Consider the following 72,089-nt stretch of genomic DNA (forward strand, 5'->3'; position numbering starts at 1 on the left):
GTGCTGGTGGCGGGCACACACAATACCTTGATGCGAACCAAAGGTACCAATCAAGAATACCAACCAAGGATACTTACTTACACCACCGGAGGTGCAAAAGGCCAACGTGAAAGACTTCCATCCTGGGCTGCTGCTCGCTTTTGTCTTGACCTGGGCCCAGGTCAGATTCCTATCGACTTGCTTTATTTCCTTGTTGAGGCTCCGCCGCCTTGAGCCCTGGGTCTGCCTCTGCTGCGATGTCCTGGTGGATTCCAATCCAGCGCTTGCTTTCAGATTTCGTGTCCGCTCCGTCAAAGTGTGTGGCTGACCCACCTCCACTTTCGGTCTCGAATTTCTGTTGCTATCGGCTTCAGATGACATCAAGGATGGAGCTCGCTACCGTGAAGTTGGAAGGGTTGCCCGTGTTGACATCCAACGATTTAGTCTTGTTGACGTTGATGGTGAGACCTGCCGCAGAGGAGCGTTCGCCTAGGTCATTGAGCTTACTCTGCATATCAAAGCGCTATTGTGATAGTAGAGCAACATCATCAGCCAAATCGAAGTCGTTGAGATGCTCCATGATGATAGACTGCCAAAGCAGCCCTTGGTTCGATACACGGTCAATTGCACCCACCATGATCTCGTCGATTACTATGAGGAACAGTAGCGGTGATAGTATACATCCTTCCCAAGTAACATTTAACGTTTAATGAAATACTACAAGGCTACTATAAAACAACATTCATAAAACCCTGGTCAAGACAGCTTTGCCTTTATTTCATCCAACAAAACCTCATTAAGTCTATAATTTAGTTGGCCCACCCGAAAAAGGTTTTGAAGGGCATATTTTCGAGGCACTTCAAGATTGATTTGCTGCAAAAAGGTTATACTGCGGAAGCATTGAAAACCATTTTAAATCCTTATTAAAACTACAATAAAAGCCATTTGGCATCAATATTTGTGTCATTGCCTTTGACGCTTGCTAACCGCACTGAAATTAAAGCATTAATCAAGATAAAAAGGGATGCATAAATATCATAAGATCTTGCTAAATTCTTTGTTCAAAAATGAATCTTTCAAAAAACTTATTAAATTTTCTCATTTAATGCGAAAGAATTACCAAAATTATCAAAGTAGTTCTCATTTTGTGGTCTATTTTTGGGACATAGATTAAATCTAATGTGAAATATGCTTCGAAAGATCGAAATAATAGGTCCGCCCTCGGAAATCGTTGATTTTACTTATTATTTTTTATTTAGAAAACAACGTTTAGTTAATTTTTATATAAATCATTACGTCCAGCCGAGATATAAAATGATTTCCGGAATCTCTATTACTGATCAATGATGCATTTATGAGATTAAAGTTATTTTCATGGAAAAAACATCATGAAAAACGAAGATAGTAAAAAGATAATAGCAATATGGCGGTGGTATAAAAATTGTTTATCTAAGGCCATTTTGCTTGATCCTATTCCGTTTAGTTTTATGACGGCATCAATGGTGCCTGGAAAAAGTTAAACGTCAAAATTTGTTTATATTTTGATAGTTCTGTTGCGCGACCATTGCACCGAGCTTCTACTCCTGCGTTGGATCAACAAGTTTCGTGGCATCCTCGATAAGAGCGATTATCATCCATTGGAAGCAGTTAATCAGAAAGTGTGTCTGCATAATTTGGAACAGGTGGAAGCTCAATCGTTCCCAAAAAGTTTCTCTTCTCCCGGATGATGCGAGAAAGTTAATGTGCACTTGCTTAACAGTTGACCCTTTCGCCGAATGAAACCGCTGCTGTTGTTTGGAAGGCAGTCAGTTTCCAGCTGACTGACAACTTCTGAAGTTACCTGTCGGCAGTCTCAGTTTGGCACTGATGCATCTTATTCGAATCATCATCGAAACGCGATTTCTGGAGAAGGTTGATCTGTGTTTATTCAGATCGCAATGCAAACGCCATTGACAATATTTTGGGTATTTCCATCAATTTTAAGCGTCTAATTTGACGGCTTCCAGTGCTTCGTAAACAACATTCACTCACTCTTCTCAGTCGGCTGTTCTGTCATTGTTGATCGGTTCAGGCCATTTTGCAGAACTGTGCACATGAAAGCCTGATACAATAGAGGTAACTCAAAGACCAGAAGGTCCCGAAGAAACGAGCTCAACTTTTTGGCTCATCTCTATCATCGGTCTTAAGCTAATCGTGAGAACATCCACGAACCCCTCATTTTATCTGTCAAACTTTCATAGTGAATCAAAACAGACATAGTGTAGTACTAGACTTTCTACTAGAATGGGATATGTTAATCGATTTGCTTGGGACCAATAGGCTAGTCAAGGAGTGAACCAATTTAAAATCGTTATTTTCGTAGTCAATGAATACCAAATAAAGAGACTCTTGGAATTCATTGATCCAGGATGATGTGGAGCGTGACAATATGGTCCACACAAGATCTTCCGGCACAGAATCCTGCCTGCTGCCACCAGTGTTGCGTCGAGCTTCTCCTGTATCCGATTCAGGATAACTCTCCAGGTGGGAATCCGTTTGGCCATAATTGGAACACACTATAATAAAAACGTATCACCATTACTGGTACAACCACCCTACTTTGGAATTATCCTTACGTTTCACCTGGAGAATGGAGTTCCTCATAACTTGTTTGAAAGGAATCATAAGATTTCGTTTATCTAAAAATTCAACCTGTGACGTGTTCCTCTGATTTCCCTTGAAGTTATTCCTGGGGACTGTTCGAAATCCTCATCTTATTCATTCATTGAAGCTTTTGCAATTTTGAATTTATTCTTTGTCCGTAGCCTTGAATATTTATTTTCGTTCCAGATTCTTGAATTTTTATTCAAAATTAATTTCATGCGGTTCACGATTTAAAAAAATAGTCAGTTTAGAATCCGTAGGAATTATCCACGTTCCAGAACCTTAAAAAACACAATTCAAGCTTAATAATGTTTGTTGTTACTGAAGCTAAATCCACTCTGGAATTATTTTGTTCTAAATAAGGAAAAGTAATTAACGAGGAAGATAAAGTTGGTTGTATCATGAAATTTTTTAAAATTCCCAAGAGAATCCCTGACGTACTTCAATATACAGTCAACTCTCCATAGTTCGGACCATCGAGTTATAGAGTTATCGCCTTATATAATTAACAAAATATTTTTTTATTGTCTATAATTTCAAGAATAATACCGAAAAATAATAGCTAAAACATGCAATAGGGCTGCCAGTTTATGGAATTTAATTTGTCGAGATATCAAAGATTCTTGTCATTTCTGGATGTGGCACTATCGTCACTATCTGAGTGTCCGGCTCTGACTCCCAGTTGACAAGCATATTGAGTGAGTCCGCAGTACCCAGATCGTGCGTATCTTCTAATTCTCCAGTTCATCTTTGTGTACAATCCATGTTATCTTCTCTATTTACATACGCATCTGACCGACATCAATCACGTGTGGCCCACATTACCCCGAAGCATAAATATACGCATTATTCAGCAACCAATACTTACCATCACCATCATTCAGATATCTTCACTCAGAAGCAACTCCTCGACGTGTCTCTCATTCACACATTTGGAACCTTACATCACTCGGATGGTCAATTCGATCGGTGGTGGCGCACACGCATAATGAACAAAGAGCCGGTCCCGCGTCCAATCTTGCGGAAGCTTTCGATAAATCTCATCCAAATCTCTTCTCTGTTATGCAAGCTCAGCCTCAGTAGTGCCATCGACTGATGATAAGTTGATAACCTCACTTACCGCACGCAGGCACACAGTGCGCAGCAATTGTTCATCGATCGGTTTGATCGCCCCAGATAACTGAAACTGGACGCCACCACCGCCGACAAATGCCTGTCGGCCTGCGAATTACCTGTGAGATAACTTCCCACCACAGCGAAAAGCATTAGAGACAGTTCAGTGATCTTCTTTTTTTCGGATTTGTTTGGCCGGAGCAGTAATGGGTTTCTTTTCGTTTCTATCCAAAAGCAAACCGCGCCCGATTTGTGCTCGCGCGCTTTTAAAAGTCCGACGTTTACAGTATGATAATAAAAATTACAATTTATTAAAATAATTAGTACAGACGGGGGAGTTTGATACAGGCGTTGGTTGCTTAAAACATTTCGTTGGTTTTTGTATTGAATAACTGTTGGTTTGGTTGGTTTTATTTTTTTTACAATTCTGTTTTTTAGTGGTTGCGTTTTCTCGTCTGGTAGGTTGGGTTGATCTGTGGACGGTTAGGCATTTAAAATTGGTGCGCAGGGAAGTTCAAAAGAAAAGCTTAATAGTCTATCAACAATAGTTTGTTCATAATGTGATGTCTGCATAGCCAATGAGAGTAACTCAAATTTGAGTCGAAGTTGACTCAAAATTGCGAAAAAAGGAATGAGGCAAAACTTCTTGAATATGAGGAAAATCGAGAGATAGTTCACTCAGTCTTTTAGTATACTCCTAAACTGATTAAATTTTGGTCGATTTTTCTCATATTCAAGCAGTTTTTCCCTAAAAAATGAGGAAATTTTTCTCACTAACTGAGTAACCCAACATTGTGCCATTTTGAGTTGATTCCGACTCAGCTACTGAGCTACTCTCATGGGCCGTGTAGGTTGAACTCTTTTGACTTTCCCTTGCTTGCGGCGATACAATTTTTATCAATTCCTGACTGACAGTTGGTTTACGATTCCGCCTTCTGCTGCGGCGGATCCTTAGCGTAAATGTACAATATAAAAATAACTAATAATTTCAACTTCAACTTCGCTTTGTCCAAGCTTCCACTTCCAGCATGTTATCTCTCGTGCAAATCGGGCATCATTTTGAACAGTATTTAATGGTTATGTAAACTTTTGCCCACGGTAGGTAAAGTATATGTATCCCTTTCCGCTCCGACTCTCTCTCTATCTCTGTCTCTCATTCGCGTTCGCTTCCAACATATTCATTCGTTCATCAAACTCAACTACTGTGTACTATTTAAAAAAAAACTTACTTCTGCTTGGAAGGTTGCTTGCTTCCTTGCCTAATGCCGATGCCCAACGCACGCTATCTTCCATCGTCGTTTCATCTTCATCGTTGTAAATAATTAAATTATCTAATTACTTAATAAGGCACATCATGTTTTCTTCTTTCTACTCTTCGACTTCCTTTTTCTCACTCCACTTTTCCTCCAATTTAATTTTCCCCAATTTGTCCTATTGTTTGTGTACGCGTCTGGGCCTTCGAGCCTAGACAACACGCGTGTTGTGTTTCTCGAATGATTTTCTTTTATTTTAATACTAAATGTTAAAAAACCCCTATTTTCGGATGGTTTAATGCTGGGACCGGGGGCAATGCCACGTCACGCACGTACACACGTGCTGCTCTCCCATCGGATGGGTGGGAATATAAGCCAACCATTTTAGCAGGGTGCTTCCAATTCCACTCTCTGCACACCAACGAGTCAATTTTATCTTACTCAAAAACCAGGCTACCTATCTATGTGTAATACAAATGAATCCAACGGACAGAATACCGTAAGCTGGAGTTAGACTTTGTTACATGTAGTTTTAATATTTTTTTTTTTATAAATTTTAACTGATTTCTAACTATGATAATGTTTGTCCTAACAATAATGACAATTATAGCACACTTTGATCGATGTTCGTTTTCTTTTTGTAACATAAAAAAATAATGCATCGAAGGGTCGGTGGGTGACGGTTTCGATTTGGGTTCGTGAAAGTTGTGTCCATTTGCTTTGAAGGTTTTCTAACTCAGTACTGATTTTCAAACGATTTCAATGTTCAACTGTTTGCTATTTAATCATTTCAAAACATCTGATCGTTTGCATGATGATAGCTAACACAGCAGCGTTTCGTAATCTATGGGCCACGTTCCACCATGGGCTGTCATTAGATAATTTGAGGGAGTTAAGGCACAGAGAGTAGCCCTATTTCGGCATATGGGACCCATTTCCGTCATACGCGTCAAAGCAATGAAGACAAAAAAAAGCTTCATCCAACACTCTTGCAACAAATTCGAATGTCATATACAAAATTAAATGAGGATGTCAATTGTCTGCCTGGGTGAAGGCATATTCGAAGCCATACTTAGCAAACCTATGACTTTATGTTTATGCGACAATGAGGAAAACCTTCCAAAACAATGCAGGTAGATTAAGTTTCACTCTCAACCGGAACTGAGACAGCGCAAAGCTTGGACATCACTTTCACAGCGCCAAATCACCCGAAACCCTCCCGTTAACCACTCGTCCAAACCCTCCCTCCCAATCGACCTAACACCCCTCCTGATTCACGCATCACCTCATAATCATCCCTCGACCTCTATTCCCGTTCCTAACACTTACCCGCGAAGGTCGAAATCTCGCAATACGCTACGCTCACACACACACAAACATCGATTTAAAACTGTACACCACTCAAGCCAGCCGGTAGCACCTCTTCATCTCCTCGGCTTTCCGAACGTCCCGGACGATCCGGCCATCACTTCGGATCGCCTTCGCTGCAGCGTAGATTCATCGGTTAGCTCCAATCCGGCCACCATCTGGGCGATCTCCCGCTCCTTCTTCATGTCGGGCGGGTTGAACTGTAGACTAGCTAGCGAGCCGTGACTTCGGCTGCGGTGCTCCTGCCGGATCGAGTAGCTGAAAGCACGTTCGTTGAGGTGTCCTTTGCGGCGGTAGATCCCGGTGCCACCGGGGGACTCCGCACCGGAGTTGCCGGATTCGTCCAGTCCGGCGGCAGCTGACTGGGCCAGCTTTCGGTTACTCATCGAGAGCGGCCGGGGTTCCATGACCGAGCCGGGACCCGGTGGCGGTGGGTAGGCGAACATCGGAGGAACCACCGGAACGCCAATCGGGATTCCACCGTTCATTTTGCTCTTGTCTTTCTTTTTCTTGCTGCTTCGCGGGTGCTGCAGTGTAGCGTACTGCGGGGGTACCATCATTGGCATTGGATGCATTCCCGGGTGAAGCTGGATCTGATGAGGGTGATGCATCATCGGTGGCATGCCTGTTCCGTTGTGGCTTCGATGACCTATGGTGTGGAACTGACGGCCACCTAGAGGGGGAGGGGGTGGTGGTCCCATCGTGTACATCATCATGCCAGGATGACCTCCGTGGCCGCCAGCTGGTGGTGGCCCGGGTCGACCTAGTGGATTCATGTGCATTGGACGGGGTCTTATAAGCGTACCGGAAAGACTTTGACTTCCTACCTGTAGCTGATGTTTGGATTGCTTCTTCGCTTCTTTCTTCAACTTTTTCAGCTCTTCCTTCGGTGGTGGTGGCACCGGCACCGGAGCGCTAATCTGTCGTGCTCGAGCCGGCCGCCCTAGGGTCGATCCGGTGCCGCCGGAGTAAATGTCGTAATGGCCACTGTCGCCCACACCGATGCCGTCGAGCTGATCCGTCGAACCGCTCCACACTTTGTGATTCTCGTCGCCGTTGTACAGCGAGCTCCCATCGCCATCGTCCACGACGTCGAGGTCGGCGCTGCTTGCATAGACTGTAAATTAGAGAGGTAAGAGAGAAAAAACCACAAATTAGCTTCAACCCAATTAGGTATGGCGCGCGGGAGGCGAGATGCAGGACCGGAACTGTGCTGCTCCACGAGGCAGATCCTACACTCGCACCGCATCGCCGCATATTGTTGGTTGTTTGTGCATTATTGAGTTTCACCGATCAGCAGCAGCCAATCGTAAACAAACATCGGTCGGACAAGGCTACCGAAGAACACTGATGATTAATCATCAGCTCTTCCGTTTGGGGGGGGGGGGGGGGGAGGGAGGGTATGCAAAGGAGAGGTTGGAGGCAACATTTGAATAATCACACATTGTTGTGTACGCAGCTTCTCAGCAGCCAAACGGAAAGGAGGCTACTTAACGATCGCTGACTGGGGTGTTGTTGGCCCAGATTTCGTCGGAGGCGTTGGCGAATCGTTTTTGGTGAACAAAGCTTGTGAACAACAGAATGCCCCTGAGTTTTTTTCGGTCTGTCGGTTAAAGGCAATTTTCGGGGGCTGATGATTGTCGAAGGTTCATCACTTGTAGAGGCGACAAGTCTCTCGTGGGATCGTTCTCTTGAATAGATCGCTGCTGATGAATTGGGACAGGTAGAAAATGTGTCATGACTGAATTGGCGTTAAATGTTAGCTGGCCATTTTAAAACATACCATTGGTGGTATTTTTTTGAGAAAATTGTTGAGCGCTATACTTGGATGTTTTGGAACACCGCTGCAATCCCAACCCTCTAACCCAATATGTCAGTGATTCCTCGGGGAAGTGCAGAGGTATTCATAATACATTCCCACCCATTCCTTTCTTGAACTGTGTTCGGGTGCGGCCGACACTGGTATTGCCTAGTTTGAGATCACCAGTTTTTACACATTGAGGATTATTGCTAGTCCCAAGCATCGTCTATTGGTTCTCTGTGTTAAAGTTGATCTGGCAATAATAGAGTAGCAACTGTGGCGATCAATCATAATCATGCTCAAGCAAGGAAGTCGGAACACTTACTATGTAACTGTGCAGCTCTTTTCAAAAGAAGAGCAAAATTCTTTGACAAGGATCTATTACAGCCCTTTGAAGTATGGTTTTCTTCTCCCATGAAGGTAGTTCGTTTTATACGGCATACGACCTTTGCGGGAAGTGTACCTGAAATCAGGGGCTGAAGGCTACTTCTTATAGAAGCTTTTCACTCTGATTAGGTAAACCGTAAGAAGAAGGTATATGCTACAATAGATAAAATAAGTGGTCACAGTAGCTACGAGCCCAACAAAAGAAAGTAAATTTAATGTACAGAATCCCAAATTTGAGGAAATATTCAAGATTCTTAGATGATACATTCTAGATAAAAAACTTAAAATTTTTAATATAACACAATTTAATAAAAATAGGTATTGATGGATATTGCATAACGTAACTCTCCTACCGACTCGTTCCAATGATTCACACCTATGTCCAACCACCTTCTAATCAGAACGGTACATTTTTAACCACTAGCAATTAAAACCTAATAGCCATTGCCTGAAAACCGCTTATCTTTAAATCAACCAAATTAAAGCTTTCGATGTTTTTCATCAACTAAATTAAATGACTACCGCTTTTCAGCATCTTAAAAATTAACCATCCACTGCTAATATAGAATTTGCTGGTACTCCAACCCAACAAGGGGCCCCATAATGTGCTGTAATTTCCGCTAATTGCCAACTCGGAACCATCGCCGGACTGAAACCCGCTAAGCTAAAAGCGCTTGCCCGCAACTAGACACAACTGGGCGCGTAAATTCATCCACCGCGACACATCTTTTTAATCACACGGTTTAATCATCTACCTTTAGTTGGACCGGCGACCACGGTGGTGACCTTGATTTTCGAGTTGGTTTTGTTGTTTTGCCACTCGTATGGATCATCCTGACGCATCACTCATTGCGCTGTGACCGTGAGCCGTAGTGTGAACGTCGTTACATATGTATGCACCACTTTACCGACGTTTTTTAGGCTTTGCCGAACATTCCGGGTTGTTATTCGGATCGGACAAGCGAGCAGATTGAAACTGCGAAAACCAAGAGTTCCGGTTCGGTAAATGCGAAGGTGAAAATTCAAACCCGGGTAGCCAAATTCATATCGGACCGTCCGAGATAATGACCGAGAAGACTCAGGCTGGGTGTAGCAAATTGGAGGTCAACCATAAAATATCAAGGAAATGGCTTATTGGGAGAGAAACAAAGGAAATTTCAGAATTTTTCTGATGATTATCTTTGTCGTTTTTGTTGAATTTACGTTTTGAGCAAATCATAATGAACATGTCATCGAATTCAAAATAATAAATATCGATTCTGCAAAAAATATGTCCATTCCCTAATTATTCATTAAATTTCTTCTTGAGTAATTTGACATAAAGAAAACACATATTTTAGTGAAGGTAGTTATTTTGAGATTCTTTAAAACTTAAATAAGGTTTCTAAACGGCTGAACAAGGCGTACTGGTTTAGCATTAGAATTTAGCATGACAAAAGTCTTTGTTTTCTTATTGTATGTTATTGGCGTATTGGCGTATTTCAGTGATATCTAGGAGAAAAATCAAATACCTATATAAATAATTTCGACGTGAACGAATCGATCATATATTTGGTGCAATAGATTAGTTCAAATGACTATTTACATCCTGTCGATATCAAAGCAGAGAGCAGCAGAGGTTTCAATTTACTTCGGGCACTTTCTTCACAGATCACTCAATCTTCAGTTTAGTTCAGTTCATTTATTAAATTTTGCCGGTGCCGGTGGTGTAGTGGTAAGCGTGACTGGGAAGTAAAGTGAACTAGAATCGCACTACCATTCATACTGGCGACAACGCTCTGATAAGACAACGAAACCTTACCCCCAAGCTCCTCCCCTGATCCTATCCTTCGACAATGTACCTCTCTAACCTCGAGTAAGTCACGATTATTCGGCCCAACTCCTACTAGACATAGAATTAAGTGGATTTTGTTACAAACAAAGAACAATGAACTATCGGCTCCGTAAAGCTAACGCGATGGAGCCTGAAAAATAAACGAACTAGATAAAAAAAAACCAATACCAATAAGTTTAGGAAAATTTTTGAAATTGCCATTAAAATGAACATAGAATTCAACATTAAAGGCTGACTAAAAGTAAATTGGTACGCCCCTCGCGCACCGCTAACACGCCTCTAGTGTTGGCAATCGAAAATCTTTGACGGTTGTTTGCTTACACTTCTATAGAGAACAACTGGTGCGCGTTTGATCAAAGTAGTCGATCGCGTTCAGAAATAACGTCAAATGGAACTCGACAGAAGACAAAAATATTTTGCACAAACACCTTCAAAATCCAGAGTGGTCCGGTTCCAAGCTGGCTAAAGTGCTGAAGATGCCGAAAACAACAGTTTGTCGAGTGCTCAAAACTTACAAGGACACCCTGATTGTGGAAAAGAATCAGTGGAGCGACGAAAAAACTGGAACCAGGGATCGTCAGCAAGGTGTTGAGATGCGTTAAAGCCAACCCCGGTCTTTCAATCCGAGATGTGGCCAGAAGGTACAACACCAACTTTTAAACGATGCGAAACATCCTTGTCAGGGAAGGATACAAGTCGTATAAAGCCAGTCAACATCCGAACCGGCACATGAAGCAGAATTCCGTGGCCACAAATCGTGAAAGGTTCTTGTACGACCGTGTTTTGACGAAACACAAGGGCTGCACTTTTCTCGATGACGAAACATACGTCAAACTCGATTTTGAGCAACCTCCTGTTCAAAAAGTTTTACATCGCGACTGGACGTGGGGATGTGCTGGGAAGATTCAAGTTCGTGTTTGCCGACAAGTTCGCAAAGAAGGCCATTGTTTGGCAAGCGATTTGCAGTTGTGGTCTGAAAATGGAACGATTCGTCACATCCTTGACGATGACATCACAAGTTTACATCGAAGAATGCCTGAAAAAGCGTGTCTTGCCGTTCATCCGCAAGCATAGGGGCAAAGTCATCTTTTGGCTCGATTTGGCCAGCTTCCACTGATGCACGGTGGTTCTGGAGTGGTATGCTGCCAACAAGATCGATTTTGTCTCCAAGCTAATGAATCCTCCGAATTGCCCGGAATTTCGACCAATCGAAAAATACTGAGTAATTTCAAAGCAGTGACTTCGATGAAGCGGCTGGGCAGTTAAGGACATCCAAAAAATGCGGTAAAAATGGAAGAAATGTACTGATTCCGTGTCCATTTCCACTGTGCGGGCGCAATCAAAAGGAAGAGAGAGATTTCGTCAGGTCTTTTTGTGCGTATCAATTTACTTTTAGTCAGCCTTTAGAGTTTAAAATGTTGTTTTATTTGTTTTCTAAATCCAAAATTCTACTCTTGCTTCATATATTAATGGGCTATGCTTATTTATGCTTTTGCTTTAATATGAGCTAGCACTTGAATCTTCAATAGTTTGCTGTGAGCTCTAGACCATAATTTATTGATTTTCACTGATTTATTTCATTTGGTGCTGAAGTGCACCAAATTATGCTAAATACTTGTGAAATGCCTAGTAATGAGCTGGGTAGCAAAAACACAATAAACCCCCAATTTGCCCGTATTTCAATGTTGCGTGCGTTCTCTTGTGAAATCGTCACCTTCCTCGATTGTCATGTGTTTCACAACCGAGGCGAGGACTGACGAGCGATCTAATTACCCAATAGGCCCGTATTGTCCAGACAGGTGTCGTTATTATTGACCACTCGGTTGTTGCAATGGCGAGGAAATTCAAATTTGTACACCCCAACCCAACAACAGTGCAACACCGTCAACAGGCGCATGACTTACAAAGGCACGTGTCCCTCGGTGTTGTTTCTACATCGAAAGCAAATTGGAAACCCCTTAATGGTGCATTACAATCAACTCTACATTGAAGTACTAAGTGGTGCCGTTGCTGGCCGTTGGTAGTAAGGTGAAGTAATGAAGCGTGTAAAGTTTTACCGAGTAGAAAACCATAAAGTTGGCTTTCCGAAATGGTTCGTGGGGGGACAGACAATGAAAAATCAATCACATTGAGTGCGGTCGCTTGACTGGGGGGAGGTGAAGCTGGTCAAGCCTATCGAAGGGTTCCATTTCGGGGTCTAGACTTGCGCACGCTAATGGAAGGGCTCGGTAGGAATGACGACCGGGTGGATGGCTCAACATAACGGCTTTTCTATTGGCGCTGCTGGCCGGAAATCGAAAGTTGAACGTGGGTGAAAATCGGATTCAGGGCGATGAACTGCATGTCGTGCGGGGTTTATTTAAACTTGAGTGGACTTCCAATGAACTTTGACAAAAAGTGCTGGGAACCGTTCCCGGAAGTTCAATGAGTTTAATTTAACACCTTTATGGTGAACCCAATACGGTAGTGATCCACAGCCGGAATCGTTAGCCAACTGAAGCGGATCAATCGATCAGCCTCGTTGAGATGATTAATAGTTTGAACGCGATGGCTCGGCTACGATCATCCGGTAAGAGGCCAGACGGTAGTAAAAAGTGTACTCAACTGTGTTTTATAGACTAGCTGAATACCACATCACTATCACACAGCTAGAAACTATGGGAAACTGTGTTACGCGGTTCGCGCGCTAATGCACTCGGGAGGGCTAAAATCTATTATTATGGTCATGGTTTATGCGGTACCGATGAACACCGCGACGACGACGACGATGCCGGTCGAGGTCGATTAATGAAACTTTGCGAGAATTCACAGTCCTTGGAGCTGTGAGAGTTGCCGATAAAACAATATATTTTGACACCGACGTCAGCGGTTGGTGGGTCGTAAATCGGAGCAACTCCCATCGTCCCGCCGCTGAAGATTACCATCGCTGTAGTAACTATTGCATTGTGGAAGGGTGGCGCTACTTCCCGTTACAATCTTTCGACTCTACGGAGGGAGCTTGGAGGGTCGTGTGTACAACATGGTGATTAATTTCCTCAATGGTACTTGAGAGATCTCCAGTTCATCTTGGCGCAAACAGAGAGAAAGAAATCCGACAACAAAAACGTAGAAGGTGAGAAAAGCACCGGGTGGCATACATTCATTCATTCAAGGCAAAAGTATACCGTGAGAGTGTTCGTCTGCGTGGCACCACGAAAGTTCACTTTGAATGCGTAGCAACCTTAGTCCGAAACCTGCTTCCCCATTTTTCCACATCCCAGCTCAATCTGGTATCTATGCAAAAAGATCGCAGCCTCGAACAATTCCACTTTATTGGTTTTAAATTGAGCCTTACGAGTGAAGTATGTGCTGTGCGTTGTACGGACGAACGAAGCGGAATTGGATTCGTGGAGAAGCGCAGCCCCGGACGGCCAAGATGACAGTCAATTGATGTGATTGGAATTGCTAATTCAAAATTGATTGATTGGCGATTTTTTTTTTTTTTGTGGAGTCGTGTTTAGTGCATACGAAGTCGTTTTCCTCTTTTGCAATGGCATTCATTTGTATCTGTTGCGGAAAGTCGATGGCCGCAGCGTTGCTGGCTTTCTGTACACCAAAGTTAATAGTCGCGTTAGCTTTTTATGTAGTTTGGAGAAGGAAGTCATGATAAAATAGAAAAAACGAAGAAGACGAAAGTTCAAATGTCGAAGATTAAAGGGGATTATTTTGATTTTCAGTTTAGACTAAAGCAGGTAATGTAAAAGATTTTTGCCTTTCTCTTACATCTTGGTGTACCGAAAGTGAACAAATACATTGTGGTGAAAAGCCCGGAAGGTCAAGTAACATATACTACTTGACTCAGTTCGATGAGATCGGAATATGTCTGTATGTATGTGTGTGAGTTACTCACTCACTTTCTTTCAGCGATGGCTAAACCGATTCGAATGGAATAAGTTCCTGTTTGTGTACTTCTAGCTACCGTAGAACCTTATCAAAGATTTATTCCGTTCGGACGTTTGGTTCCGGACACATGACTTAAAATGTGAAATTTTGCAATAAACCAGAAATACTTACTAGCTTTGCTCAGCAATGGCTGAACGGATTTGTGTTTAAAGGTTCCATTTTATTTATACCTGCCTCTGATATAACCCTATTGAGTGTCATCCAGATCCGACATTTGATTCTGGAGATATGACCACAAACAATGATTAATATACCTACCAGTAACAAATGATATTCTCATATAACATTTATTTCTATTTATTTATTTTCTAATTATTTATTTCGTCAACCAACGTAGACTAGTACATATTGGAATACAGCTTTGTTAATGGCCCATATTTTGCATAATTTGTGCGATGATGTTTTATGGAAAATAAATTTCGATTTCGGAGTTGCCGAGTAGGTGCATGGAAATTTAATTTTGATAAAAGTACTGTGGTGTCAATGCGCTGCGAAACGATATCGTTTACAAATGAAACCATTGCATATTCACGGCGCTCTTTTAATGTTTGTACGTTTATACGTTTACGTGAAGTCAACGATTTACATAGTTGAAGATGCTAATTTCAAATAACAGACTGTAGTGGTAATTTTTATACGAAAGATGGAGTAGATGAAATCATAGAGTTGATAGTTCCGTTAGAGTACGGCAGTGTGAAGATTGTATATAGATATTAGAATAGCGAACTAGGACAACTTTTAAGGAAGGTACAAATCGGTTTTTTCATCTCTCTTTACCAAACTCCCCCTTTGGAGAGGGATGGTGAGGGGTGTCCCCCCCCCCCGCCACCACTGGCAAAAAGAGATGAAAACCGACCCGTTCAAGTACCAACTGTGTGTTTGAAACAGTTCTACCGATTTTTACCGCACTTCAATTGTTATTTGAAGGAAGGCATCCAGTCGTAGGTTTGGAAATTGCAACTATTGTTGCTCGTTTTTCTAATATCTATATACAATCTTCACACTGCCGTACTCTAACGGAACTATCAACTCTATGCTTTCATCTACTCCATCTATCGTATAAAAATTACCACTACAGTCTGTTATTTGAAATTAGGATATATAGTGTTTTAATTGTGTCTGGGTCCTGAAAGTTATAGCAAAAGCGCTTGATAAAGCCTAGCATGTAATTTGCTCTGTGAATAATTGTGTTGTAATGGTCTATGAAAGTTAGTTTAGAGTCTAAAATAATTCCTAAATCCCTAACTCTCTCACATTTTTCTACATTTTGATTTCCTAGTGCAATTGAAATATTTTAAGTTTTTATTTTCCTGCCAAATGATATTAAGTTGCATTTTTTTACATTCAATTCTAGTAAAGTTTTTTTGCACCACATGTAGAATATGTGTATTTCATTCCGGAATATCTTGATGTCTTCTTCATTTCTTATTTCCAAAAAGAGCTTCATGTCGTCGGCATAAATAAGCAATTTAAGTGATGGCGATACTCGCTGTGCCGTTAGTCGAAGGACTTACTTCGCTGGCCCTTGACCAGCACCGAAAACTACAACTCGCGAAAATCAGCTTCCAAACACATATGGTAGAGAACTACTTCGTCCTAATCACCCATTTTGGGCCTATCGAGCAGAAAACTTCAAATAAATCCATGATTTCAGAGTTAACAAGTCAATTATACGTTTGGTACGATACTTTAGTTAATAAGCTACGGAACGAAGTCTATGAGAACGCGTGATATGAAGATTTGCACCCATTATTCCCAAAAACAAAAGAAGCGCTCCGACCGAATCAATTTTTATCATCATCCGATAGGCCGAAGTGAATTCATTTGCGTTTGAATGGTGTTTCAATGCGTTAGGCCGAGTTTAGAATCCGTAGGCCGAGTTTGGCGTCAAGAAGCAGTGTTAGAATTTTGACAATATCTCAACGATTGGTTTCTCTTTATCAATTTTTTTGGTACACACGGAAAGGTAAATAAATTTGGAAGCCCTCAGTCATAATAACATTCCGTTTGGTGCTAAACTGCACTAGATTAAGAAAGACTAAGTGCGGGTTGTGCTTAATAGGCCGGAAATGGGGTAGTTAACCCTATAATCCTCTAAGTCCTGTTTTGCGGAGGAACTTAGCAGTTTTCACACTGTAATGAAAACGATCACCACACGCCGAAAGTTAAAGTTGATCGTTGTTCTCAACACTTAGACCAAAATTGGAGTCATCGAACGACCATAGGAAAAAAACTGACGTAGACACGGTGTGCTGCTGCTTACTTCAGCTTGTATTTTGATACTGCTTCGGTATCTCATGTTGTTGGTTTTATGGCTATTTACAAGAATTCGAGTGATGGCCATCGGCTACCTATCGGTCATGCTCAATTCTCTCGCTCTTTGGCTGGTTAACAATTTAGACAAGTCAATTAAACAATCTGTGTCATTTGAAACGGGTCGTTTGGGTCAAGAGATTTGAATTTAAATGATCTGAATTCAAATGATCTTAATATCTATGTACAAATATGAGAAACTCCAACATTAAGTTTTTTGAGAATGAAAAAAAATTCGTTGACGTATAGAATAAAAAGAAGAGGCCCCAAATAAGAGCCTTGGGGGACGCCTGAAGTGACTTGAATTGGACTCGATTTATTTCCGTTGAATTTAATTATTTGTTGGGCTACAAAATGGTGAGTGACAATCTGGAAGGAGCGATATACCTAGCTCCGGTCCTCACAAGTTCCTACCTCACGCCTCCGCGAGTCATATGATCACAAAAGACTGCCAGCTGAAACATGGACACAGCTGGTTGGCGTAGCCTGGGCAATGTTGTCAATCCGACAATAGCAGAGTGAGGAGGTGCGACGCGAACACTGGCGCGGTAACCATAGCACGGTGATAGAGGAAATGCTTCGCCAACCCGAGCGTCTGTTCACCATGGAGGTGCGGCTCAAACAGCGTCTGACTGGCATCCAGCGGCTGAATAAGAAATGCTCTTCCCCGGAAGCTACACCTAAGATGGCAGCCCCATCACGGCGGATAGGAGACCTTAGGCCAACCACCTACTGTCTCTGAAACCTTTACAATTTTTACAGAAACCAACAGAGAAAGACATCGAACTGATATAACGGCAACGACTTTTAGCGCAAAACAACGGACACGAATTGGATCATGGAATGTATTGACGTTAGCCCAGCAGGATAAACTGGCACAACTCGCCAACGAGGCGCGACGCATGAAGCTAGAAATCCTGGGACTGAGTGAAGTTCGTTGGCCAAACTTTGGAGAACACAAACTGCCATCGGGACAGGTGCTACTATACTCTGGTATTCGAGGTGAAAACGCTCCCCGCCATCGTGGAGTTGGTCTCCTACTTAGCGTCCAGGCAAGTGCTGCGCTCATCAAGTGGGAGCCTGTTAATGAGAGGATAATCGTTGCCAGATTTAGAACACGGGTTCGTAACCTTACCATAATCCAATGTTATGCGCCAACCGATGCTGCCGAGCTACAGGACAAGGAGAATTTTTACAGTCAACTGAATGCCGTCGTGGATAAGGATCCAAAGCGTGACATCAAAATCTACACTGGCGACTTCAATGCGAAGATTGGCTCCGACAACACGGACTATGAGCGTGTCATGGGACGCCATGGTCTCGGCGAAATGAGCGAGAACGGTGAGCTGTTTGCAGAATTTTGTGGCAATAACGACATGGTGATCAGGGGCTCGCTCTTCCCCATCGGCCAGTGCACAAAGTCACGTGGGTTTCCCGTGATGGACATACCGAAAAGCAGATCGACCACATCTGCATCAGCCGAAAATGGAGACGGAGCCTTCTTGATGTCCGGAATAAACGCAGCGCCGACATCGCGTCTGACCATCACCTTCTAATCGGTGAAATCCGCCTACGCATGGCGCGGATCCAGCGACGGGAGGAGAGACTCGGGCGGCGGTTCAACACACGCCGACTTGAAGATCCAGTGGTAAAAAGGTCTTTTGTTGAAGAATTTGAGACACGAGCTGCGGACGTTCAGGAAGGTGGCAGCGTAGAAGAACAATGGATGGCCATCAAGAATGCCTTTATTGAAACAAGCGAGAACAACTTGGGTGAGCTGCGCACCCAGAGGAAAGAGTGGATCACAGATGAAACCTGGCGGAAGATTGAGGAGCGTAGAGAAGCAAAAGCCGCGATAGAGCGGGCGAGAACCAGAGGAGCCAAGAACGAAGCCCGTCAACGGTACTCGGCTCTAGAGAAGGAAGTCAAGCGCTCTTGCAGACGGGACAAGCGAGCGTGGGTGAACTCTCTGGCCGACGAAGGGGAGAAAGCCGCAAACACTGGCGATATACGCCTCCTCTACGATATCTCACGACGCCTGAGTGGAGCAAGGATGATCCCGAGGATGCCAGTGAAGGACACGACTGGACAATTGCTTACCGACCCCACTGACCAGCTGAAGCGCTGGTTTGAGCACTTCGAACAACTTCTTCAAGTTTCGACGGCCAACCAGCCATCAACATCTCGGCATGATCCGCCTGAAATCCAACAAGGCTCCAGGGGTCGATCGCATATCAGCAGAGATGCTCAAAGCTGACCCCATGCTATCCGCACAAATGTTGCTTTAACTATTCTGTAATATATGGAACACCGCGACTTTTCCGGCCGACTGGATGCAGGGCATCTTAGTGAAGGTCCCAAAGAAGGGGGATCTGACTGTGTGCGACAATTGGCGAGGCATCATGTTACTGTGTATTGTTCTCAAAGTTCTGTGCAAAGTTATCCTGAATCGGATACAGGAGAAGATCGATGCGACTCTCCGACGGCAGCAGGCAGGATTCCGTGCCGGAAGATCTTGTGTGTACCATATTGTCAGGCTCCGCATCATCCTGGAGCAGGTCAATGAATTCCAAGAGTCCCTTTATCTGGTATTCATTGACTACGAAAAAGCTTTCGACCGTCTCAATCACGAGAATCTGTGGGGCGCCCTAAGACGCAAGGGAGTTCCGGATAAAATCGTCAACCTCATCGAAGCGCAGTATGAGGCTTTCACGTGCAGAGTTCTGCATAACGGAGCCTTGTCCGACCCTATCCGGGTAGGCGCTGGTGTGAGACAAGGATGTATACTATCACCGCTACTGTTTCTCATCGTAATCGACGAGATCATGGTAGGTGCAATTGACCGTGTACCGAACCGTGGGCTGCTTTGGCAGCCTATCACCATGGAGCATCTCAACGACTTCGATTTGGCTGATGATGTTGCTCTACTAGCACAACGGCGCTCTGATATGCAGAGTAAGCTAAATGACCTAGCCGAACGCTCCTCTACGGCGGGTCTCACCATCAACGTCAACAAGACCAAATCGTTGGATATCAACACGGGCAACCCTTCCAACTTTACGGTAGCGGGGCAAGCAGTGGAGAAGGTCGAAAGTTTCCAATATCTTGGCAGCCAAATAGCGTTGGACGGCGGGACCAAGAGCGACATAGGTGCACGAATCAAGAAGGCTAGGGCTGCCTTTGCGAGTTTACGAAACGTATGGAGATCCAACCAGATAAGTCAACGCACCAAAATCCGAATGTTCAACTCGAACGTGAAATCTGTGTTGTTATACGCCAGCGAGACGTGGTGTGTATCAGCGGAGAACACTCAAAAGCTGCAGGTCTTGATCATCCGATGCTTGCGGTATATAATTCGTGCCTGGTGGCCTCACAACTGGATCTCGAATGCCGAGCTCCATCGTCGATGTCATCAGAAGCCGATAGCAACAGACATTCGAGAGCGAAAGTGGAGGTGGGTCGGCCACACACTTCGACGGGGCGGAAACGAAATCTGCAAGCAAGCGCTGGATTGGAATCCGGCAGGACATCGCAGCAGAGGCAGACCAGGGGCTCATGGCGGCGGAGCCTCAATAAGGAAATTAAACAAGTCGATAGGAATCTGACCTGGGCCCAGGTCAAGGCAAAAGCGAGCAGCCGCCCAGGATGGAAGTCTTTCACGTTGGCCCTTTGCACCGCTGGTGGTGCACAGGACCCTTAAGTAAGTAAAGTAAGGTTAGTTACATATGATTCAAGCCATTTTATGAGCCCTGACTCAATTCCAATTTTTTGCAATTTAAAAAGTAGCATTGGTATTACTATGCGGTCAATTGCCTTGCTAAAGTCTGTATAGAGGGCTTCTACGTGGTTTCCATTATCAATTGAAATTCTTTCAATGCAATTGCATTCAATGAATAGTCTATAAATTCAAGTTAATTTGTCGAGGTAAAGCGACTCTTGAAAAAGCCATGTTGCATGTCAGTAATTCTATTTTTGATTTGGAGAAATAATTTTTCGTTGTGAGTTCCATTGCTAGATATTTAATAAATACTGGAGGAATTCCGTCAGGTCCAGGACCTTTTGAGGCGTCTAAATTTTTGAAAGCCTGCAAAATATCCTGCACTTGAAGTTGATTGAGGCCGATGTCCCTTGAAAATTCTGGAAAAAAATGCAAAATAATCGCGGTCGCGATCTTCTTCAGAAAATGTCGTATAAATTTCTTAAAAAAAAATTTGCAAATAGATTGCAGTTTTTTTCCAAGCTTATCGAGTATTTTCGTGGAGATGCATTATTGAAGGAAAATTGTCAGATTTTAATTTGGTTTTTACGTAATTAAAGAAGTTCTTTGAACAGGACTTTATTTCATGTTCTGTTTTTGCATTATATTCTTCAAATGCAGTACTGATAGCTAAATTCAGTTGATCGCATATATCCAAATAAATTAATAAATTAATACTACTATTGTGTTTTTTATAAATTTTATGTGCTTTTTGCTTCCGATTTTCCAAGTTTTTTATTAGTTTGTTATACCAGACTGGATTTTATGTGTTACTGTTGCGTCTTTTTTTCTTCAAGGAATTTCTTCCGAAATTATTTCTGTTAAAATTTTGTAGAACACGTCTATACCAATTTCGACATTTTCTACATTCCACACTTTTCGACATTGTGTCAATTGGCACACTGTTTAATATAAATTTTATTTTTTCGTAGTCTGCTAATTTGTATTCAAAGACTTCTTCGTATTCGCAGTCGTTGGGTCTTTGGTTGTCATCCACAAATAAAGAATATTCAATTGCTGTGTGAAACGCTTCATTTTTCCACAGTGGATTTAATGATTCGGTCACACAGAAATCTTCATAAATATTCGTTAGTAAAAAGTTCAAATAGCAATTTTGTTGGTTTTTGATGTGGTTAATTTGGTTCAGGCCTAAATTAGCAGTTTTTTTCAAAAACGAACTGCAATGTTTCATTATCCCCAACGACTTGGAGTAAGATACATTCATTTTCAGAGTCCAGAATGAAGTCAGCATGGCGTTGATTAAAGTCTCCATTGATGTGAACTTGAACCTCAGGAGGAAGCTCAGATAGAATTTGTTCAGCACTTTGGAAGAAGGTTTCATAAGTACTTTTATGAGCATGGTCTGGTGGAAAATACACTGAGGCGAACACGTGCGTTTCACCGGCTATGTGTGATTTCACCCAAATATGCTCAAATTCTGTAAATTTTGGTGTAAAGATGAGTTCTGAGTTAAAATTGGCCGAAAGAGCTATAAGGACTCCACCGCCTGACTTCTTCTGAGTTGCATGAAAATTTCTATGGTCTCTGAATACATTAAAGGTATTTCCAAAGATTTCTTCACTTTTCACGCTTTCGTCCCAGCTTGTTTCAGTTGCCAGAATGACCGTTCTGTCGTGATAGTTGAGTAATGCTGAGCTATTAGGGTGTTAAACACGGATGAGGCTGGCGAGCTGTATATTGTTTGGAACGAGGGTGACGCGCTTGGCATAGATGGCCCACAGCGACTCACGAAGGGGGATCCCGATCAGTAGCGGTGAGGCTTCTTCCTCCTTCTGCGATGCATTTCAGCGCTGAGCAAATCTGTTCCACTGAGATTCTTGCGGAGGGATAGCACAAAGGGAGGAATCAAGGTTGAGTACGCATTGCTCAACCTGAACTTCGAGCGGACTTTGGATGTTGAAACCAAGCAAGTGCGATTTGGCAATATGCTCACCAATCACATTTGCTTTCTCCTGAGGGGTGATTATGAGCCGATCGTCATCATATTCACCTTTGAGTTACATTACCGCGTTCATACCCTTTTCCTGGCTGGCCAAGCTTTCGAACTTGCCAGATGATACCAAGGTGTACTGTGGACACGAGTATGTGTTGAACAAACTTCGGTTCGGAAATACTGTCGGGGACCAGACCTGTGCTTTATTTCATTTTAAAGGTTTCATTCTAAAGGCTTCAATATTCTAAAGGTTTCAACATAATCAGCACCGAGTGTTACGTTTTGCCTGTGAGCAGCGACCATTAAGGCCCAAACGCAGTGTGGACGGAAGCGAAACGGAAACGGAAAATTTGACAGTTGACATAAATACAATCAGTCTGGGCTCTCATGGAACGTCCCTGCAAACGATCTTCCTAGCATTGATGTTCTTCGCTCGAACATGCCCGCATCCTGCTGTGCTCTCCTTGATGGTTTCAACCTGCATGGCTTAACGCAAATCAACTCGATACTCAATAGCAACTCTCGGCTGCTTGATCTCGTTCTAGTGAACGAAGCTGCAGGACTGGAATGTTCTATCCTAGAAGCCCCAGAGCCTTTGATTGGCATCGACACCAATCATCCTGCGTTGGAAGTTTCCATCGACCTATCTGTTCCTGTTCTCTACGATAACCCCCCTGTTGATGTACATGAGCTCGACTTTCGTAGAGCAGATTTCGTCGCGCTGAGTCACTCGCTTGCCCAGGCAGATTGGGCAGTTCCTTGACACGTGTTCATCTATTGATGAAGCCGTCAACTACTTCGCTGAGGTCGTTGGCCGGGCAATAACTGATTCTGTCCCATTGAGGAGACCCTCTCCAAAGCCCGCATGCTCGACTACGGAATATGAAGCGTCTGAGATCGAAGGCCCTCCATAAATACTGTCGTACTCGTAACCCATTCACCAAACGATTATTTTCAACAGTGAGCAACGAATATCGCACATATAACCGCATTCTTTACAAGAGCTACACAAGGCGTGTGCAGGCTAATTTACGGCTTAATCCAAAGCAGTTCTGGTCATTCGTGAATACCAAGCGAAACGACGAGGGGCTACCAGTCTAAATTCACCTGGGTGATAGAATCACCAGCAATTCCATTGAGAAATGTAATCTTCTGGCAGAACATTTCAAAAGCATTTTCAATGACACTACGGCTTCGTGGTCCCAAGTTGCTGAAGCGGCGAGGGACACTCCCAGTGATGCTTTCAATTTTTCGATTACCTCGGTTACAGTAGACCTCGTCGAATCCGCCATCAAGAAGCTGGAATTTTCTAATGCTGCTGGCCCTGACGGGATCCCCTCAAGCATCCTGAAGCGATGCTGTTCAGAGCTTACAACACCGCTTTCGAAGCTGATCAATATTTCATTACAGCAGGGGGAGATCCCTACGCGTTGGAAATCGTCATTCATGATCCCGATCTTCAAGAAAGGAGACAAGAGAAACGTCGAAAATTACCGAGGGATCACATTCCAAGTAACATTGCAAGCTTTATGGAGGTTTTAAAGCATGCTACAAGTCTAAATGATGGTCTACAGAACCCTTATAAAACCGAAATTGTTACTTGGGATCACTCAGTGCCTGCTCTAAAGTTTTCGAAATCATCATCAACGACGCATTATTCTCTAGCTGCAGAAATTACATTTCTCCTGACCAACACGGTTTTTATCCCAAGAGATCAGTTTCAACAAATCTAGCTCCGTTTATTTCTTTATGTCTTCAGAGTATGGAATCTGGAGCGCAGGTGGACGTTGTATATACAGATCTTAAGGCTGCATTCGACCTGGTTGACCACTCCATACTGCTAGCTCAACTTGAAAAACTCGGTGTATCCTCGGATTTAACTCGTTGGTTCAAGTCCTATCTGACCAATCGGGAACTTTGTGTTAGAATCGGATCAGAGCAATCGGACTATTTTACAAACAGCTCCGGTGTTCCTCAAGGTAGCAACATGGGACCATTGCTATTCTCGATTTTTGTGAATGAGGTCGGACTGATCCTCCCAACTGGTTGACGATCGTTCTACGTGGATGATGTGAAGATCTATGTGATTGTTCGTAGCTTCGCCGATTGCTTGCGGCTTCAGCACCTAATTGATACTTTCGAAGAGTGGTGCTCAAGAAACTATCTCACGTTGAATGTACAAAAATGTAATATTATCTCATTTCATCGCAAGCTGAAACCAGTGGCATTCAACTATACGATAAATCATCAACTTCTGCAACGTGTGGACAATGTTCGTGACCTAGGAATCGTCACCTTCCTTGGAATGACCATGTGAACCTTCCGCCGTACGAAGATCGTTGTCAACTCCTGGGTCTTGAAACACTAGAACATAGGCGGACGATTAGTCAGGCCGTGTTCGCAGCGAAAGTACTTATTGGTGATATCGACTCTCCAGGAATCTTGGCTGAATTCGAAATCTACGCACCCGAACGAGTTCTTCGGTTGAGGAGTTTCCTGCATCATGGACCTCGTGCTGCGAACTACAGCTTGCACGACCCAATACGGTTCATGTCTGGGCGTTTCAAACAGTTTTACGAGTTTTTCGACTTTAACTGTGCAGCGGAAACCTTTCGTCACCGTATTCAAGGCAGACTCCTGAGAAGGTGAGTAGTTGTCCATTTAATGTACATGTGAAGGATTGTGCTACCTGTTTATTTTTTGTTTCCGGTTCGACTGCATCACGAGGACTTCTACCTGATTCACGGAGAACTCTATGCCATAGGAGGATAACTTTTTTTATACTATAGACTTGATTAAGATTGTATGACATTCCCCCGAAAGCCATTCCCCAAATGCTATTCGCCAGAATGTAATATTTCCCAGAAAGCCATTCCCCAGAACGGACTATTCCCAATAAAACCATTCCCCAGAAAACCATTCCCCAGAAAAGTATGCCATGTATTAGATTGACTATTTTTGTTTATTATAGTCACTCCTGGAATCTTTTTTCGTGTATATAAAAAGAATAGAAAAACCTCTTAATGGATCAAGGCGTTTTCCTTTCTTTGAAAATATAAGAAAAGGAAATAATTAATTCTTTGGATAAACGATAAAGATGGGAATATTCCCTTCTTTTAATATATGAAAGAGAACATGATTAATTCGTTAAATATATGATAAAGAAGGGAATATTCCCTTCTTCGAAGATATAAGAAAAGGAAATAATTAATTCTTTGGATAAACGATAAAGAAGGGAATATTCCTTTCTTTGGATATATAAAACAGAAAATAATAAATTCTTTGGATGTATGATAAAGAAGGGAATATTCCCTTCTTTGAAAATATAATAAAAGGAAATAATTAATTCTTTGGATATACGATAAAGAAGGGAATATACCCTTCTTTGAATATATAAAAGAAAACATCATTTATTCGCTAAATATATGATAAAGGAGGGAATATCCCCTTCTTTGAAAATATAAGAAAAAGAAATAATTAATTCTTTGGATAAACGATAAAGAAAGGAATATTCCCTTCTTTGAATGTATAAAAGAAAAAAATAATTAATTCTTTGGATGTATGATAAAGAAGGGACTATTCCCTTCTTTTAATGTTTAAGGAAAATATATAATCAATAGGTCGTATGAATAAAAGCGTTAACTTTACTTTCCCCGTAAGAAAAGCACGGGAAAGTAAAGTAAACTCTTTTTATTCATACGGCCCATTAGCTTTTTGCAAAGGTTTCGGGGAAATAACGAGTGGAATAATTTAATAAATTTGTAAACGGTAGTTCAACCGGTAGTTGCACCGATTTTTTAATCCATCGTGAGAAATTCTTCAACTCAGGTTGAACAATCCTTCGATAAGGTTTAACAGTTTCCGACTGGTTGAATTGGATTGCATAATAGACCTTTTGACTTATTAAATGATGAACGAAGTGCTCGAAAACTTGAAGGTTGTCATTTTATAAAGAGCTAAAAAATGGTTTGGAATTGATAAATACATAGTTCCATAAAAGTAAACATAGTGTATTAAAGGGTGATACGGTCAAAATTTGGTCAATATCAACTTGACGTATTTCTTTCAATTTTGCATTTAAAAAACCTGAACACCCCTCATTTTGAAGGTGTGTGTGTGTAGAATGTTGCTCCTATTTTGATTTTGGACTTCACTCTTCAGTTGTCAAAATGCCGTCCAAGCAAGAAGAGCAGCGTATCAAAATTTTGCTCGCGCATCGCGAAAATCCGAGCTACTCGCACGCAAAGTTGGCAAAATCGCTAAAAGTTGCCAAATCAACCGTTACAAATGTAATTAAAGTGTTTGGGGAACGTTTGTCGACAGCCAGGAAGTCTGGATCGGGGGGAAATCGAAAACCGGAAGCCGCTGAGACGACAAAGAGAGTTGCCGGTAGTTTCAAGCGAAACCCTAACCTCTCTCTCCGAGATGCCGCAAATAAGCTGGGTGTATCGTCTACAACCGTGCATCGAGCCAAAAAACGAGCCGGACTATCGACTTACAAGAAGGTAGTGACTCCAAATCGCGATGATAAACAAAATACGACGGCCAAAGCGCGATCCCGGAGGCTGTACACGACGATGCTGACGAAGTTTGACTGCGTGGTAATGGACGACGAAACCTACGTCAAAGCCGACTACAAGCAGCTTCCGGGACAGGAGTGTTATACGGCAAAAGGAAGGGGCAAGGTAGCAGATGTGTTGATGGCTTGAAAAGCAGCATTTTCATAGCTTCTGGGACTGTCAACCAAGAAATTTACGTGAAAGAGTGTTTGAATAAACGTCTGCTGCCTTTCCTGAAGAAACACGCTTGTTCCGTACTGTTTTGGCCGGATTTGGCATCTTGCCATTACGGTAAAAAGGCCATGGAGTGGTACGCCGCCAACAACGTGCAGGTGGTTCCCAAGGACAAGAACCCTCCTAACACGCCAGAGCTCCGCCCAATTGAGAAATACTGGGCTATTGTCAAGCGGAACCTAAAGAAGACCAAAAAACTGCTAAGGGCGAGCAGCAGTTCAAGGCAAACTGGCTTTCTGCGGCGAAGAAGGTGGACAAGGTGGCTGTACAAAATCTGATGGCAGGGGTCAAGCGTAAGGTCCGGCAATTCGGATTTGGAAAAGCGGAAGCCTAACTGAATATTTTTCCTGAATTTTATACTAATTGAACTTGAAAAAGAAATTTAATTTGATTTTTTAAATAAACGATTTCACCGATTTACACGCGTTTTCCCTTGACCAAATTTTGACCGTATCACCCTTTATCAATAGTAAAAAAAAGAAAACTGAAAATTACTAATTTCATCATCTTTTCTGGGGAATGGTACATTCTGGGGATTTTTTTTCTGGGAAATGGTGCATTCTGGGGAATAGCATTCTGGGAAATGGCATTCTGGGGAATGGCTTTCAGGGGAATATCATACAATCTTAATCAAGTTTAATGTTCGTTGTAATTGTATTGTATTATTGTGATTCATGTATTTCAAAAAGATATGGGGTTTTTACGCCTTTTCTAGGCTTTTCCCCATCGGGCTTCATTTAGACACGTTAAGTCCGATGAAGAAAAACAAATTAAATAAATTAAATTAAATTAATAAATTGAATAACATCAAGATGCCTAACCGAAGTCGATGTTGTTCTAACTAGTTTTCAATCCGACGCGTCGCGACGGTATAAATAGCGGGACCTTTCAATCAGAATCGATTGCTTGCGATGAAGTCAATAATGAAAACTGTATCAAATCCGAATACTTCATCATTTCTCAATAGTGATGGAGTAATACGACATGCGCTAAACTAAGGACACGGGATATACTACAATAGATCAAAATACTGGTTGCAGTGGTTTGATGTCCCGAAAAGAGCGGCGCCGGTAGTGTAGTGGTAAGCGTGATTACCTCTCATCCCAAAAGGGTCTGTCTTCAATCCCAGTAGGCGCCGGCAGGATTTTCTGAAGCATAAAATCTTGGATCACGCCGAGAGAAGTAAAGCCATTGGTTCCCGGTCGATGAGTTGATGCGTCGATATGTAGGGTTCAGGTGTGGTAACGGCCTCCCTGGTGTCGGTAGCATTGGTACTCAGTACGGAAAAAAAATCAGTACTCTCCAAAGTGTATCCAAACATTTCTAAAGTGATTCAGTAGTTTTCGAAGCGTTTCCGAACATATCTGAAATGATTCAGTTTTTTGAGTGTTTTCGACTTTTAAAGAAGTTTCTTAAGCGATTCATTAGTTTTCAAAGTGATTTTGAACATTTCAGAAGTCATTCAGTACTTTTTGAAGTGGTTCCGAACATTTTTGAAGTGATTCAGATCTATTAAAAGTAATTCCGATCATTTCTGAAGTGATTCCATTTTTTTTAAAGTAAGTAAGAACATTCCAAAATGATTTTGAAGTTTTCCTTAGTCAATCAGTCAATATCTGGAATAATTCAGTTCTTTTTTGAGTTTTTTTTTTTGTATTTTTTAAAGTCATTCAGTACAGGACAGTGATTCAGAACATTTCCGACGTGCTTTCGAATATTTCTGAAGAGATTCATATCGTTTAAAAGTAATTCAGATTTTTTAGGAAGTGATTCAGTACTGTTCGAAGTGATTCCGATCGTTTCTAAAGCAATTCATTAGTTTCCGAAGTGATTAAGAACATTTCCTATGTGACTTTGATCATTTTTGAAGTTATTAAGTTATTCTAGAAGTTGTTCCGATTTTTTATTAAGTCATTCAGTACTTTCAAAAATGATTCTGATCGTTTCTAAAGTGATTTTTGTATTAAGAGCTTTGTGGAGTGTGTTAATTTATTTTCTTTTAATTGCGTTATAGTTAGTTATCTTTTGACAGATACCCGTATTTCGTCTACTACTTGCAGAATTCATCAGTACCAAGTACTCAACAGCACTTGGCATACTTGGCACTGATGAGGCCTGGAAGTAGTGGACGAAATACGCGTATCTGTCAAAGGATAACGAATTATAACGGAATTAAAAGAAAATAAATCAACACACGCAAAAAATAATCTTATTAAAGGGATTCCGTTAAGAGGTTCAATAAAATTAAAATATTGATTTTTGTAGTTTCCGAAGTGATTATGAACATTTCAGAATTGATGGAGTACTTTTCAAAGTGATTCTGAAAATTTGCGAAGTGATTCATTCCATTATAAACCGTTCCAAAATTAAGTAAAACATAAGCATCATTTTGGATGCTAGGTCTATGGCATGGAAAAATATAATAGCTTAAGTTCATTGGTTAAGCCTACTGCACGTCTTTTTATGTTTGACATGCAAACACACAGATGCATGTGTTTACTCATCTATGCTTTGAGCTGTTCCTTATCCCTGATTGTCGATGTTTCAATTTTCAGTTTAACTGCAAAAAGCAGATTCTTTACATCCATGAATGAAATTCTGTGCAAATCGTACATTGCAATACTACTCAACCGATTAAATGGCCAATATGTATCAGAGTTGATACCATATTTATCCATTTTTATTACTGTAAAGTTACGTAAAACACGAAAATATCATAAATCTTCTTCAATCAACATATTATTATCATTCAAACGACCGAGTGAGCCGTATTCTCGTGACGCAGTTACTTCACAATCATTGACAGCAGATCATTTAGCACTTCCATGTAGTCGCTGCTAAATAGTCGCTAATTTGTTTCACACTAACGAACAATGCGCCCGCTTGATTGCAAACGTGAAGCAACAATGGCTCACAAAAAGCTCCATTTCAAATAAAGTACCCTGACAAAACCATAACCATAAATCTTGCATCAACTGATGACACACGAAGCTAAAAAATTAGCAAACTATTTAACCTTGGCAGAAGGATCGACCGACCCCAGATGATTATAAAGTCTGCTCATAAATCTTTCAAGAGAAGTCTTCCTTCTTCTCTGCTATGCATATCTAATTCTGGCAAAAAAAAATAATAACAAAGGCAACAGTGTGCAGCGGTGCAAGAACATGACCCCTGCTGGTGGACGGAAATAAATCCAATTTGGGCATAAAAATTCCCCCCTGTGTTCCAAAATCTCGGCATGAAAATTGGCACCTTTCGAACGTGCACGGAATATTTGCAGTAATTCCTCCAGCAAAGAATCGAAGGTTAACTCGTTCCGGCACTGCTGCACTGTCATACCACTGTCATCAGCACCACCACCACCACCACCAGCACCGATGCGGTTGCAATTTTTCAATGTCATCTCAACGGCTCCCAGCAGCGCTTGTTTGAGACGAGTGTATGGGTGAGTGGTGTGATGGCGATCGGTGCTGCACAAAGTAAGGTACGGTGGTTTAATGAGAACTGGTTTCAGGATTTAAGGTGAATGGTTAGGTGGAGTCATTCCGAATGGAATTGTTCTGATCCAGCGTGACGGTTTGATAGTCTAGACTACTATGTTTGAGTTCCATGGAAAAATTAGGGTTATTGATTTGACATTGGGCAGTTCTGGACATAAGTATACATGCTTTGACAATGCTGAAAAAAAAACACGACCATGCATACAATTTGGATATATTAATGAACTATGATCAATTCAAGGATCATACAACGCGATTGTAAAGCAGGGTCGAATTTTTATCTTTTATTCTTATTGGACCACTTATGCATTAATTAATTTTAACATGACAATTGTAGTGATTTACCAGTAAATTCTATCAGGAGAAATCTTTCACAACTCATCTGCATCAGATGCAAGGGAAACATTGGATCACCCCAGCAGGCTTGGGTTCAATCCCAGTCGGCGCCGCCGGGATGTTCTGAGGCAAAAGGAATGGAAGTAAAGCCTTTGGTCCCCGGTTCATGAGATGATGGGTCGATAGGATCTGGTATGGGAGCTGCCTCCCTGACGTCGGTAGCATTGGTGCTCAGCACGGAAAACAAGATGGGCGGAAAACAAACCAAGGAAAAATAAGGGAAACATTGGTGAAATGCTATTTGAAAAATAGATTTTCATGTAAAGCACGACAGGAGCTGTCAATTAAACAAAGGGTCCAAATTAGGGCACAATAGGTAAGTGTCTCCTTTAGTTTAACAAAACACATTGCATTTAAGCCTGATTTCAGATTGATATGAAATACCATGCTGGAGGTGGCTGGCTTCGATTCCAGGTCCGGTCTAGAAATTTTTCGGGTTGGAAAATTTCCCGATTTCCCTGGGCGTAGAGTGTGATTGTAATTGCCACAAAATTATTATTTATTTATCGTCAATCAGTGTAGACCGTTTTACAATTGTTGTCTTAAGTGCTATTTTTACAATTTTGTCTTTGTTTATATTTTTATAATATGTCTTAAGAACAAGTTAAAACATTACTTCTAGTTGACGTTATGCGAGGAATTAAAATATTGCTTTAATTTGGTTTTTGTCATTGTGAAGTCAATGTTATCGCAGTGCTTATTATATGTATCCATCATTTGGTTCAAGGGTCCAAATTTGGCATAATTCGTACGATGACGATTTGTAGCAAATATATTTCTATTTCGTAAATGCCTAGATGGTGTATATAAATTTAAGGATGACAATAGTTCTATTGAATCAATTCGATGTGATACGATATCGTTTACGAAAGAAATCATAGCAAATTCACGACGCTCTTTTAATGTTTGGATATTTATGAGCATACACCGAGCTGTGTAAGATGGCAGAGGAAATACAGTCCAACCTAACTTATAATGATCGGTGAAAGTAAGTTTTGCGTCCAAAATAACACCTAGATCCCTGACTCTATCACACTTTTCTACGATCTGTTTTCCTAAAGTGGTTGTTATATCGGGTAGGATTTGTTTTCTACTAATGGTAATGGAGTTACATTTTTTTATATTTAATAGTAGCAGGCTTTTTTGACACCAAGTATGGAATATCTGAATTTCCTCTTTGAATGTGATGATGTCTTTGGCATCTTTTATTTCAAAAAAAAAGTTTAATGTCGTCAGCATATATTAAAACTTTCAATTTCTTAATAATGAAAGATATGTCATTGACGAAGAGAATAAATAAAAGTGGTCCTAAATGGGAGCCTTGAGGAACTCCTGAAGTGACATCAACGGGATTTGATATCTTTCCTTTGTATTTTACTATTTGATGGCCATCAGTTAAATATGATTCAAGCCACTAGAGGAGTGCGTAATGAATTCCCATTTTTTGAAGTTAAAAAGAAGCATGGGTATATCAATTCGATCAAACGCTTTGCTGAAATCTGTATACAACACTTCTACATGGTTTCCGTTATCCATTGCATTCAAGGAATAATTAATTAATTCGAGCAAATTCGTAGTTGTTGAACGGCCTTTAAAGAAGCCATGTTGCATAGTAGTTATTCTGTTTTTAATTTGAAGAAAGAGTTTTTCATTTACAATCGCCTCGAAAAGTTTCGGAATGCAAGAGATAATAGCTATACCACGATAATTACGTATGTCGGATTTTTTACCCAATTTAAAGATAGGCACTAAAAACGAGTTTTTCCATATTTTAGGGAAGTTTCCGGATTCCAGTGACATATTGAAAATCCAAAATAATCGAGCAGTAAGTTCAATTGCTAAAGTTTCCATAAAAACTGGCGGAACACCGTCAGGGCCAGGACCTTTAGATGCATCTAAATTGTTTAAACCCTTTAAGATATCATGAACCTTGATTTGACTTACGCTGATGTCACTTGAAAATTCTGGATAAGATTCAAAATATTCACGGTCACGGTCCTCCTCTGAAAACGTAGTATATATTTCTTGGAAGAAATTTGCAAACAAATTGCATATATCATTCGAGTTCTCACCTATCCTATCGTCCAAATGCATCTTTGAGGGAAAATTATCAGATTTTAATTTGGTTTTCACATAATTGAAGAAGTTTCTAGGACAAGATTTTATTTCAAGTTCAGTTTTTAAATTGTACTCCTCAAATGCCATATTAACGGCCAAATTTAACTGATCGCAAATGTCTAAATAGTATGCCAAAGTTTCTTCGCTATTATATTTTTATAAAATTTGTGCGCTTTTTGCTTTCGATTTTTTAAATTTTTCAGTTCCCTGTTGTACCAAACTGGATGTTTTGCATGACTCTGACGTCTTCTTCTTTTAGTTGGCACTTCTTCAAGTATTATTTCAAGCAACACATTGTAGAATACGTCAACTGCACATTCAACATTTCCTGCAGTTCTTAATATTGCTTGCCAATCGACAATGTTCAATCTATTTCTAATGGTATCATAATTTGCTGAATTGTAATCAAAGATTTCATCAAATTCGCAGACGTTGGTTCTTTCATTTATGTGAACGAATAAATAATATTCTATTGCTGTGTGAAACATTTCATTTCTCCATATGGGACTTAACGATTCAGTCACACAGAAATCTTCATAAGTATTTGTTAATAAAAGGTCTAAATAACAATTTTATTGATTTTTCACATGGTTAATTTGATTGAGTCCTAAATTTGCAAGTTTGCGGAATTCTGTTGATGGAAAAAATTAGGGGCAAATGAATGTAAATGATTGCATGAAATGAATGCAAATGATTTTCCATGCCTGGTGCTGAACAATGTTTGTTCTACTGATACTTTTGTTTTCAAGTCTAAGTAAAAACAAATGAAAATATCATAACATCTTGTCCCCTAATATGGTGACTTAATTTTATAACACAGCATCTCGTTGGTAAAATAATATACAAAATAAATCAGACACACTAGGTAAAGCATAAACTTGCACCTTATTAAAAAAACAAATGCCTAAATAAAAATTAAAAGTTATGAATGTAGCGTAAATGGATAGAGCAGCTACTAGGGAGTCCATAATTGTAAAATTTACCCTACTTTTAACAAACTTCCCTGAGATATTCATTTCATGATACGTTTCAAATTTAATACAAGTACTCTCCATCCCAATAGAATTCCGGTCTACATCCGGACGTCGGCCAAAACTGGTGAGCCATATTTTTTTTTGTTACTCTTTAAACGCCAAAGAAAATACAATTCGATTAATCACCTCAATTCCGCAAATGTTGCAAATCTCCCCCGAAATTGATCGTAAATCATTCGAGCCCCAAAAATTTCCAACCGAAATTTCTCCTGCAACCCGAGAGGCGACTTTTCGGTTGATGATAGTCGCAAATCAGCCGGCAAGCTTTCGGCAACCATAGTCCAAGCCCATTCCGAACAGGTTCAATAAACTTTCAAAACGGACCAAATTTGACACGCTTTTGAGGTGGTAGGAAAATAAGCTGCTATTCCAACCAACAAGCCGACGCGACGCTGGCGGCGGCGGCGGCGCTCGGGGCTAGTAAGAGATCCGTTTCGACAGCAGCGAGCTTTGTCTTGGAACATTTTTGTCCAGCAAGCCACTTCTCGACCAACAATTTAAACGGGTCTATCAGATGTAGTAAACAAAACTTGTGAAGCGAAGCTCGCCCTCGCAAACCGACAACACTATCTGATGGTGTTGTTGGATTGCATCTAGGCGAGCTTCGGTTTGCGTGAAAAGTTCATTACATGTTTCATTTGCAAATGCCGATAGGCCCTTATCAATTGTTGGTCGAGACTTGCATTTTTTTTTGCCGCTTCGTCTTGGCTCTCGCGCTCCCCCATTGCACTTACACTATTCATCACTATTTGGCGCGGAGCGCACTTCCTGCTTTGTGCGAGATGCTTTCTCTTTCGGCAATGGCAGCAACCAGCAAAAGTCTCGTGTCGTGAATTAATTGATCTCTCCACCGTTCGGCCGCGAGGTTCGGGTCGTCGATTAGGCATGTCATGTGATGGTATTTTGCATGCTATGGCTCTCTGCACAAAGCCCGGTCGATGTGGTGAAAGAGAAGAGATTTCGAGAAATTCGCCCTTCAACACTCATATCGCAGTGATGTTAACATTTCAGTTTTAAACTGGATTATTCCAGTTTTTTTTACGCATCGAAAATAAAGATAAAGTTTGGAATCTTCAAGGATTGAGCGCTTGCAAGTTGACAAGGCAATTGTAAACACTTCACAGTTGGGTAAAATTTTATTTATATTTGTGAAAATTACCTGATTTAAATTATATTAAAATTTTATTCAATCTCAAGGAAACGAATAATAGTTAACCTCAGATGTTCGTTTTTAAAAGCTGCATCCAAAGCTCAATTTAGAGTTGTTTTCATGGACCATGTACCATCAACACCTGTTCATTTCTTTGTTTATCATCTAAATTATCTCTATAATTTTATTAACTGATTAATTTTTTTGAAAAAACGCAATGGGTCGCTCTTTTTGCGCAGTTTCTGGATGTTCCAGCTTTAAAGAAGCCCTTCCAGTATTCCTTTCTTCCGGATTAATGCTACAAACAGGTAAACAGGTTTCCAAATATTGTAAATTTCAGCTAAGCCATGTTTCGGTTTACTAAATTTTAGGGAAGGGGATGCCTGGACAAAATTCTGTCGCAACCCGTCCCCCAGCAAAAGCAGTCTCATTTGTTCTTTGCACTAAACTTTATCGTTTTTGTTTTGACGTATGATGGAGAAAGCTAGTAACTAGAGCAACTTGTGAAAAGGATATATGTGCCAAATGTAAACAATCAGTTTAAACGTCGATTTCTCGTGAATAAAGACTCATTCTGGCAAACCGACTCAAGCATCTGAGAGATAGTTTACTCTATCAGATGAAATAGTTAGTTTGTGTAAGCGTGTTGTAATTTGTGAACAATCGACGTTTATATGCATTGTTTAACGTTGGGCTTGTATGCTTTTTTCACATGTTGCTCGCGAACTTTCTGTTGAACTCAAATCTGTGTAAATCGTCTACCCAAATTTGGAGGAACGATTCTTAGCGTGTTGACAATTTGCTTTCTGGAATCGAACCATGGACTTTGGCATTACGTACCACTCGTATATGAACGCTTGTAAAGTGTATGATGCTAAAGGCGTTTAAGAACTTCCTCGTGTAAGACGAAAATCTTTTATAAGTCTTTCGAAGAAAATTCCTACGAACAGCACTGAAATTAAAAACTTCATTCATCGATTCTCTTCATCGATTTTCTCTTTCGTCAATAACTCAGCTGCAAAACCTTTCCCTGTTGTATTTGACGTTTTGGACGCTAGATAAGAACCTCCTTTATCAAACTATGTGGTAGAATTAGCGCGAAATCTGCAGTGGTTATGAAAATAGAAAGTCGATGATCAAAGCAGATAGGACCATTTGAAATGTTCATCGAGAAATACTCGTGAGCAGACGTATAGACATTAGATTCAAGCAGAGGGTGTTCAAGAATAACTCGCTTTGGATTAGACATTCTCGTCAGTATACGAGCTAAAATTATTTAATACTTGGTTTTAATTGTTCGTGTATGTTTAAGCTGGTGTACTTTACTAATTGTATAGGGTAAAGACTTAATTTTTCAGTTCGCTCTTAGCTGTCAACACAAGCAGCTGTGTGTTTTGTCCTATACAAGTCACGTGATAGTCCGTTTTTCGATAGCAACTCATTGTTGCAGTGTTTTCTCAATGTTTGAAGATCGTTCGCTTTTACCGATGCTCCGTTGGAAGCAAACAGGTAGTGGAGATGTTACTGGAAATAAAACTGACGATTAGATTCAGCTTCACACATACCAGTGCGAAACCAAGAATGGAAGAAATCACGAATTTTATGAAATCGCTGGATGCGTTACCCACTCAGATGATCACTACATATGGCATAGCGGAGAATAAATCTATGTTCATCAAGTTCAAATCAAAAGACTCGATGCTTCATTGTTTGCTACCCAACCGTGAGCAATTAGCTTTTCGTTATGGCGATAGGAAGTCTGTTGAGGTATACATGTCGTCTGATGTGGGCACCGTTCAATATGTGAGCCTGTACGACCTCCCATCAAAAGACCAGGAAAGCGATCTACACCGAGCCGTGGGATGTAAGATTCGTTTACAATTATGTGGGATTCATCATCAGAGGATGTTAGTGAAAACCACATGAACCGAGGATGCAAAATACCGAGCTGCGGTCCAATGCAAGAAAATGGAGAAAGAAAAATGTGGAGTGTGTTAGTGAGTGAAATTAACCATGTCGAAAAAATAAGGTTGCCGACTGGACCTGTGCTTTCTCCACTGCTCTCGCCATGCTTCGGGATATGGATAGGCTAAAAACAAACAAGAAGCGCTCATTCCCTCGCATACTCGATTTCGTTTGCTATGTCTGCTGGAGAGAATAGGGGCAAGTGTGTGCGTCGTTCTACCATGTTATACATAAAAATCAAGGCAAATGCTATCTTGTGTAGGTGAAAGCATAGACAGATCACTGAACAAAAGAAGATTTAAAATCATTGCATCGTCTTCAAGGTCAACTTCTAACATTTGCTGCGCTGTTCATGAACAGAGTGTGATAGGAAGGGGAACTAACATTACCTGTAAATTACCTGTAATAAATGTTTGGTTTGCGTGTAGAAAAACGGTGATGTAAAGTGCGTTGTTCGGGAGAAATTTCCAGCTGCCTTGGGCCTCAACATGCACACAGGTGTACGGGGACTATAAAGGGATGTGAAACAAGAAATTCTCAACTAACTGCATTTTCTTAATCGAAAAGGGAACATATGCTATCAAATTTGTTTTTCCTTCATAATACGGAGGGCCATTGGATGAATGACTACCCCAAGCGGAAGGATCGGAAGCATCCAGTTCAACAACGAACAGAAGAAGAAAACCAACACGGAATGAGGAAGAGAGCAGCACCAGTACGCATGCTTGGCATACACAGTTTTGGTCACGAACTGCTCATTTGCTAATAGCTTTGCACATAGTTGACGAAACTTAGTTTTTTTTTGTAAGCAGTAGGTAGAGCTTGTTATAGATATTCAAGAAAAAGTAGATTCTAATTCTAGTAATAAACTGTATATGTCTTTGCGATGTAAAAATGTAGTGAGAAATGCTCGCTGTACATCTCGGACTTTAAGTGTAAAAATTCATTGGTGTTGATTCTTATGTTAAGATTTACCTACTCTTTGCATATCTTTAGTAAACCATGATCCTAATCTATGAATTACGTTGAAGAAAAACAAATTTCAACAACTGAGTGAAAAGTTATTAACAAATGAGCAGTTGCCATGTACAACTGTGCATGCCAAGCATGCCAGTACATATACTAATGCAGTGACTGGAGGTGTATAGGCAAACGAGGAACTGGAAGAACAGATGGTAGTGATGGATGTGACGTCCCCGGACGTCGAGAAGAACAGTCAAGATAAAGCAAGTGCTGCTGAGAAACAGCTGCCGCCTGTCAAGTGCAAAACTACTACAAATTCGGATCAATGGACTATACCGAGAAGGAGCGGATATAGGATGTAGAGAAGGCCAAAAGGCGGACGTTGCGGAAGGAAAAACAACCGGATGAAGCAAGGAAGTTGAGGGCACGGATGAAATTGAAAGCTAAACTCAAGTTGCCTCCAAGGAAGAGTGTTAATAAGTCATAAACAATGTCTCTTATTAACAATTTATTGTGATAATAAAATTATCTACTGGTTCTCAGCTCCATGGAGTCTTTTTGGACATTTGAGTTGTTAGGCTAAATGAACAACAAAAACTCTAACTTAATTTTAGTAAGTCTAATATGTCAAAATATTTAATGTCTTGAAATTTCGCATTCCACGTACAAATTCAAGATATTTAAAATTTCCAAATTGTCAGAACTATGGAAAAAAACTGAAATGATTTATTTCATGTTTTGTAACTAAACTTACAAAAGATTTAACATCTTCAGTGAAATCCCATTAACGTCAAAACAATTGTAGGAGCTTTACAGAGGTTATGAGAAATGAAAGGAAATGCAGACATTTTCAGTGAAACTTCGCAAACAAACTGCGGTAAAATAAGGGAAGTTAAGATGCTGAAAATATGGGGAACTTACTGGAAGCTTTAACAATCTCAAAGCGGTTCCATAAACTTCCGAAATACTGCAGGAACTTTTAAGAAGTTCCTAGCATTTCAGAGAATTTAACCGGTGTTCAGAAATATAGAGAACTCGAGGAAAATTGTGGAATCTTTTAAGAAGTTTTCAGTACCTCACAAAAGCTATACCTAGAGATCTTTGGGAAATTTAAGGGATGCTAAGGGCAGTTTCCATAACTTTAGTGCAGACTGTTTGAGCAGTTAAAAGATCTATAAACGTGAGTTGAGGGACCTTTCTTAGCTCAGTCGTTGAAGGCGCAGCTTTAAATCAAGACCATGGGTTCGATTCCCGGTCCGGTCTAGGAACGTTTTGGATTGGAAAACTTCTTCACTTCCCACTGTGGAAGTGTATCTAGAACACTAAGTTGAGATAAGCTTTAAACGCGAATGATAAGAAGAAGAAGATGAAGTTTAGAAAAAATCAGGATAGTATGCTGAAGATATGCTGAAAATAAAAATCGAGATCTTTTAAGATGTTCCCATAACTTCAGGAAAGTACAGAAAACTTCAGAGATTTTATGAAAAGCTCCGAAATATTCCAGTAATATCACAGAAGACCAGATACTATCAGGAAAGCTTAAAGGTGCATTCATTTCAGAGTAGAATCGAGATCTTCAATAGTATTGCGAGCTTAATAGCTCCGATAACTGCAAGATATATCAGAAAATCAAACGGTAGATCAAATAATTTCAAGGAATTTGCAGAAACCTTTAAGAAGTTTCGAAAAACGCAGGGAATTTCCTGAAGCGTCAGAAAAGGTCCAAGAGAATTTCTGGGACGCAATGAAAATTGTATGATATTCGGAAAATGTAAGATTATTGTAAGAGTGTTATATAAAAAATACTAAAAACAATGCTTAGGTTTAGCTAAGATGATTAGATAACATCAAGGAAGTGCCATTCATTAAAAGCAATGCGTGAACTTTTAGCAAGCACTGAAATCTCAAGAAATTTCAAAGAACTTTTAAGGAATTTAGATATTTTCAGAACATTTTAAGATATTCCGTAGGCGAACCAGCCTAAGGCTGAAAGCCTCCTAAATAAAGCTAAAATTAATTAATTAAGATATTCCGAGAGTTCCAAGTACTTTTAAGGCGATCAGATATCTTCAGAACAATCCCATTAACGTAGGGAAATTTGCAGCTTACAAGGAGTTCCGTGGCATTAATGTGGATATTGCGTGAATTATATGAAAATTTTCCGAAATATTGAACAAATTTAGAGAAGTTCAGAGATGTCCAGATAATTTTAGGGAAAATTAATTATTTAAGGCAAGTATCCGTGAGCATTTATGAAGTTTATAAAACATAAGCAAAATTGTGGAAAGTTCAATCCAATTCAATTAATCTCAGTGCAGGTTCTTATAAAAATACTGTGAAATTCAGAGCAGTCTAGAGAATTTTATAGAAATTCGGAATCCTTTTGGGCAGTCATAATACCATCAAAAAAACTAGACTTGTTAATAAGTCATGAATTAGTATCTTTAATTTAAGGGCAATTCCATAAACTTCCCAAGTAACAATTCAAGCTGATTAGTTGAAGTTGATTATTGGTTGATTTAAGGTGTACAAAGCTGATTAACAGCAGGTTGAATATGTTGTTAATAAGTAGTGCGTAAAGCTAATTGTATCCCCATAATTCAACCTCAATAAGTTAGCTGATCTAAAGATTGAACAAGCCTTATTTTAGCTTAACACTACTCCACATCCCAACAAACAATTTTAGCTGCAGCTTAGCTTATACAGGCAAAAATTAGCTGCATAAGGCAAATTTTGGCTGTATAAGCTAATCTGCAGCTAAAACTGTTTGTTGGGATATCAGCAATGCACTATAAATATTTGATAGCTTGATTCGTTAAATGTAGTCAGTGTCACTCGGTGCATTTCCGGCATTTTAGTTCTTCTAAATTCATTGCCAACCTTTCTAATCCCAAGCAGCGGCAGCAGTTGAGTCAAGGTAGGGGCGCTTTTTAGGAATTAGTTCCAGGTAGTAGTGGGCTGCGACGACGTCGGAAGCATTGCCATTTGTATTTCTGTGTTTTGACTGCTATATTGCACTGAATTTTCAGACAGGATTCCAAAAATATAACTCAATTATGGCACTAAAACAGTTTCCACATGACGATCGAAATAAATCGCGCACCTGTGTCCACATTGTGTTAACTACACTTTAAAATGAGAGGAATGTTTTACTGTCACCAGTTGTTGTTTACAATTCTGCATTGCTGTATAATACTTTTCCGGTTGCTGTTGTTCAACTTAAATTTGACGTGTTTCAAGTTAATGATCATACCTTTTGCCACACATATGCTACAGCGGTCCAGTAGGTATGACTGATGCCTGTGAATCAGCGACTGCCGATTTGAATCCCGAAATGCAAAGGTAATTTTTAGACTTATAATAACAATATAAATATGGAAATCCAATTAGTTAGTCAATCAGCAACCTTGTTGCAGTCCTATAAAAATATATAAGAAATGAAGCGTTCTTCAATTATTATTTTTTTCTAAATAAAACTAGAAGGCTGAACAAGGGTTGGGGCCTCCCTTAGCTCAGTCGGTTAAGGTGCAGCTACAAAGCAAGACCATGCTGGAGGTGACTGGGTTCGATTCCCGGTACGGTCTAGGAATTTTTCGGGTTGGAAAATTTCTCGACTCCCTGGGCATAGAGTATGATTGTACCCGGGACGGGACGTGACAATCGAGCTTCTCACTCTTCTTAATGTTTTTGAAGAATGCCCTTCGGAAAGTTGCGCGTGGTGTTTGAAGGCGTAGACCAATGATGCCAGGAATGTAAAATATTTTTCTATTTTAAATTTGGATTTTATCCGGAATTTCTACCGCAGTCTAGCAGCTTGAACATCATTTTTACTCAACACAATAAAAATAACCATAAACAAACAACAATATCCATCGCTTAAAACACGCAGTGCACTCAATTTTTCAACTCTCCTTTCGCAAATATAAACAAATAACAACGCCATTGACGTCAACATTGATTCCGGCATCACTGCCAGCCAGATTGATGCGATCCCTCTATCCTTTTTATTCCACGATTGCTACTGTCAAATCGACCAATCAGAAACTGGCTCGGATTTGACAGAAAATTGGCTCGAAATCGCTACCCGATTGTCAAGTCTCGTCCCAGGATTGTACTTGCCACACAATTATACTAATGCAAAAATGGTAGCAGGCATCGAAAGCTCTCAATTAATAACTGTGGAAGTGCATCTAGAACACTAAGTTGAGAGCACGCAATAAGCTAATATGCCATAAGCAATAAGCTTGAAATGTGAAGAAGAAGAAGAACTGAACAAGGGTTGGACTGTTATTAAATGCCTTAAAAAGCTTATAATTTTTAAAATCGCCAATAGTTAACGTGGTCTATGAACAACAATTATTCAAACTAAGGCTGAATTAAAACCGATTTAACAACACTTGTAAAGCATCAAATTGCAACCTGGGTTCAAAAAAATCTTGAGAACTTCAGTGAAAATCACAGAACTATAGTATTTTATTGTTTTAATTCCATGAAAATTGCAGAAATTTCCGAAGTACTTCGAAAACTTCACAGAATTGCAGAATCAGTGCAGAGTGCAGAGCTTCAATTGGAACTTAAGGGGAAATCCAAGAACTTCAGTAGCTTTCAGGAACATTAGCAACATGCGGGCGCATTTCAATGAAGTTTATTAAGGTCCTTAAGTAAGGGAAATTTCATGGGGAGTTCAGATCGACTAGTTTCAAAAAACTAACGGGAAATTTCAGAAGTTTCCATATTTTCAGAGAACTCCAGAGATGTTAAGAAAATTATTGAGGTTTGCACATAGGTTTAGTAATTCACGGAAGCTTGCACATTTTAGGGCAGTTCAATTAAATTCAGGGTAGTACAACAAGCTTCCTAAGGACTGCTGAAACTTTAGAGAAGTTTCGAGAAATTTTGCAAATGGTTTAAATAAAACAGCAAAACAAGGTAATCTTGCATTTAATTCCACTTAATAAATTTTGGTATCCATGACAGATACGTATGTTGACTACAATGTATAGTCTTCATCAGTGTCATTTGCACTAAAGAACTTATCATAATCTAACCCCCTTAAGTACTCATCCATAGGTAAAAAAAGTCAAGATCACAGGTAAAAATTATTCAAGCATTCCGTTAACAGCCCAAATTCATTACTTCAAAATGGTTTAAACTTTAGAGAACATCAATGATCGTTATAAAAATGTAGGAAATATTAGTAAGTCCGAAAAAGTTCAGGGAAGTTTAAACATTTAATATATTTAGAGCATCATGCTAGTTTCTCAAACTTCAAAAGAACTTCAATGCAATTTCATTAACATCAGGTAAATTTCGCGTAAATTTAATATTCAACGGAGATTTGTCATGAAAATTTACTTGGAATTGTCCTCAGCATTTACTTTTTACTATCCCAAAACTCTCATGGAATTATTCTAGATATTCACTTGGAAAGCTTTTCTCAAATCTCTTTAAAAAAAACGCCAAAATATGCAAAGAATACTTCTCGCAATTCCATTGAAATGTTTCTCAAAATCTCGCTGGAACTACCGCTCAAATCAATTTTCTTTTAATGTTTCTCGCAATTACCTGGACATTGTTCTCAGTAGGAAACCGTTTGGAAAAATCTCAGAATTTTTATTGAATTCATGTCAGATATCCTGTTGAATCTCGCTTCTTCCCTTCCTAAGTAGCACACTTGTCACCAGGATTGTTATTTCTTCAGAAATTGAGCGCAAAGAGCATACTTTACAGGTTACAGGTTATAAAGGAGAACGAATGCACAGCTTTATGAAAACACATTCACATTGAGGCAAATACAAAACAAAACGGAGAAAGAGTGGTGCGCTACTATAAAGCTCCTTTCCTCAATGTGCTCTTTAAATTAGAAGTGGCGAATGACGTAGAAAAGTAGCTAAAGACAAAAAAAAGTAACAACCGGGAGTCGAACCAAGGACTCTGGGATCCAAAGGCACATACCTAAGCAGTTAGTCTAGCGACGACATGCATTCCTTGACTCATTGCATCAACGTATGCAATCAAACCAATAAAGTTTCTTCTAGAGGGACAAAATGCGGTTTCCTCAATTTTTTTTTTAACGTTGAGGAGGCCATCCAAAAAGCCGTCCTTAGTTTTAAAGAGAAAAGTCAAAGCAAATCGGACAAGAGAACCAGGTATTGAAAACTGAGTTAAGTTGGAATTTTACTTTTCTCTTTTCTGCACTAAGGTGGATCCATCCCTGCTTGTCACAAACCGGTTGAGGTAACTGCTATAGGGCTCATTTTAGTCACACCCAATTAGCTGCAACTTTGTGTGACAGATGTGTGCTACTTGGGTTGGAATTCTGTTTACAATGATAGTCTCATAAAAACTCATTTGCATTTCTCCCCACAAATTCCTTAGATTTTTCTTTATTATTTGACAAATTCTCCTGGAATTCTTTTTTTGTTTCGTTTGAAGATCTGAGAAGTTATTCTCAGATTTAATTGTAAACCTCCTTCATTCACTCACCTCCTTAGTCTTTTCCAGAAATGTCCAAGGACTTATGCTCCGGCTTCAGTTTCTCCAACAAGCTTCATGAAGTTTTCCTCAGTTCACAGGAATTCTGTTCCTCAGAAATTCCTAAGAGTTTTCATTAAATTTGAATTTGAACTCAATTCAGGGATTTCGCGAAATTCTACTCAAAACTTCCTGACATAAAATCTAAAATTTCTCAGAACTCCCTTGAAATGAGATCCTTATAAATTAAAATTAAAACCCATGAGGCTTTGAAACTGTGCAAGAAATTTGACTCCAGATTCATTGAAATTTCTTGAAGTATAAACTGGTCATAAACTATTTATTGAATCGTTCACTTTAAAGCTTCACATCATACATTTTGTGTGCCATCAGGAAGACTCCTTTTCTTCTCGTTGGTCACTTTCAGGCACTTTTTTTACAACTATGTGTCACTATTTGGTCACTTATTTCTTCAACATGGTCACTAAAATCACTATTTTTGACAGCATTGACCTTCCAAACCTGAAAAAATCATTCGGCCGATTTAACTCAAGCGATCAGAAGTTAATTTTAAATTCAAAACCCAACTGTTGAAATTACAGTGTCCAAAACCTGCACACAACGGTTACCATCGCCGTAAAAAAAATAGAAACACCCAAGCGTCAATTGTTTTAGTATCAACCGGATTTCCTTAATGCCTTCAACGAGCACCTTCTTCCCATTGTCAACTACGGAACAAGAAGAAAATCTTCCCATCCACTGTTCCAGGCAGTATTCAGTCATCAACGTACCACAGTTTATTATATTGACTTGGGCACTTTCATCGTTTGCCTCATTCCCTAACGACGACAGGTAACTAACTGCTGATCTCTTGTTGCTTTGCATTGCATGAATCTCAAAAGTTACCTTTTCAATGCTTGTTTTGTGAGCACTGAATGAACAACAATCACAGTTTCGTTATTTTAATATTTTTTTCTACAGCTCAAATTCAAGTACAGATTTGAATGGAAATGTGACCCGTTTCCCATTCCATAAGATTTGTTTCGCAAAATTTTCGACAATTCAGCCACAAGAAGGAAATTTTCTAAAACTTACGTTGCTTAGTTTATGACAGCATTGCTGGGGTAAATCTGACAATGCGGATGTGTAGCAGGTTCCAACACATACCCGTTGTCTGCCTAGTTGCCGTAGACAACCGAATAAGGTAATTTAATTAACTGTTACCCTCCTAAGTGCGGAGTTCTCTGCCATCATCGTAGAGTTGCGATTCCGGCACGGAATCGGGGAACGTGGCAAACAAAAAAATAAAGTCTAGCAAAGTGCGAACGATGTGCGGGAAACGAAACCGCAATTATGACACGGTCCGATCTGATACAACGGAACCGGTCGATGATGGTGCGCCTTGCACCAAGTCCAGGGAAGAGTTAAGTCAGTCAGTTAGAGGCTAAACAGCCCACGTTCGACGCTTTAAATGTGCGGTCCCATGTGGTGGCCGTTATCCGGAGCCAAGTCGATAAATGCGTGCTGGTAGAGGCGATTCTGGTTGCAGTGGTTCAGGGTGCTTACCTAGTGTATGTGTACGCGCAGTGAGTGTGTTTAACGAATGGCTTTGTGAAGACGAAACTGGATTTGGACTAGCGCGCAGCGGCTAGGGTGGCTTGGAACGATGGGATCAACAATTGAGGTAATTCTTTTAGATGGTGGATTGCGGTTATCAGGATTTAGGTGATGACCTCATTTGGACTGGTGTGTCCAGTTTGCAGTGTCCTAGTAAGAGATTGCAGTGTGCAAACTCCTGATACTGTAGTGCGGAGGCAACTTTTTGACATTCGTTGAAACAAAGCCTGTTTGAAGAGCGCAGTTTATAAATATTTACGCTCATTGTTCTCAAAAAGAAATGATTCACCCTTCATCCGTAAGATGAAGAAAATCTAATGGCGTTTCAGTGCATTAGGATGGAATTAAAACTCGTTGGATGCATTTGGAATCAAGAAGTAGTGATAGATTTTTTAACAATATCTCATCGATTTGAGACTCTTTGTCAAATCCAACAGTACGTATAGAAAGGTCAACATATTTGGAAGTCATCTATAACAAAATAATCTTCATTTTCTGTTCGCATCTGTTTAAAAAATCACAACCCCATTAGTGAAATTCTCGTGCATCAATCAAACGTTCTTTCCGTCGAGTAATGAACTTTTCAGTCTCGGAGCACTTAATTTTATATGGCATGTTTGTTTACGTCTCATCCTTTATGTCAAAGATGTATTCCGTCACGTGTAAAATTAGGTATTTCTAAGTGTGTATGATTTCGGTCCACTGTACAAATTTTGGATTTCTAACTTAGTAAAACTTAGTTAAATCCAGAACCTCATAAAAATGCGAATACATATTCTATTACATTTGGTTCCTAAATTGCAATCAGATATGAGTAAGGCTTTCTTCAGGGCACAAACCTTGGACGGTTGTGACATCACTCATGATATTGAAACTCCTTGTGTACTGCACTGCAACAAACGTGAAGTTCCAGTTTCTTTATTATAAGTTTTGTGACAGCTGATATTTGTACTCTTGAAATTTTTATGTGGTACTGAGATTGATCAGAAATAAGGTTTCCCAAGGGATTCAACTTCAAAACGCTAAAAATGTACACACAAAAACGGAGTGCACAATGTTATGCAACATTTTGCAGTTGATCGGGATGATCTCGATTAGCCATAAATCCTTCCAATAAGTTCTCGGCACATCTTTTATCTACCGATTGAGCACAAAAAAATGACTAAATATGGCTAAGATTTCGTTCGCGTTTTGTAGACGCATATGTATGATTTGGCATAAGAACACGGGGCGTTTCTGTGGTGGGAAAAAATTGACATCCATATCTATCACAGATTACATATTCGACAGTGAGCATACATAGAGACGTAACCGCGATGATAGATTTTCTCTTGCTGTTGCTTTATAACCTGTTACAGCACTACATTGAAAAAAATTCAGATAATATTCAAGCTGAACATTGCATTAGATCCTAATTAACATTGATCGATTCTCTTCGCCGACTTTCTCTTTCGTTAATAACTGGAGCACATAACCATTTTTTGTTGTGTTTGTCGTATTAGTTGCTAGATAAATACTTCTTTAATCGATCTGTGTGCTGAAAATACCTGGGAATGTCTTTACATGGCCAAGTGGATACAAGGAGATAGTCTACGAAGAGATTCTTGTCAATGTTACTTGGGTTAAAAGTGACAGATGAGTTATCGAATAGCCCTGCTATCCGAGCGTGGTTGTTTCTGACTAGAATTTAAATTTTGACAACCGTGGCTGAGTTCTGTTTGAAAACCGATCAATTTACGGGATTTTCGAACATTGAACATTTTCGAACATTGAACGAAATGTTACGTTTAACCATGAGTTAAATTTAACTCGGCAATTGGGACACAATTCAAGAAGTATTTCTTGATTACTTTCTCGAAGGGACGTATCAGCTTTTGTAAACGCATTTGATCGTCGGTCTAGCGACTTGTAGCTCACCGACGCATGCTAACACCAACGACAAACCGACATGAATCTTAAACTTAACTCTTGATCGAGAATCCATAACGGCCGATCCAAATGTACAGCGATCCCATCTGTCAAAAAATCTGTCATGAAATGTTTTATCTAGATAAAAATAACTTGTCCGAAATAGATTAGACACGAACCAACTTATAAATTTTGTACGCGTGTTCGTGGTTAGGATAAATATTTTACGCGAACACGGCGGCAGATGTCAGTTTTGTGCTTTGATCAGAAATGTATTTGGAATTTGTATGATCATTCATGTCGGTTTGTCGGTGCTAACACTATCATCACATAGCGAAAGTTTTTCCCTACCTGATATAGTGGTGTTAGTATGCGTGTGCGAGCTATCAGTTACGCCAAATCGACGATAAAATGCGTTGTTCAAAAACTGATATGTCGAAAAAGTAATCGAAATTTATAGAACGCGGGATCGTTATCACTCAGACAAGGTGGTTGATTCACTTCGGAGCGCTTGCGCCAAGCTACGGCGCTACCAGCAGCCAGTTATCTCGACGGGAACGACGCGCAAGGTTCGAGGTGCAAATTTCGAACGCTGCGCGCGCTTGACAGGAACCTCTGTCTTCCTACTGCTACTGCTTCTGCTGCTGCTGCTACCTGCCCATTCACCGTTCGAAGCAAAAATGAGTTGAACCCCAAAAGCAGCGCTGTTTTATAACTTTTCAGATTCAAGCAGCACGATGTGCAACCAAATGGTACTCGATTATGACGACTGGGTTTAGGGAGAACGTTTATTTCATGAAAACAGTGATAAAATTATCACTTTTTACATGCAAATTTTTCAAAAGTTTTTTGAAACTTGGAAAAGTATTCATTATAGCAGATTGGGAGAGTTATTTCCTATCGATTGGTGTATTTGTATTTTAATTTCATCTATAAATGACAAAGTTATAAGCGTTCAAAACCTTACACCTTGTCGTGACGTTCGCTATTTACCTTCCCGTAAGACGTAGTCTATGTCAAAAGAGAGGCAAAGTGCGGGTTGTACTCAGTAGGATGGAAATTAGATCAAAAACCATGTTATATTGTTATATTCCAATTTAATAATTGTTCCCTGGCATCTGTATTGTTGCGATAGCAGCAAACGAAGGCAATATTTTGTTGGAGCGTACCCAAGTAACCAACAACCCCGCTAATTGGCCTTTTTATTACAATATTAGGCTAATATACGGCTAATATTTACGTCATTACATTTTTCAACTGTAGATCAAGTTTTGGATCATCTAAAATGAATCAATTTATCAAGAAATGTGAAGAAGTATTCCGTTTCCTATGCCTTACGGCAAAAATGTCTGCTCACAATTGAATGGATCGCTTAGTTTCTATTAAAAAGGCACTTATTCGGCTAATGGTGAGGCTTCTACGTTGTGTATTTGTTTGCTTTTGTCCGGATTTCAGTCAACGGTGAATTGCGACTTGCAGAGGGTATAGATTCAGCGGATAAGTCAATTTTGGTGCACAAATAATTCACAGCTATCCTTTTTTTTTTCTCTATTCGGGACCTTACACCCCTGCGACCAACAATTTGATCTATTGTAGTATATCCCGTGTCCCTAGTTTAGTGCATGTTGTATTACTCCATCACTATTGAGAAATGGTGAAGTATTCGATTTTTTTAACAGATGTCATTCTTGCATTTATTGCAAGGAACCGACTCTAATTAAAAGGTTTCACTCTTTATAGCCTTTGGAGTGTTGAAACACCCTTCATAGGTACGCCGCTTTGTCAGTCAAAATTGGATTCCTTAGCATCAAAACCCTACACACTAAGAAATAACTAATTTTACACGTGACGGAATCCATCTTTGACATAAAGTATGAGACGTTAACAAACATGTCATGTAAAATTAAGTGCTCCGAGACTGAAAAGTTCGTTACTCGAGAAAAGTACGTTTGATTGAGCTGAATGTTGCGTCTGTTATGACTCAACTCTATGTCAAAATTGAGTCTCGTATATGTCAGTCCCAGAGCACCTAAATTTACATGAATTTATCTAAGTGTGTAGTCTTATCCACTTCAAACTACACACTACCAACAAATCATGTAAATTATCGTGCCCTGAGACCGACACATGCAAGCGGTCCAAATAACATAAGAATCAGTTGAAAGAAACGAGAAAATAAATTCAATCAATCGTACATACTTAAAAATAACTAATTTTACAAGTGACGGAATAAATTTTTGACATAAAAGATGAGACGTAAACAAACATGTCATGTAATATTAAGTGATTCGAGACTGAAAAGTTCGTTGTTCGACGAAAAGTACGTTTGATTGAGCTATAATTCGCGTCTTTTATGACTCAAATTTATGTCAAAATTGACGCTCGTATATGTCACTCTCAGAGCACCTAAATTTACATGATTTTTTCTAGGTGTGTAGGGAATAACGAATAGAAGATTAGTAATCACATACATACTTAGAAATAACAAATTTTACACGTGACGGAATCCATCTTTGACATAAAGGATCAGACGTAATAAATATTTCATGTAAAATTTAGTGCTCCGAGACTGAAAAGTAAGATACTCGACGAAAGTACGTTTGATTGAGTTGAATTTCGTGTCTATTATGACTCTATTTTATGTCAAAATTGACGCTCGTATATGTCAGTCTCAGAGCACCTAAATTTACATGATTTTTTCTAAGTGTGTAATTTTACACGTGACGGAATCCATCTTTGACTTTATGTCTCATTCTTTTCACACTACTAAAAAGGGGGAGGTAGCTCATCGATTCTTCCGGTTCGCCTCCTAGCATCGTGCTATAAGGTACCAGGCGATAACCAGGGTAGTTGATCAATAGCTTGATGACGTCATTTCGTTGGCGTCTGCTATGGGAAATTCTCATAGCAGGCGTTGACGATGGGACGTTGTCGAGTTGTTGAATAGCAACTATCGTGGTAACCTAGGTGGTAACTCACCGATTACCTGTCGATCTGCCAAATTTGGAAAGACGTCTGCATTGAATTGTCTCATATAATAATATTCCGCCCACTATAGGGTATACGTCCCTAACCTCGGTCTAATATGCAGCCATAGATTACGTTTTTAATCATAACTCATCAATTAATTTACCTGCAAACGATATTCTACTGCTAAATGGTATGCTTAGATATGCTTATCATGTCGTTTGCTATCAGGAACCGCAAAAAGTTGAAAAACTTACTTTTTTTAAGACAAAAACTCACCAGGGAAATGTATGTAATATCGGTCTATTGTCCCCAAATTGGGTCTATTTATGGATGCAACTTCGTCCTATCCTGTTTGATTCTCAAAAAAAACGCTCTTGGTAACGTTTTCTTATGTATTTTTTTTTATCACTATCACTGTTAACTTAATACTCTTCATTCCTCAAAACATTTCTTAGAGAAAATTTTACGAAAACTACATTAAATCACTCAAGTTAAAAATTAAAAATTAAAAATTTCGCTTATCGTCTTTCGACCGCAGAATATCTAAATCAAAACATTGTGATGTTCATTATACAGATTTGGCAGAAAAAATCTCCCTTCCTGTTCGTTCCTTATCATCCAAATGCAAACCACATTGTTGACGTTACTCTTATTGCTATATGCTGTCAAATGAATTTCATGGGCCAAAGTTAGGAACATAGAAAAGAAATGTGTCCCTAAAGTTGGGTCCATGATTTACTTGTGAAAACGTTGTTAAACAATTAAAATAAACATAAAATATTCAAACAGTAACTGTGAGTTTTACGTCTAGTGTGTATTATCAGGTAATTCCATTCAATAAATGCCATAATCAGGCCATTTGATGATCGTCAGTGCAACCTTCCCATCTTAACCTTAGAAGTCATGGCGGCTAAAAACTCCGAACAGAGTGATATTCTCAACCAGTTTTATTACTTACGAGAGCTGAAAATGTATTGAAATGTTGTGATATAAATTGATTTGTGTGTGGTACACATTTATCAATCATCAGTGATCAATATTTTCCTTATTTTTTGTGTAATATTCCTTAATTAATTATTTATTTGCGTGATAGGCCGAATGAAAGGACTAGACCCACATTACATACCGTAACCCTATCACACGAAATTGCGAGTAGTTGAGTGGAATGGAGATAAGTTAAGCATTGGGTACAGGACCAAGTCTCCCCTGGGTGGTGCCAGAAGATGAGCGCAATAGAATCATCAAGTTGCCATAAGGCACGGAATGAGACTATTGCATGGCTGGGTAGTCAAAGTCTTCCATTCGTTAGTCATTTCAGGTGGATTAGAACAGGTTTAGGTTTAGGGTGGGCGTTGGCCAGATTTGGTTTCCTAAATAGGACCTAGATTATTTAATACACTAGTAACCTCAACTTCTGTCACAATGTTTCATTGTGACTAATCAACACTCAATGGGTAAAATATCAAATTTGCGGTAAATTTGAAAAAAGGGAACTTGGAGTGTAGAGTGCACTGTCCACTGGACGATTCTGAAGCCTGACCAAGTGAGTGGGTTACGGGTTTATTTGATTGTACGTCATTTCCAAGTTATATATAGATACATTCATACCATTGGCATTTTGTATTTGAGATAAGACAGAGACAGGATGCGGAGGGCCCGCTTAGGGGGAGCGTAACCCATGTTATGGCTTCCATTTATTAAATAGTTCAGATAGGCTGGAAATGATAGGTTCATGATGAGAAAATGTACCATATGGTGCCCGTTCACTGATCAAAATTAGATTCAAATCGTCAGGCCCTGCCCTGGAATAAGGGAATTGACGATGATTTGTCAAGTTTCATTTTGCATTTGCATATAATTGTAAGTTTAGGTTTGCTTTTGTAATTGTAAGATAGATAGTTTGCCTCAATTGAAACATTGAGTTAAACATGACGAATCATACCTCTAAAATAGTAGTAGTTACAGTGCCGCATTATCTAACTTTTGTTTTGTTTGTTTACATATAACTAATACTAATACCTCCTTGTTTTCTCTCTAATTTGTCTACTATGTCCCACCATGAGAGATGAGCTACCGTACATGGTACACGCTCATATACAATAAATAGTATGCCGCAAGTAAGTATATCACAGAGGCAACTAAAGATCCAGAAACAAAAACCGAAAACGCTGAACGGCAGATTGGTTTACAGTGGTCGACCAGGGTGTGTGCTGATAAATTACAAAATTACAATTACATCATTATTCCATACATCAGCTTGAATTACGTTGATCGATATTACATTTTTTTTTGCTCTTGCACTACACCACCGGAGCCAGCAAAGTTCAACAATCCATCGTTGCTTATGCCTTTGTTGTCGTTTGGAACCAGTTTTGCGAGGTAGGTGACGATTGTGCGTATTTCTCGCGTAAATTTTGAAAAGGGCCTAGCCTGAACAATACGTAAAGAGCAAATTGAAACATTGTACGTCGCGTGAAAGTGGAACTTAATGAAGGCCTAAGTACTTTTTCGTAGTTTTTAGTTTTCGGATTTGAAAGATCGTCGGTTACAGTGGCCTGCTTACTGAGCAGAAAAACGCGGTCCCAGGTCCTTACATATCAAAGAGATTTATAGTAAAATCGCTTGTGTATCGTGTATTTTGCGAAACTCGTTGTTGTCGTTGGTTCCGGGTTTGAATGGATACAAAAATTAGAGCAACGGTATTATGTGATATGAGGGGCTCGGTGGCCTTAGAGCAACCGTTTTTGCTTACTGAGCAGAACATCATGAGTCTAATCTCAGGCCCATCCACAATCAAGATTCGTCAATCGTTTTATTTGTTAATATGACTACATGGTAATAACAGCAACTCGGTGATTAAAAAGGTGCTCGTCTGCCTAGTGGCAAACGTTTTTGCTTACTGAGCAGAAGACCGTGGGTTTAGTCCCAAGCTCCTTCGCGTTATATGATCGTTAGGACATTAATTCCGCTTATCGTTTACCAAAACGAACCCTGCTGCAAACCCAACCCTCTTATCCAACATCCCAGTGATTCCTCGTGGAAGTGCAGAGGTGTTCTCGGCTTCCATCAAAGCGAGTGTCATGTCAACACAATCCTTCCCATTCCTTTCTTGACCTGTGTTCGGGCGCGGCCGGCGCTGGTATTGCCTAATTTAAGATCACCAGTTTTTACACATTGAGGATGATTGCTAGTCCCAAGCATCGTCTATTGGTTCTCTGTGTAATTACAGCTGATCTGGCAATAACAGAGTAGCAACCGTGGGCGGTCAATCAAGCTCAAGCAAGCTCAAGCTCAAGCTCTTTTCACACTACTAAAAAGTAATGTAAATTTCGGTTCCCTGAGACCGACACATGTAAGCGGGCCTTTTCACATAACAATCAGTTGAAAGAAACGTGAAAATCAATTCAATCAAACGTTCTCTTCGTCGACTAGCTGATGTTTCGGTTTGAGAACACTTAATTTTACATGAAATGTTTGTTTACGTTCTATGATTTACGTCCAATATGGATTACGTCTCGTGTAAAAGTAGTTATTTCTAAGTGTGTTTTGATATGATCAACTCACTTAGAAATAACTAATTTTACAAGTGACGGAATCCATTTTTGACATAAAAGATGAGACGTAAACAAACATGTCATGTAATATTAAGTGCTTCGAGACTGAAAAGTTCGTTGCTCGCTGAAAAGTACGTTTGATTGAGCTTTGTTTCGCGTCTGTTATGACTCAAATTTAAGTCAAAATTTACGCTCGTATATGTCACTCTCAAAGCATCTAAATTTACATGAATTTTTCTAAGTGTGTATGCTTCAATCATATCGAAAATATTATTAATTTTTTTTTGGCTGCAAAAATAAACAAATGCAGTAAAAGCAGCGTAATGTCAGTTTATGCACAGTATTGATGATAAGTTTGTCTTTTTTTGGCAACACCATATTTTTTTTCGTGCAGTCACTGTCTGCAAACTGAAATATATTTCAAGTTTCATGGAATTCTACGACAGCAAAATGTCAGATGGTGTCAAATGTTCACCCATGAATTTAAAACACATGTAACAACCAGTTGGATTGAAATAAATATGCATTTCAATCAGTGAATGTCATTCACTAGGTTAAATTAATTATCAATCAGATACCGAACGTTGAATCTACTTCAATTCCATTTTGAATGTTCACAGCAAAAAAATAATTTTGATATCACGTCAAAGTGGATGCACTACAATCATGTCGAAAATATGGTGTATTATTACTTGCTAAAAAGGACAAAATTATCATTAATACAATGCATGAACTTTAGCTGCGCCGGTGGTGTAGTGGTAAGCGTGATTGCCTCTCACCCCAGCAGGCCTGGGTTCAATCCCAGTCGGCGCCGCCGGGATGTTCTGAGGCATAACATCTCTGATCACGCCTTCCTTCGGAAGGGAAGTAAAGCCGTTGGTCCCCGGTTCATGAGTTGATGGGTCGATAGGTAGGGTCCAGGTGTGGGAGCTGCCTTCCTTGCGTCGGTAGCATTGGTGCTCAGCACGGAAAACAAGATCGACGGAAAACAAATCCAAGGAAAATAAAAAATGCATGAACTGACATTACGCTGCTTTTACTACATTTGTTTATTTATGTGGTCATAAAAATTATATGAAATTTTCGACATGATTGTAGTGCATCCACTTTGATGTGTTATCAAAATTATTTTTTTGCTGTGTTGTCTGATGTCAATAATTTTGAATTAAGGCATTTGAAATTATTTTCAAATAGAGCACCAATAATAATTTCGTAGTCCTACGTAGATAATGCCGTCATGACCCATATAAATAAGCCTAACTTTCAAACAGAACATCTTTCAACTAAACGGGCTCATTTGATGAGTTACTACTGCCTCTTGAAATGCACACAAAAGACAACGGCAATGTTTCCAAAGCAAACAACTTCATTCCCTGCCTGTCACGAGTAAACCATCGCTGACAGTTCAACCTTTTCCAAACCCGCATTCCATTACCATAAATTAGACCCGTTGACAGGGCCCAGCAAACAGTGCCATTTGCCATATCGCTGTCAGTCAATTATATGGTCAACTGCAATTGCTGCAACCCGTCCGAAGCCATCCGTTTGGGCAACTTAACTTGAGGAACAGGAGGAACGTGACCGAATTTCCTACCTACCCATCGCAATGGACCCTATCGCCGACGTGCTTCTTTGCAAATGTCATAATATTTGATTTAGCTTGTCCAGCTCATCATTCGCATTTTTGCATTCAACAACAACCAACCAACCAGCTGCGTGTCACTGTACAAAGTAGACGAAATGTAGGCCACTTTCCTACCCGGCAGGGGACAACCGCGGATAATTTGCCAGTTCCGCCGCCCGCCACACGATACGATATGCTAATGTCACACTGCCGCAACCGGTTAATTGCCTCGCCCGCTGCTGGGCATCCTCGCTAGAAGAGAGTGACAGCGGAAGCCCATCATCAATCCATTAGCGCTCGGATCTATTACCTCCTCCCTTCCCCTACCAGACTCGTGCTAATTAATTTCGACGGCTACCGTTACGCCCCACTGACTGGGATCGGTCGAACTTCCTTGATTTTTGTTTATACTTGGAGACGCAAAATACTTACGATTTTTAACTGTGTACGCTTCAGCGACGCCGTTCATTGCCTGTCGACTGCTGACGCCAACGCTGTTCAACGTGGTCGTACTGCCGGCACGTGATCGCCATGCACCTTCGGCCGTGCCGTTGGATTTGCCTCCGATCGTTCCGTAGACGCTGTTGGAGCTACCGCTACCGGATCCTTCCAGCTGCCGGGCGTAGGAATTGTCCGCGTAGGCGTGGAAACAGCAGCGAACCAACGCATTGGCCGCCGCTTCCCGCTTGCAGATGAATGTGTGACATTCGAGCACTTTGATGCCCGTCGTCCGTCGAAGAATCGCCGCAAAGATCGGCGGATGCTGGGCACGTGGAGTTCGCGCAAATGGTGAATCGAGTGGGAGAAATTTCGGTTCCGGATTGTTGTTACCCCGTTCCGGAATCAAAACCTGCCGCACAGCGGCGCAGTAGTGCAGGGAATCAATCGGGAAGAACCGGGTGACCTGCTTTCGATTTTCGTCAACATTCTCCAGCAGAATTCCGTTTGACCACACACTGAGCCAAGAGTCGATTCCTTTGGCACCGATTGCACCCTCCGAGGGGTACAGACTTCGGAGGGGTTCCTGAATACCCTGAAGCCCATCCTTACTCTGCCGGGGTACGGCACTTCCGAGATACAGTACACGACAGCGACAGATTGGCGTCGAATCGCCCATTTTTCGTTCTTTCATATGAGCGGTCAGGGTTCTTCTTCGTGGCGGAGGCACTACGCTCTTCTTCTACGGGGCAGCACAACAAAAACTCGTTTCTTTTTATGGGACAGTGCGTATTTGTCCGGGGCTACAGCGAAGGGGGAAGATAATATCCGAAAACAGAACACTCTCGTCTCAGGAACGTTCAGGAAAACGAAGAGAAAGAAATCACATCATCACGAATCCGTCCGGCTTGTAGGGTTCAGGTCGCACACTGGCAATCCATGCACTTTGAACGACACCAACACTGGCTCACATAACCCCTGTCGTGGATTTAAACACACTCACTCTTGGCCGAGGCAAGCCTCAGAGGCACCACATTCCGATCACGGTATCTTTCGCGCTCTTTCTCGCCTCCGGTTGATCCACCGAGAAACTTGCAAACAGACCCAAGCTCGAGCGAGAGCAAGACACTTTATCCAGGCAAAAAGTTAAGCAACTTAAATATGGCTGAACGACTTTTTCCCTCGGTCTCGGAATCTCTTTTCTCACACTTTTATGACTTTTTCGCCCTTTTGATCCACGACTGATCGATTCAGATGCTACATTCACATTCACACGCTTCTCACGGTTATCTCTGTTATCTTTTTTTTTTCACGGTGCACGATCACACAATAATTGCACTTGAATGCTTCCCTTTCACTTCAGCCAACAAAATCGGAACGGGTCAGATTCGACACTCGGATTTCTTTCTTCCTCACACCACCAACCGACCACACCAACCGATCGACCGATCGATGTCACCCGGGAATATTCTCGAGCTGGACCTACTCGTACCGAAGGCCTGCGCGACACGTCGACAGTTTCCTCTCACGCACCCAATCGTCTTCCGTCTTGGCTCCAGTTAACCCCTAAGATCCGGTTCTAACCTCGAAATCTATCACCATTTCAATGGACTCCACTCCGCTCCGTTTTTTTTTCTTCTTCTTCGTCACCTTCTCACTTCCTCGCCACTGCACTTCAAAAACGCAATCGCAGCAATACCCGAAACGCGAACGCGACTTCAAGGCGTCTAACCACGGTGCAAGTTCACTCTGGAATGACTGGCGGCTGCCGACGTGTATTTTTTCCTCAGCGCTGTCTCACACCACAAGCGAATTCCTTCCCACACACCAAGACGATTCTCACCTGAGAGTGGAGAGCGAAACCAAGACACCTGTGTGGATACGGTGTTCACCTTTTTTCTTCTTCTCCCGGTGGCATGTGATATGATCGTGTATGCATAATACCGGTGGATCAACTGTGGCATTTCTTGGAAAATGATCGACGACGACAGCAATCGCAGTTCTCTCAGTTTGTGTTGCTCTCGGTCTGTGGCTTTTGCCTATGTAGGTAAGATGATATTGGTCTGGACAGGTGAATGCCGCAGAGCGAGTGCGGTGACTGAAATGTGGTTGTGAGAGCTCGAGAGACTTGTGCCGCAACAAGCGATGAACCTCTTCTTGGAGGATCGAGTTAACGGGGTTTGTCTGTTTATAGGGAAAATATAAGCCGGATTGGATTGAAAGCTCGTTTTTATGCTTTTCAAGTCAGTAAGGGTAAAGCTTTTGAAGTAATAAAGCATTTAAAATTATGGCACAGTAACTACCTAGCCGTCGGGCGCATCAAGGTGCGGGGATTTTATCGGATCTCACTTATAAATAGAAGGGCAGTTTTTTTTTATCATGATTTGATAATTTTCTGAATTAACTTCGTAGATCGTCGTTAATAGTAAAATATCATTTATTTTGAACATGATACGTTTCTAGTGGCAACAGGTGATTTCTTCGAAGCAACTAGTAATAAAAGTAAATTACCTCAAATTTAATTTTTTTTTTAGATGTAAAATAATGTTTCCTACAAAGGACCTGAAAAAAAGTTTAAATCCTTAATGAAGTCAAGACACCAATATCAGTTGAAAAATAAGCTTTCAGGTATTTACTCTAACAGCATTAGAAATAATTATTATTACTATTATTATTATTACTATTAGTCCATCTGGCTTGGAACACACTTAGATAAATTAAAATAAATTTAAGTGCTCTGAGATTGACATATACGAGTGTCAATTTTGACATCAAGATGATTCATAACAGACGTGAAATATAGGTCAATCGAACGTACTTTTCGTCGAGCCCCAAATTTTTCAGTCTTGGAACCCCTAAATATTACATGACATGTTTGTTTACGTCTCATCTTATATGTCAAAGATGGATTCTGTCACGTGTAAAATTAGTTATTTCTTAGCGTGTATGCTTCCCGAGCTGGAATGAATATCTCGATAACTTAAATTTGTATGGATGAGCCCATTAATCCGGTTAACATTTTCGAAGATGGACAACAACGCGATTATCCGTTTCAAAAGTAATCAAACCATCTATGCACAAGAAGTCCTAAGAGAACTTCATCCCATTTCCAAGGTATACTGGCTGTACATCATGCTGCTGTACTGACTTTGATTTGCCGCTGACATACGATTTCAAAATCGAGGAGGAACCAAGATATTTCATTCTTCGTCGTATTCGCGTCAAGAAATTGCAAGTTGTTGGACCTGATACTTATCTACCTTCACTCGGATCCAGCAGTCGGCTACAGCCGATTATCTTTTATCCCAAGCCGGAGGATCACTACAATTGGACACTTCAAACTGGTTCTACATAAAACGGGACTAGTTTATGTTGATCCCCATCAAGTGAACCTTTGATTGGAACTACAATGCAACAATAGCACGGATGCTTCCTGTGGATTCATTTGGACTAACTTAGTGAGGTCGTATCTGATTTTATCTATTTAAACTAAATTTACATGATTCTCATAAATTGGACAAATTCTTAACGGAGTTTTCTCCACGCATCTCATTTTTTGTGTCTTTGAAATCATCATTGAACGCCAAATTGATTGTCTGCACATTTTTGAGCATGTGATGGAACATTACTGTAACATTTACAGTGTTAATCATATATTTTAAAACATTGTACTATAAACTGGGTCGGGGAGGAAGGAAATTAAAGAATTTGTTGACTGGATGAGGGTTCGTGTCTTTGCCAGTCCCTTGTCACGTGATTAAAGATGGCCATCTGCACGGTTCGAAAAAAAGTAGTGTAAATTTCTATTCAATATGATACACATAAATGGAGCGTCACATATCATATAAGTTTACATTATATGTCATGTAATGTTCTGGGACATTTCATGAAATGTTTCAAATATTGTGTTGATGTTTACATCACAATTAAAATTCTGAATTTTTATCTGTGTGGTCGTTTTGTCCATTGGTCTTCAATGAAGCTGATTCACCCTGCTGTAACAAACCATCAGGCAGAACTTTACAACCGGTAAAGTATCTGGAGACATTGGTAATCCTTGCACTGATGGTGGGTTCCATTCACATCACATCACATCACACCTTAAATTAGTATGGATGAGCCTGACATACATCGTTCGAAAAATTCATGTAAATTTCTGCAAGATGTAGCGCACATAAAATTAACGCTAGTTTTGGCATAAATTTACGTGATATTTCGTGTAAATTTAAGCGCAATATCGCAAAAATTAGCAATATTGTATGCAAGATTTTTTTAACCTCTTATAAAGGGCGAACACGAAATTATTGCGACACCGAAAATGTCATGCCAATTTTCTTCTAATGTTTAGAATCAAACCAAAATTTTAGGGTAGTTTTATACATATATTTACTTCAAAAATCAAAAGAAAAGTTAATCGATGGAGCCTTGAATGTAAAATTGAACGCATTTTCGCTTGATGCCCTCCATCAAAGTCTTTACAGTGTCATCCGGTACCAGTTTCTCAGTTTTTTTCATTTTCTTAACATGTCCTTCTCATCTTTGACTGTCTTCTTGCTCTTCCGAAGTTCCCGCTTCATTATTGCCCAGTACTGCTCCACCGGGCGCAGCTCCGGACAGTTTGGCGGATTCATGTCCTTTGGAACAAAATGGACAGAATTGGCCTCATACCACTCCAGGACACTTTTAGAATAGTGGCATGATGCCAAATCTGGCCAAAATAGCGGAGCTTCGTCGTGCTGCTGCAAAAACGGCAAAAGGCGCTTCTCGAGGCACTCGATCATCCGCTTCACCTTTCCCTCCGTCTTTTTGTTCTCCGGTCCCGGTTTTCTTCCAGCTCCTTTGTCGTGGTCCAACGTCAACCGCTCCTGAAACCGCTTCAACACTCTGGAGACGGTTGAATGGTGAATGTTCAACATTTTTCCCAACTGCCGGTGCGACAGTTCAGGAAATTCCAGGTGTTTGGAAAGAATTTGTTCTCTCAACTCGCGTTGGTTCACCTCCATTTTCGTTGAATCGAAAAACACGACTTCGAGTTTGACAGCATGTACACAATACACATCAATGAGAAAGTGTGCAAAATTTGGTTGATTTTTACCCAATGGTAAAAAAGTTATGCCCTGTTGAATGTGTCGCAATAATTTCGTGTTCGCCCTTTAAGAGGTAAAATACGAAAAACTAAAACCGAAAAAATGTTCCCACCATACCATTCCAATACCAAATTATGATAATGCAACACATAAACAATACAACACAGATACTTTTTGGTATACAAATATCAATTTTTGATATTTACAAAGTATTTGGCATGTAATTTTACCTCTTATGTCATGCTGGTCAAAACAAAATGTTGATATCAGGTGTGAATACCCAAGTAACACTTGCAACATCTTGCATGAAAAATAAAAAAAATTCAGTTGTAAATAAGTTATAAATTAATTGCTTTTAAAACATCCTGTTTAAGACGCATTGTATTGTTGTTTGTGAAGTATTCAACCTTTCTGACAAGCACTTGTTATCTTGAAGTTATAATTCAATATTGCATGTCTCAATTACCAGTTTATAACTCATTTATAACTGATTGTATTTGGTGAAAACTGGCTAGCCTTATGTACAACATGTTTTCATATGTCATTATTAGAAACAGAAATACATCTGAGATATAACTTATTTATAACATGTTATTAATAAGTTGTATTTCAGTTGTACTCATGTTTCCAAAAATGACATATAAAAACATGTTGTATATAAGGTTTGCAAGTTTTCATCAAAAACAATCAGTTATAAAAGTGTTATAAATAAACAATTGAGAGATGCCATGCATAATTATAACTTCAATATACGATACATGTAATGTTCTTGTTTTCGTGTTATAAACATGTTTTGGATAACAATTATGAAATTTCTCAATGCATTCTACAAACTGCACTAAAATATGGCTGACCAATGAAGCAATGTATAGAATGAAAAAACATTTAATTTGTGCTTTCAACATCACATGTACCGTTCCGATTCAAATTTCGGACGATTCAAATTTCGGACACTTTCATTTTTAATTAAATATTACATCCAGTTAGAAACAAAGTAATAATGTTAGATGATCGTGGAGGGCACTAGTCAAAAAAATTTAAAATTTACAAGACATGTGGATCATATTCGACCGAGATAATCAACTTTTAAAAGTGTCCGAAATTCGAGTTTAAGTGTCCGAAATTTGAATCGGCACGGTACGTTTTGTAAAAGAGAAAAGTAAGATAATTGAAAAAGAAAGTTGATATTCTATTTGTTTTTGTTTTTTGCAAAGTTGGGGAATTTTATCCAGGATTTTTTATTTTATTATTTATTATTATATTGAGCTTTTTCTAAGAGCCAATGAGTTTTTTAGAAGTAGAATGTAAAGATTTACATAGAGATGAACTAGCCTAAGGCTAAAAATATCTTAAATAAAGAATTAAAAAAAAAAAAGTAAAGATTTACCATAAATTTGCAACCGCATAAATGTTTGCAGTACAGAATATCAGTTTAGGAACTTTATACGCACGATAAAATTCCTCAGAGCAATAAGTTGTGTAAATTGATGATAAACAAATTCCATTTGTAGGAAGGATGAAATTAATTTACAATATGTCCAATACAGTAGGTTGCGTTATAGTCATAAATAAGTTGCGCAAGTCAAGCATATGTTATATACAGATCCCACCTCTTGCGCTTTTTTCGTTATAAATAAGTTGTATATAAGTGACTAGACGTAAATGTTTACCGCTGATATTGTCATAAATAAGTTATGTAAACCCTTTTATGACAAATTGTGTTGCTTGGGTAAGGTATTCATTGAACCTCAACACCGCATTTATATCACCGAATACCGGGATACTCACTTGCCACTAGCATTTTGGAAGCCCTTGATCCCTTCATGACAGTCAAACCCCTCCCACTATCGACCTGCAGTCGTCCCGGTCCTGTGTTTAAGCCCAGAAAGGGGGTCTTCCAAAATCCAACCGCAGGCAAGTATGATCGCTTTTTGAAAAATGCCGTCCCTGAAACAATTATCACGTCTAGTCGAACTAAAACAATACACTCTCTCATGATTCAGTTGCACAACAAGTTGGACGCAAGTTGGACACCGGGACGCACGCCTACCATATGTGTTATGGAAGCTCCTAATTCATACATCGCAGTCGAGTTATTCCTGCCAGCGAATCCAGCCGTTCCTGTCCTGTGTTTGGATGTGAAGAAGGGGTCTTCCAAAACCCTATCTCAGGCAAGTACGACGATATTTCGAACAATCCACTTCCTGAAATGTATTATGCTTACAGTCGATCATTTCAGATAAAAGCACAACCTGCTTTATTCAACTCAACACTCGGACGTACACTTGCCACTAGCGTTGTGGAAGCCTGCCAGCTGCCAGCTTTCAACTCCAAACCTTAGGCAAGTACAATCAGCAAGCAACAACTTCTCTGCCTGAAAAATTCTTGGAGAGTGCCATTGTATATGTCTGCTCCTCGACAAAAGTGGTCTGAAAATGCCATTAGCAGTATATCAGCCCCACCATGCCAGAAACTGAGACGCACCACAGAAAATTCATCAGAAGCATCCAGATCCTCTAATCTAGTCCTGCCGAAGAGTGACGGCGTACACCATTATGATAAATCGATTTATGTGTGTTCACTGGGACGCACTGCCGTTGGCATCATGAAAGCCCCAGAGCCCCCCGCCACAGTCGAGCCGTTCCCGCTAGCAACCTGCCATGTGTGCGGGCCTGATGAAGGGGTTTTTCAACCACTCGTTTACGGCAAGTATGAACTCGTCCATGTGAGTTCAACAATTGATCAGCCGCTTGGTTTCAGTTCATCTTCAATTCGGTTATGACCACCACTTGCCCCGTAACGTGGATAGATCACATTTTCGTGGTACGATACGGGATGTAAGATCTACCACCGATTCCTAGTCCTGACTACTTCAAACTAGGGGAACAAGATTTTTCAGCAATCCAAGGAACACATCTTAGTCCTTGTTACTTTTTATGCCTTGTTGGCAATACTCGGCAAAGGATGAACTTAAAACAAGGAAAAAAATGAGTTAGTTAGTCTTCATCTATGTGGTTCCTAATCTTCTATTCGTTGTTCTCTAGTTGAAGTGGTTAAGACCAGGGTTCTGATGCATGGTCATTATCGGCGTCATTGCTTGTTTTTAGTGCTAAGGAATCCAATTTTGACTGACAAAGGGGCGCGCCTTCGGAGGGTGTTTCAACACTCCGAAGGGTATAAATAGCGGAACCTTTCAATTAGAGTCGGATCCTTGCGATAAATGCAAGAATGACAACTGTAAAAAAATCGAATGCTTCATCATTTCTCAATACTGATGGAGTAATACGACATACGCTAAACTAAGGACAAGAGATATACTACAATAGATCAAATTACTGGTCGCAGTGGTGTTAGATCCCGAACAGAGGAAGAAAAAAAATGACCGCCACTTCCAGCCTTTCTACGCCAGGTGATCTTTCGCTGGCATATAGTTCACGGTTCTCTCGCTCGGATCCTGGACAACTTACCATTGACACGGTTTGCACCGAACCATCTAGTTTACGAGCATACTATCAGAAAAGCAGGGGATTCATGTCTAAATTGGACGATGTTTATCTGGCTGCGCTTGACGGGGAATATGGCGTTTATGTATTCACGGGAACATGGATCGATGAGAGCATCAATTCAGTGCAACTGTTTGGCGACTCTTTTACTGTCTACAGATTAGACCGTAATTCATCCAACAGCATTTGTACTCGCGGTGGTGGTGTCCTCATCGCTGTTTCCAACGCATTTGCCTCCTGCGTGATCGCCGACGAACGGTTTACTACAATTGAAGCGGTTTGGGTTAAGGCCAGCCTCACTTCGCGAAATTTTAATCAGCCTGGGCTTATCTGGTCGCCCTCAGGACAGGGTTATGCGTTTCCAGATCCGATTGCATATTCAACTACTCCTGCCAGCCACTTGCTTGTAGACGGCACTGCTTTTCATGGACTGAGCCAGATAAACCTTGTTCCCAATTTCCAGTCTCGTTTTCTTGACATGTATTTTGTAAGCGAAAGTTAACTTCTGGAGTGTGTCGTCGCTGAAGCGCCTGACGTCACCGCTCCTCTTGAAAATTTCCACCCTGCTTTGAATATATCTATCGCGAACGGATCTCAAATTCGTTTTGATGAAACCTCGACTGCCAATCGTCTCAATTTTCGGAAGACCGATATCCGTTTTCTGAGGCGTTCCTTGTCCCGGATCCACTGGAACGTATTGATTGACCTTGATATCGATACAGCAGTCGCTCGCTATAATTGCCTTTTGCGGGACTGTGTTTGTGCTTCAGCACCGAAGTGCATACCTCCAAGAAAACCGCCTTGGCCTAACGCTTCTATCCGCAACCTGAAACGAGTGCAAGTTAGAGCTCTCCGCGCTCTCACTCATCAACACTGTACCCTTACCAAACGATAGTTTTCAATTGCCAGCAATGATTATCGCCACTACAACAAGCTTCTTTACAAGTGGTACCTATGTAATTCGTACTCAACATTATCTGCAAAACCACCCCAAGGGATTCTGGTCGTTTATGAATACGAAGAAGATGGAAACTGGTTTGCCGTTAAAAATATTTCTCGGCAATGACGTTGCATTAGCGGCGCCGGTGGTGTAGTGATAAGCGACCTCTCACCCCAGCAGGCCTGGGTTCAATCCCAGCCGAGGTTGGTGGGATTTTTCTGAGGCATAAAAATCTCTGGTCACGTCTTCCTTCGGAAGGGAAGTAAAGCCGTTGGTCCCGGCCCATGTGTGTTGTGAATGGGTGCGATATCCCACGCAGGTGTGGAAGCTGCCTTCCTGCACATTCGATTGCCGTCAATGGATGGCAATCGATGTCCGTCGGTGATTGGCACTAGATTGCGGAACAGAGACCGACGTTAAATAAAAGGAAAGAAGACGCTGATAAATGAGAGATTGTTTGCTTCCTGCATGCATTACATAAGTACCTGTCAACATGGCTTCCAGGAACGCTCCGTGGAAACGAATCTCGTCAGCTTTTTGTCGTTCTGTATGGAAAATGTATGCAAGAAACTTTAAGTGGATGTTATATACACTGATCTTAAAGCTGCGTTTGATAGAGTTATGTACGACCTTTTGCTAGCAAAGCTTGAACAAATTTGGATGTTCTGCTTCTGTCTGCAGCTGGCTTAGATTGTACCTCGTGCAACGTGAAGTTACTAAGTTACTGTATGCATTGGAAACTACTTATGGTACTGTTTTTCGAACAGGAGTTCCACAGGAGAGCATTATGGGACTCTTTGTTTGTGAACGATGTAATGTTTATTCTGCTGCGTGGAGGTAAATTGTTTTCGCCGATTTACCTAGTCGATCGAGGCTAAGCTGATTGTTTTGAATTACAAAACCTTCTGGAAATCTTCAATGATTGGTGTGAACGTAATTTTATGGTCCTGTGCGTCTCAAAGTGCTGCGTAATTAGTTTCCGTTGAACTAGGACTGCCGTTTTGTATGATTAGAACGTTGCTCTTATTGCACTTCAACGTGTCAATCACGTTAAAGGCCTCGGTGTAATGTTGGATGAAAAGCTCACGTACACTCGCCACTTTTCAACCACGATCGGCAAAGCAAATCGTCAGCTTGGATTCATGTTCAAGATCTTTAAGGAATTCCCTGATCCTCTGTATTTTAAAGCCCTTTACTGTTCATTGGTACGCTCACTACTGGAACTCGCGCGTGTTGTTTGGAATCCCTACCAAGCACTATAAGCATAGAGGTAACTCTAAGACTAGAAGGTCCCGAAGAAACGTGCTCAACTTTTTGGCTCAGCTCTGGTGGTCTCTTCGGTACAAGCGCTAATCGATGCACCCCTCGAAACATAGGAAAATCCACGAACCCCTCATTTTATCTGTCAAACTTTCGTAGCGAATCAAAAAAAAACATAGTGTAGTACTAGAATTTCGTCTAGAATGGGGTATGTTAATCGCTTTGCTTGGGACCAATAGGCTAGTCAAGTAGTGATCCAATTTAAAATCGTTACGTTCCACCGGTTGGTATATGCATCCATAGCACATTTTAATATATTGACAAACATCGTATTGTCAATTTTCCTTACAATATTATCAATACATAAATATTGACAACATTAATTACAACACGCTAAAGCGCTCGTTACACGGGTCAATATATTGACAGTAAATGGACATACTGACAATATTATTGACATATCACTTTATGGGGTGGCTTTCTCAGTCTTTTAGTAGAAACGATTATTTTTTTACCTTCCCGACGTTTCGACCGTTTGGTTGTGGTCTTTCTCAAGGGTTTCTAAAAAATGTATTGCACATATATAACATATAAATTAAACATAATTACACAAATAATTAACTCACTAATGTCTTTCGTTTCCCGTTACAAACTTTTACGAATCGAGGACAGCGTAAATGTTGATTTTTCATGACCTGTCTAATTTAATTTGGATAAATAATCGGTATGTTGAAATGGTATTTTGTTCGTTGATCATACTGTACTTACTGTTAATTTTTAGGAAATTTTTTTAAAGTGATCTTTTGCACAGCACTGCAACGTTTGTTTTAAATAAGATGGTGGGACCATCAACAAAAGGGGGGGGGGGTCACCGTCATTATTTATTTACGGTGGGTCATGATCATCATTGTGAGCCAATTGATATTGAAGTGTCTGATCTGATAGTAACTCAGTTGTGTTTCTTCTGCGTGTTGTTGACTTTTTGATTGTGTGTAACAGACCTGCATATTTATGTGCTGTTAAGTCCTTGTAAATCTGTACGGTGGTTGACTGTGTTAGATGTGTGTGCTATGTGACACATTTCTAATATTGGTAATGTTGATATTTTGTTTGTTTTGTCCAGAATTTTTGGTTGTGTTAGGTTGAACATATGGGATTCTTCGATGATGTGCTTGATCATGGCTGTTTTTTCCTTTAGGTTATGTATCTCTTCATCTGTGTTCGTGTGGTTGTTTTGGATTAGTTTTGTGTATTGGTTTATATTGCTTCGATGTCCACTGATTCTTGTTTTGAGTTGGTTTCTCGTCATCCCAATGTACAGTGGTACAGAATGCAGATTTAGGTGGAATGATATGTTTTGAGCCTGAAATTGAAACTTTAGACTAAAAGTCTCTTCTACGAAGTTGTTCCTTATAGTTAGGCCCTCATTTTTATGACAATGAATTCTAGGGTGGTTCCTATTATCATTAAAATCAAAAATCTAACTTTTTTGTTTGAATAAATTAAAGTATACATTCTTCGGCAAAGTTATAGCTGAGCTAATTTCAAGCAACTTTGTTTAAAATAACTTTTTTGTATCTCTTAAATTGGCCGATTTAGAGCTATTTTCTTGAATTGAGTTAGGGTGACTCTTAAAAAAACAGTTTTTTTGCTCTATTTTTTTTATTTCGAATTTCTCAGCAAAGGTGTCTTCAGATAACTTTTAGATCTTAAGAAGGCACAAATTTTTGCTGCACAAAGCTTGTCAATATCTTTCGCCGATCAAGAGTTATTGACGCTTGTATACTAAAAATATGCACTTTTCAAATGTTAATATCTCTGGTTGGGGCAAACAAAAAAAGTTTTTTTGCAGCATTTGAAAGGGCGTATGTTATTCTCAATAATATAAAAAAATTAGAGGTATGTTATTTTTTAAACTCGTATAAAATCAATTTGAATTTATTCATATTTTTTACTATATTTTAGTATATCTTTTTTATTAGAAGAGATACAGGCAACAAATTCAGATATAAAACATTCGTCTTAAAGAGTTTTAAAAGTCTTTAGAAGATAACTTTCATGAGAATTTTCAAATAAAAAAGTTATTGCTAAAAAACTATTTTTTCCAGGAACACCCTAAGTCAACTCCGAAAAATTACTCTAAAATGAGAACGTTAAGAGATAGAAAAAATTTTTCTTCGACAAAGTTGCTTGCAAGTAACTTAACTACAACTTTTTTGAACAATACATGTTTATATTTTGTAAAACAAAAAAGTTAGTTTTAAAAATTCCCTAATTTGAGGACCACCCTGACGTTTGCAAACACCAAAAGAATGGAATTTTTAGAACAAAAACTTTTTGCAAGACACTAAATGTCCAAATATTGAAACAAATGTACTAGCACATTTTATATAAATTTGTCATTAGAGTGGTCCTATGAAATCCATCTTTTGCCAATAACTTTTTTATATGATATTTATCATGAAAGTCATCTTCTAGAGACTTTTAAAACTCTTTAAGACGAATGTTTTATAGCTGGATTTGTTGCCTGTATCTCTTCTAATAAAAAAGATATACTCAAATATAGTTAAAAATATGAATAAATTCAAATTTTTTTTTATACGAGTTTAAAAAATAACATACCTCCAATTTTTTCATATTATTGAGAATAACATACGTCCTTTCAAATGCTGCAAAAAAACTTTTTTTTTTGTTTGCCCCAGCCAGAGATATTAACATTTGAACAGTGCATATTTTTAGTATAAAAACGTCAATAACTCTTGATCGGCGAAAGATATTGACAAGCTTTGTGCAGCAAAAATTTGTGCCTTCTTAAGATCTAAAAGTTATCTCAAGACACCTTTGCTGAGAAATTCGAAATAAGAAAAATAGAGCAAAAAAACTGTTTTTTTAAGAGTCACCCTAACTCAATTCAAGAAAATAGCTCTAAATCAGCCAATTTAAGAGATACAAACAAGTTATTTTCAACAAAGTTGCTTGAAATTAGCTCAGCTATAACTTTGCCGAAGAATGTATACCTTAATTTATTCAAACAAAAAAGTTAGATTTTTGATTTTAATGATAATAGGAACCACCCTAGAATTCATTGTCATAAAAATGAGGGCCTAACTATAAGGAACAACTTTGTAGAAGAGACTTTTAGTCTAAAGTTTCAATTTCAGGCTCAAAACATATCATTCCACCTAAATCTGCATTCTGGACCACTGTGCAATGTACGTTTTCTGGTAGTCTATACAGGCTAAGCTATGGATAACGTTGCGTTGGTCGAGATCATTAATTGGATCTTTGACCGGTCTAAGTATGTTTTTAGTGGTTTTTAGTGTTCTATAGGCGACTTTTACCTGTGGGTAATCATTCTTGAGGAGGCTGGTTATTGTGGGGATGAGATGAGCGATGTACGGGATGCTTCTGAACTGTAGATGGTGTTGTTGGTTTGCTGCTGGAATTTCATCAGACGGTGTTGGATTGTTTGTTTGGTTTTGCTGTGAAACAATCTGGTGGTGGTGTTGATGTTGTGGGGTAGTTGATTTTGCTCGACTTATCATTCTGTTAATAAGTGATGATGGATAGTTGTTCCGACGTAGTTGTTGAAAAATTATGTTGTATTGTTGTTGATGATTTTGGTTGGTGGTGATTTTGGTTAGAGATGTGACTCGTTTTACGAAATTATCAGCGACGTTTATCTTCATGCTAGTGGGGTGAAACGAGTGGTAATTCAATAGCCGCCCTGATGAGATTGGTTTTGAATACCACTGGGTGGATATGGTTTGGTCCGGGTTCCGAATGACTAGAGTGTCCAAGAAAGGTAGTCGGCATTGATCCTCCTTTTCGACAGTGAACTGTAGATGTTGGTTGTATTCGTTGAAAATGTTCTGTGTATATTCGATTTGCTCCTTTGGTAGTGCCAGGATGAGATCATCCACGTATTTTTTGAGAACTGGAACTGGGAAGTTTAGTTTCTTGGTGACAGTCCTTAGGAGGGTTTCCATTACCAATTCTGCCAGAATTGGAGAAAGAGGACTGCCCATAGCTGTTCCAAATTGTTGTTGGTAGTATTTGTTGCGAAACTGGAAATAGCAACTGTCGATACAGAAATTAACCATCTCGAGGAAAAAATCTAGGTTTATGTTGGTTGCTTTCCCTATAGTGTCCCAGTTCATGATGATATCGTGATCGACCAGTTTCTTCGGTATGTTTGTGAAGAGGGAGACTACGTCGAAAGATACTAACACGTATCCGGCTGGTAGCGTAACCGATGTGAATCCCATATGTTCAACCTAACACAACCAAACATTCTGGACAAAACAAACAAAATATCAACATTACCAATATTAGAAATGTGTCACATAGCACACACATCTAACACAGTCAACCACCGTACAGATTTACAAGCACTTAACAGCACATATGCAGGTCTGTTACACACAATCAAAAAGTCAACAACACGCAGA

The 72,089-nt window shown here is 39.9% G+C and overlaps 1 protein-coding gene across 1 annotated transcript; it reads right to left on the reverse strand.

Annotated features, from left to right (window-relative positions):
- Positions 1-6,048: 6,048 nt before the first annotated feature.
- Positions 6,049-58,590, reverse strand: LOC135705193 (uncharacterized). The gene is made up of 2 exons (XM_065226798.1): positions 56,843-58,590; positions 6,049-7,473 (listed from the first exon to the last, which is right to left on the reverse strand). The coding sequence occupies exons 1-2, from the start codon at positions 57,540-57,542 to the stop codon at positions 6,413-6,415; spliced, it is 1,761 nt and encodes a 586-aa protein (XP_065082870.1). The 5' UTR covers positions 57,543-58,590; the 3' UTR covers positions 6,049-6,412.
- Between the last annotated feature and the right edge of the window lie 13,499 nt (positions 58,591-72,089).

This window comes from Ochlerotatus camptorhynchus, unplaced genomic scaffold (assembly GCF_037179485.1).
Source record: "Ochlerotatus camptorhynchus isolate MF236.1 unplaced genomic scaffold, CSIRO-AGI_Acam_v1.1 ptg000261l, whole genome shotgun sequence".
NCBI lineage: Eukaryota > Metazoa > Arthropoda > Insecta > Diptera > Culicidae > Ochlerotatus > Ochlerotatus camptorhynchus.

Excerpts from the sequence above, each read along its gene's own strand:
- LOC135705193 (XM_065226798.1), bottom strand. The coding sequence starts at position 57,542 with ATGAAAGAACGAAAAATGGGCGATTCGACGCCAATCTGTCGCTGTCGT. Across the intron at positions 7,474-56,842 it reads AGCGTACACAGTTAAAAATC|TCTATGCAAGCAGCGCCGAC; the intron begins GTAAGTATTTTG and ends TCTAATTTACAG.